Here is a 72,089-nt window from a genome sequence, read left to right as displayed (position 1 = left end):
AAAATTGCTCTTTTATTGTTTTATGTCGCTTTCCTGCCAGATTTGGCTATTTGAGACCGCGAGCATGGATGATGATTCGATTAAATTGACGAGGGAATACCCGAAAGGGAAGATCCTACATCACCTCGTCGGGACTCGAACTGAAACACCGCACGCTATTTGTACTAGGAGCGAACACATACGTTTAGATGCACTCTCTGTCTCTTAATTCACATACAGGAGTACAGGGGTCCCGGGTTCGAATCCTGGCCTGGGCATGGATATTTGTGAGTGATCATTTTCATCATATCATCACTCATCCCATCTTCGTAAATTAGCCAAAAGTGGCACAAATGGCGAAGTAAAATACATCAAATCCCACACATACAGGAGTAGGGACAGGAATACAGAAACACACACACACTCAGACAAGGAAATGTTGCCCAAATAGAGGATAAAGAAAGGTAAACAAGTATGGAGAAATAGAGAGAGGAGGAGAGATATTTGATAGAAGAGAGAGAAAATGAAATATTGCTAAAAAAGTTTAAAGAAAGGTAAAGAGTTACGGAGAGAAGAGAGAGAGAGTGAAATGATGATAAAAAAATAGTTAAAGAACTAGGGAGAAGGGAAAAGAATGAAAAACTGCGAGAAAGAAAGGTAAAATAAAGAGATAAGGAAAAGCAAGAAATATATAGAGAGTAAGGATTGATAAGGAAACAGAGAGGAAGAAATGTAGATAAAAGGAGGGAGAGAGAAGGAACGACTAAGAAAAGGGAAGAAAAGTAAAATATAGAGGAAAGGAAAAGTAAGAAACAAATTAAGAGAGAGGGAGAGAAAGAATTGATAAGGCAACAGAGAGGAAGATATATGTTAGATACAAAGAAAGAGAAGGGAAGAATAGTATGATAAAGAGGTAAAGAAAAGGGAGAAATAAATAGAGATAAAGAGAGGGAGGAAAGGATATGTAAGGAAACCGAGGAAGAGATGGAAGAGAGAAGGAGCGAGAGAGAAGGCGAGATGGAAAAGACAGAGAAGAAGAGAAAGAAATAGAGACAGAGAGTGAGCAAGGGGAAAGAAGAAGCCAAGACAACGGAAAGAATGCCCATCTGAAATTGCTTTTGATCCAATATCGTTTCAAGTTGTTCAAACCGATGAACCCAGTTTAGATACACTACAGCCACGTTACTCAATCCTGCAACAAAAAAACTTGGTTAGTTTTCCATTTTGGCACCACTTTCACATCTCTACCTTGCATATAGCGGATATGAATAAAGTTTGTAATCAGGGAAAGACTTCTGGGACACCCGGTATATTTTCTGCAACGGAAAAGGTTTTATTGTAAATATGTCCTTATGCTTGCTCAAGAAACTCATTATGCACTGGTTTAGTTTTCATAGTCATTTATTGCCACATAATTACTAGTAAACATTTCTCAATGCTTCTTAATGGTGTAACTCCTTTGAAAATTCATAGATGACGCCATTGTGAGTACATAAATATAAATGTTTTTTTTTTAGGTTGAAATGCATAAACTTGTGCACAATGTACTCTTTACGTGTGTTAATTCATATGTCAATATTTCAAAAATTGTTTTAAAATTGTAGAAACTGTTTTGTATTAGTTTTAAAAGATATTTGAACTCTTGCAAATACTTTATTGACGTCAGCTATATATAAAAGACTTCACAGAGAGATTTCTATTCAACATACCATTGTAGCATGTACTGAGGTGATGTAATTTGGGTAATAGATCGGCAGCCTAATGGATTGGTGGATGCCAGAAATCAATAGTACGATTCCCAAAAATTATCATTCTTACTAACAATGTTAAGAATGGGTCGTTAGAAAAGTTTAGAAGAGAAGTTTTAATTCTACAGACTCTTAACTCAAAACCAAGAAAGATTTTATATTATTACGCATGAGATTATATATTGCAATTTCTAATTTAGACTATCATGGGCATATGCACTGTTGTGCTTATTGATGCAGAGGCATTCTTATGCATCAAAGTACTTATTTAGCTTGATGAAAGAATTCTGATTTTGGTGCAGAATTGTCAGTTTTAGAAAAATCTTAAAGGTTATGACTGATTTGGTTTGTTTTTCTTTGCAAATTCTGCCCCTTTTGGCTAATCTTTTATTTTCCTTTTGTGCGAGCCATAGGCTGTACGCACTACATAGTTTTGATTTTTCTACAATATTTTGTTACATTTAGTTTTCTTTTAAGCTGTCTCATACTTTGTCCCCTATATACACATTCTTCCCCTTCCTCGACAGTTCTTCTTCCAGCCTTTCTTCCTTCTTCCTCGCCCCACTTCTCTTCTCCTGCACTCTCACCAAAAAACGGATACATTTTCCTTTACACACACTTACACTATAAAGATGGCTCGTCTGGAGCATTATCACTCATTTCGCTGCCTTCTCTAATAGCTTTCCCCCGCCGTTCTCTTACTTCTCCCAGGTATTTCCCCACTTGCTGCCCCGCTTCCTTTATCTTCATTCTGTCTACCACTTCTATCACCTCCCTCCCTGTTAAGTTTTTCATCCACTTGTCCCTTAGGTCACGTGTGGAAGGGCAGTTCAGTAGGATATGCTTGTCCGTCTCCTCCCCATCGCACAAAGGACATATCGTTTCCCCTGCTTCGTTTCTCTTTCTTAGTTGTTTCCATCCCCCTAATCTGAACCATGCCAGCGCGCCTCTTTCATTTTTTTTCCCACAACCTGGATATATTTCGCTTTCCCCCTTTCGCGAAGATGAGGATGAGTGATGATATGACGAAATTGATGTAAGGCACACTCACAAAGAACACCCAGGCCGAGAATCGAACCCGTTGTGTCGTAGCGCGATGTGCTAACCACTCTGCCATGGAGGCCATGTAAACCTCGGATCAGTTTCTCCAAACATTTTCTTTCTTTCCAATTCTGTTATTTTACGTCGCGTTTCTACCTTGGTTAATCGCAATAACGAGGATTCATGATGACAAAGTGAAGTAGGTGATGGGACAAACAGAATTATGTGTATTATGCCTTCACTTATTTGATTTTGTACTTGGTTAGTCTTTGGAGAAGGGGGGAGATCCTGACCTTGCGAACTGCGTCTGAATGTCTTCCTCTTGCTTCGAATGACGCAATAAGCTTCTTTACATAAAGCTGGGCGGTGGCTTCTGTCTACAGGGGCGTGGCTTCTTCCTTGTAGGACCGCCTTTCATCTTGGAGACAGCTGCCGCAAATCCACGCAAGTAGAAACTGCTACTTCCCATGGTTGTGTTTAACTTTCACAGCGTGTAGACGACGTTTAGACAAGCAACTTTTCCTAGCAACGTCTTGCTCGTTGAGGTCCCGCTTCGAAACCAAGAGCCCTCAAAAATCAGCATATTTGACCCTATATGTATGCAACCCAGCAAAACACATTCTCTTTCCAGCTTGGACATCAGGAGTGGCTTAAGATAATACATACCAGGTGTCCCAGACGTCTTTCCCTGATTATAAACTTTATTCATATCCACTATATGCAATGTAGAGATGTGAAAGTGGTGCCAAAATGTTGGAAAACTAACCAAGTTTATTTGTTGCAGGTTTCAGTAATGTCGCTGTAGTGTAGAAGTGTCAGTGCCAAGGAATCCGGTGACATCGGGTGGCATCTTTCCATACAATGTTTCTTGGACTTGGCAGGATTTGGGAATGAAGATAAATTCTATTTTTTAAATACCAACTTATTGATGGCAGATATTCTAGACGAAATAATTCTGTACATTTGAAAGTTCCTCTGCACTGTTATTGGTGACCGGGTCTCGTGATACCAGAGGACATGCTGGAGCTTTTTCCTGATTTGTGAACATTTCCGGTTTTCTGGGCACTGACACTGCTACACTAGAGCCACGTTACTCAAACCTGCAACAAAAAAACTTGGTTAGTTTTCCAACATTTTGGCACCACTTTCACATCTCTCCCTTGCATATAGCGGATATGAATAAAGTTTGTAATCAGGGTAAGACTTCTGGGACACCCGGTATTTTTTCTCGGTGGAAGTGGATATTTGGCACCCCACACTTACTGTCCACTCTATTTCCACCTTCCTCTAATAATACCATTACCTTGTTTTACGGTTTAAATTACGAAAAATAATAGGTTTGTTTTACATACTTTAAATGTTGCTGTTATAGAACACAATATCTACTTAATGACATCTTAGCTTAAATCTTGCTTCATGATTTTGCAATGTACTTATTACATTACACAGCAGTGACTTCAATGAATTATTGTCTACACAAATCCAACTCTCTTTAAAACAAACAGCCACGGTCATGTAATCAGAATTAAGGTTTTGGCGCCCTCTGAGATCGGACCCCTGGGCAGTCACTCGGCCTTTGACCCGCCCTTGGACAACGTGGTGAAAACCAATAGTATGCGCCAACTCTGTGGTCAAATTTCGATCTCGCTCTCTAAGATTCCTGGTTCGAGTCACGGTCTGGGAATGGATGTTCTTGTGAATGACCCTTCATCACTCATCATCGTCGCGATTAGCCAAAAGTTGCGGAAAAGCAACGCAAAATAACAAAAAACAAACATTAGGATCTGACAAGCTTATCAGCCCATAAGCAATAATAGAGGGCATCTCGAAAAAAGATTACTTACACATACAGAGGTGAAGGTTTCGTATAGAAGACATTTGGAATAAAATTAGTAAATATTAGAGAAGTAATTTAATGTCTAAAATTCAACTTGGATGTTGTTTCATAATTTTATTTGCTATGTTTTATAGCTTCCGCTAATTTGAATATGCCAGGTTTGTAGTTTATATTTTATTATATTATCAATTCAGTGAACATTTTTGTATCGAGAAATCAGTTAAAGAGCAAGCCAAGCTATAGTCCCGTCACACACTATAGATTGACACGTTTTAACATTTCATGTGGTATATTTTAGCATAGGAATTGATGTTCACGGACGGGTATCGTATCAGGGGCCTGTCGATTACAAGAATATGCTTCGGGGTGAAAGATAATTTCATGCAAATCTTTAAAATATGTATTTTTTAAAAATGGTTTTGTTAGTATGGATCTAATATGAACCTGGTGTATCTGATCACACGAATGTTTTGTCATACTTCCATTATTTGAATGGATGATATTCAGCGAGCAACTTTCCCCACAATTCATTGCGCGAAAATACGCCTGCCGCCACGATTTCGGAAAACGTTTCGGAGAATGTTGGAAACACGTTTGATAAGCATTGCGCTCACAGCTTTTGTGGCAGTGATTCAAGGTACAAATATAACAATTACATGCAAAATGTAGTCTTCCACATTTTGCTAAGACTCGTAACAATGACCAGAGTATCTAAAGAGATGCTATTTGCCACAAGACAACGTCGCATAAAGCTACGTAACATACGAAAAAAATACAGGACTATATATGTAGCCTTAGGCGCCGACTCCATGGGGCTTGGGGGGCTTAACCCCCCATGTTAACGATGTGGGGGCAGAGCCTCCCAAATAATTTTGCTTAAGAGGATCTAATGTATTATTTTGCTTCTCTTGTAAAGTTTACTCTGAATTGTGCCACATGAACTTAACTTTAAATACACATTTGAAATGTTGTAGACCATCAACTTTGGGGGGCTGGACCGCTAAACCATCAACTTTGGGGGGGGGGGGGCTATAACCAGAGACAGCAAAACACATGACATATTACTATATACTAAGTATATAATTATGAGTATTGTTAACATTTTTACTAAAAAGAGTTTCAAAAGAAGATGTGCATGAACTAGGAGAGTGGATGGGACGATATTAAAAGTCAGGAATATTTTGCTATTATGGTTGACAAAACTTATGACATATCCATCCGTGAACAATTAACATTCGAACTGTAAATGAAATGTTTTAATATTTTTGAGGAATTCATGGACTTTTACGAGATTCCAAAAGATGAGGCCAAAATTTAAAGAAGGGAGGGAGTGAGTCATTCATTAATTTATTTCAGTAATCAGAGCCCCCCCCCAATAATTTTGACAAGTCGGCGCCCCTGTAATGTAGCCTGTAGTGCAGTGGCTAATGTTATCCTCTTGTAATCGAAGAATCCAAAATTCGATTCGCGGTGGAGGGAATTAAAATATATATACATATATATATATTTTATAAAAGTGCATTAAAAACAAACTTTGTCTCGTAAAAATGATAATTTATAGAAATGTTCCTAAGTACAAAATTGTGTAGTACTATATATTTTTAAGGCTGTATATCATTGTCACTTTTCATATGCATATTGAGACAGGCATAGAAGGTATGCTGAAAAGTGTATAAAAAATATACGCATACTGCGAACGCATCCGCTAATTGATGAGCAGTATTTCAAATTTTCTATGAACATTGTTAGAGATCGTACAGCAACCACACGCGTTGCAAAGCATGCAGATTAAGAGTAACATCAACGTCATATAACGCTAGCCATTAACACATTTTTTGTCTTTCAAATACGATTCACATTTCATCCCGCATTGGAAAAATAACTCCATCTTAACCACCGAAGGAATTGTATGAAGGTACGATGTTTTCACACAATTAATACATAAACAATGACACACACCCACACACACATACGCAACACATAAATTCACAAAACGGAAACTTCATTTCAAAATATAAAATAATACAATTTAAAATGTTAAACATTGATCATTTTCATGCACGCAGCTTCACTCTTGCTATGGCTTGCTGGACTGAATACCGAACCATGGGGTTTTGGCCAGATTTCCCATCATGCTCTGCGCCGCTGACGTCACATTGAATATCATCAATTGACGCAATTTTGAAAGAAAGGTCAACGTTTGCTTTTTTGTAGATTTTGATTACCCTTAATTTCATTTCCGTAGGCCGTCCTCCGTGGCGTAGTGCACAGCGCGCTACAACGCCAGAGTTTATCGGGTTCGAATCCCGGGCTGGGCATGGGTTTTTGTGATTGGTTCTTTATTATTTTTTTCATATTATCACTCATCCTCATTTTCGTGACTTGTCAAAAATGGCAGAAAAGCGAAGTAAAATAAACTAAATCAAATAATCATCTACGTGCTTCTGATGGTTGTAGAAATAGCGTTAGTTGCTGAAGACTTTAGTACATTAGTTAAATGCACTGTTTGAAAACCTTCAAGGTGTACATTCATTACTTACGCACACTACTCTTTGTCATATCAAGTTTACTTCCTCCTTAACGACCTTCGACGTGTTGCTTCTGCGCATGCGCGAACGTCACCTCTTTACAACGCACCAACCAGCCACCGGTAAATGCAGCGTCTGTGTACGCAAGCAACGATCTTCAGTGAACAACTCGCAAGAAAATGATAATCCCTCTCCCTCCCTCCTTACGGAAGGCGGGGGAGGAACAATGATTGCAAGGAGGTTAGACCTGGCAACATTGCGGCGGTGGCACCTGTCCCAGTCGTGTGCTGGCACGCGACATGAGGTCATCTGGTCAGCGAGCCGTGCTCAGTCGAGCGTGAAGCGACTGCACTATTTTACTGCACTGAATTTTTTCGAGCAGGGTGCTGTCTTATTAAGCCGGGGAGGTCCTTAAGAAGCAGTGTTGCCAGGTGTCGGTTCGGGGAAACTTAGCTAGATGGATCTGCCTCGAGGGATTTCCACAGAAGTTTGAAATCACGTAGTAGCAGTGGCGTACCAAGGATTTTTGAAAGGATGGGGTTACGTATACTATTTTTTTAGTAGTCAGCAGTGGCGGTGATTGGGGGCAGTTACACCCCCACTTTTTGCCGCTTTTGTAGTGGTAGTCAGTCCTTAATTTGCCATATTTTCCTACCTTTGACGTTATTTTCTTTAGAAATACTGGGCTAAAGAAGGGTTATGACACCCCACCCCCCTGGGCACGCCACTGCGTAGTAGTAACACTGAAAGGAATAAAGGGATAACACCTACCAAAGTGTGAAATTCACACGTACTATTAAGAATCACAAATAACAAGGTTACAAATTTGTAACACCATTTTAACCAAACTCTGTTTTTCTCTTCTGTCTTGTAAGTAGAATTTTTGAACTTTTGAAAAAAATATAAGAAAATAATTTTGGGTACGTGGACCAAACCTTGCATAATTCTCATATTTGTCGTTGCTGCTAAAACGTTGACATTCTATTATTAAAAAAAATGTTGCAATAGTTTAATGCACAGGTTTCTTCAAATTGTTTCAGGTTATTATATCCCGTATTGATTCTTTTTAAAAGTACAGCTTTCGCTGAAAACATTTTGAACCTTTTACAAATAGTTTACAAATAATACATTTTGCAGGAACCCGCCATCTAGTGGTAGGAAAATCAATCTACTAACTAATGTCCATTTCACGCACTATTCGTCTGTTGATTGGGTCCGGTATACATGGCTTCTCCTATTAAAGTTTCACATTTGTTCTCTACAGAAAGATTTAGTGTTTTTAAGATGAAATCAGAATATATATTTTCTGATTTTTGGGGGGTATAAGGTATTCCAAAGGGGCACGATTTACTCGCACAACGAACTGTAAAATTCTATAATTTTTATGGTGATTTTTGCGCCATTTCATTACATACAGCATTGCTTCGTTCATATTTCTGCCTATCTCCCCTGAAGCGTGTTATAGACTCGTCCTCTCCAACTGTTCTTGCCATCAGCTGTCGGAAAGTATTACAATACTGAATAAAATTAATTGTTTAGAGAATATATATAAATCTACAGGGAGTCCATAAAGTCCTGCAAGAAACTAAAACTCTATAACTTGAAAACTATTAAGTTTATTAACAAAATATTTTTTGTGTACTTACAGCAAGGTTCAAAGTTTATTTCCTGCTTGTTAGGTTCATCACCAAACCTCCAATTGTGCACCATTCACGTCCAAACACTGTTGCAGTCTTTTTGTGAAACCGAGAATTGCGTGCTGACGGTGCTCTCCTGGGATATTCAGAATCACATCTCTTATTTTTTTGTTTTAGGTCATCCAGATTAGGTGGTTTCTGTGAATACACCTCGGTCTTTACATGACCCCACAACCAATAATCGCAAGGTGGCAAGTCTGGTGATCTTGCAGGCCAAGGTGTGGGCCCTCTTCGGCCAATCCATCTACCTTGAAATTGTTCGTTAAGAAACTGTCGAACTTGTAGGGTCGGGCCTTGACCTTCTTGCATATGATCTTATGTAATGTTGACTTCGGTATTCCCAGTTCCAGTGATCTTCGTTTCAGCGATTTCAATGCACGCTGTCCTGCACTGACTGAATCACATCGTCACTCGATCCTGGCCTTCCACTGCGTGGCAAATCTGACACACTTCCCGTTGCCTTGAACTTTTCATACCATTTTTTGATACTTGAATTTGCTAGGGGTGGTTTCCCATATGTTGCCTGGAACTTTCCCTGCACTGAAACACAAGATTTTAACTCTGCAAACCACAAAACACACTGTGCCTTTTCCTGGATGGACGCCATCTTAAGTCACATGATCACGTGATTACCAGTGCAAGCGTCACTGAGTAGTGTGGCCAGAACAAAACTTTAAACTTCCACCCTTCTCACCCAAAAAATGTGTATTGTTAAACGCAACAGCTAAAAAGTTATTAAGTTTTAGTTTTTTGCAGGACTTTATGGACTCCCTGTATAATGCGATAGAATCCTTTTAGGAAGTTAGACTTGAACTTTTTTCATCTTGTAACTTGTAATACTCGTTATCATCTTGTAATCAAGCGGTATCGCTTTGTCTATTTCTAATTGGTCTATTTATGCACTAATCAAGAACAACTTCCACTATACATTAGACTAAATCAGAAATCTCTACCTTATTTAGGGAATGATGAAGTTGAATTGTATAATTGTCTCTAGCCGCCGTGACGGAGTGGTTAATACAGCGTTTTGTAATCAAAACATAGGCATGAGTGTTCCTTGCGATTTCCCCTTCATCAATTTCATATCATCACTCATCCTCAGTGTCGCGATTAGGCAAAAGTGGCAAAAAGAGACGATGAAAACAAATTTTAAGAAATGTACAATTTTCTCAATTCTTACATTATGTAAATTATTTCGACATTTCTGAGTTCTCTCATTTTCAATTGCAGAGGCAATTCTTTATTACAAGTGTATAGACAAGCTTTGCCCAGATCGATGTGCAAAAAGAATAAATGGAAATAAGTTATGGAAATGTGTTTAAATGGTACTCTTTCAATAACATGTGAGTATGTAATGCATATTTCTATACACATATATATTTATTGTTTTCTTTGAAAATGTTGAGTATAGATGTGTTTGACAGGATATTATATTACTGCAAACACATTTTTAAACGCATAAAATTAATGGAAATTTAGCAACATTTGTAGTTTGTAAGAATTACAAATAGAACTTTACTTACTTAACAGCATTTTCTTGACCTATGCTCCTCCCATCTCTTTTTGTCCACTACAACCAACTGTTAACCCAACAACTATAGCATGGTGACTAAATAAATAAGGGACAAGATGATTAAATAAAAAAAGGACAATGTAATTTACAAATAATGGACAAGATGGTTAAATAAACAAGGGACAATGTAATTTTCATTTGCAGAAATTGCTTATCACATGCATTGCACGTAAATACCTCCCCCTTCCGATGCACTATCTTGTGTATTTCATAATCTTTCTTGCATGCGAAGGTTTCTTGACATGCATTGCATAAGAAGCCACCGTCTTGGGTGTGAATTAACTTATGCTGATCCATCTTATTAACATTTACTATTTTATTGCACACATTGCAAAATTCACACGGGCATTGTTCTTTTCTGGTCTGCACACTGTGCATGAACCTTTCATGTATCTCAAAACTGACTTTTGAGTTGAACACTTTACTGCATACTGGGCATGTGTATGTGGCACTCGTGTTATGGTCCACGTGCATAGCAAAGGGTTGGGTCATTAAGAACTCCTGAGCACATATCTTAAGTTCAAACTGTCTTCCTTTATGCTTCTCCATATGAATGTTGAATTCACTTAGGCTCATGAGTGTACGTCCACAGATTTTACACGCCAAGTCCATGCCGGAATGTATACCTTGATGCATAGTAAAGTCTACAAGATCTCTTGACCGATTTCCACAGACGCCGCAAAAGAACGGTAATTCTGTTGAATGAGAACACTCGTGTATTAGCAGTGCTTTCGGATTCTGGTACGCTTTGCTGCACACCTTGCACTTGAACCATTCAAAATGACTCGTTATGTGTTTTATTATGATATCAAAAATTGGGGTCATTGTCTGCTGGCAAATCGTACACACATACTCCGCATCGTCTAGATTTAGATTTGAGGAACAAATCGCACAATGGGCATTTCAGGCCAATATGTTTGCTTTTCACGGATCCCTGTACGTTACAAATGACAGGCTGCTGCATGTCCATACTTGTAGTGTCGCAGTTTGATGAACTGTCGGCCAGTTCTTGTGTGCTACTTCCCTCGATAAAATCTACAATACTCTGTGCATCAAAGTTTGTTTCACTGGAATCCATCTTCAATGTAGGAAACGGGTTGGTCATTTGACAGCTAGCTTCTTGTTTATCAAAATCCGAAGATGTCCGTGGCTCCTTGGCTGCGATCCCATGCGGACCAAAGAATGGACCATCGTTACACGTATCTGCAGTAATCATTTCAACATCATCCTGCTGTGAATGTGCACTTGCACCATCTGGCTGTAACGTGAACACAGTTGAAATTGTACACGGAGGATCTGCAGTCTCATCTTGCTGAGTACCCGAATCTGCCATTAAGTCATTTGAGAGGAGGTGAACCTCGGCTCCTCCATCAAGAAGGGTTTGAACCCCATCCTGGGCCTCGTTTTGCAACACTACACTTTGTAAAGCATTTGTACCAGGCGCAGTCTGGACATTCGTACTTGACCACCAAATGGGAACATAGAAAATTCTCCACTGCAAAGCCTTAGGTAATAATTCAGTTCCGGGAGAGGACTGGACATGGACTGTCTTTCTGTTGCACTAGGAGACAACTGCTCATTACATTGACGATTGTTCATATTTGATAAATTGCTGTTTGACTCTAAACCTGAGCATGCTGTGTCTGAGTGCACATTCACCACAAACCTAGAAAAAGAAAAAATGCGAATAAATCATCTGTATAGAACCCATTATAATAGAAGATGGAACTATACAGAAAAACTAAAAATGCATGCTTCGTGTTACGCGTTTATAATTCCTCAAGAATGTTAAGAAATGCTTCTCTCCAGTAGTGGTGACGAAACAACTCCCATCAACACTATTGCAAACATTGTCTATTGACAATTTGGGTATAGCAGTTTAGTACAAGTTCCAGTGTGTATTGTTTATGTTCTTCACACACACTGCATGGTTCCGAAATCTTTTGTTGATTCTATGTCAACATAATTTTCTTACATTAACTATTGTTGATTTTTTCTTTTTAAAGGCAGGTGCTTTATGTACTTCCAGAGCAGTATCACAATTTAATCAGTATTTTATTTGTACACTGTATATTCAAACGTAGGAACTTAAAAGCATATTCATCTTCATTCAATTATGGTTATATATATAATCTAAAATTTGCAGATGAATGGAAGACAAACTCCTAGCACATGGAATACATTAAATTTAAGAAGTTAATGATTCATTTTTGATTTTGATGTCAAATCAAAGACTTTGCCTTCATACCTTTCTCCAGATAACAAAATAATTCCTCACTCAGTTGGCTAGACCCACTGTCTAAAATATGTCACAGAAACACAAGTGCTCATCAAGAGCTTGCAACAAATTTGAAGGAAAACATTTGTGTTGGAGATTTATCTATAAAAGTAACCATGTTTATTCTTTCTTTATATATTTTATATTGCATATAGCTTCAATTGTTTATTTGTGTATTTCAAATGCCTTAAGTAACCTGCACTCCCATTGGCTAATTCAATCTTAGCGCGGTGTCTAGTTGCCGCCATCTTAGCGCGGTAGTTACTTCCAGCCAGTGTGCGTAGAGAGGCCACTCGGGACACAGCCAGAAACCGTCGCGGACAGTTATGGATACCGTAAGCCCAACGTGGCTACGTTTCATTAGTGGCGCGTTGTTGTAACACCAGCTGCAACTTCGTGTAAACAGTTTTCCCTAGACAGGAGTGCATGGGAAGTGTAATCAAGTGTTATGTGCATATACCTTATAATACATAGTTATAGTTATCAGTGTGTGTGCCTGTGTTTTCTTTACAACTACCAAGAGGATCGCGGTGAACTTTGCCCTGTAGCGACACAATCCATACCAGAGAGATGTAAGTGGTACCTACAATTTCACTTACATTTAGATCCTACCGGTTTGGATCATCATTCATTTCTGGTCCTTCACAGCCGGACAGGTTCTACATTCAGTTTTGGTCCTGTACGGTCCGGAACGCAAACATTCTTGGTCCTCCGCAGGCCGCGATCTCCTTTGTATTGAACATGAGGTACGTTACCATCAGTAATGTTAGTGACATTGTGTTCTGCAAACATTATTTTCAAGTACAGTAACTACAAGTTATTGAAAGCATTACGTCATTCGTTGTAGCCCTCGAGATATTTTCCACGTGGCTGAAGGACACGCCCGGTACTTCCCCGAACGACAGCGCTCTCGTTGTTCGCTTGTCAGTGACGTTTCACACTCCGCTCCCTTCTCCCCTCCTGCTGTGTGGGGAACAGTCGGCGACCAGTGACATGACGTCATACACCGGTGGTGTGTCCCTGAGTTATTTTTAGATTGCAGTTTTCTGTTCCTTCACGGGACTGGCTTTTCGTTCGTTTTCGTGCGGGAGCGAGGAGAAACGTATCGCGGAGAGTTGCATCAAGCAGCCCACGCGTGCAGACGTGACATCACCATGGCGACCGTGCATCAGCTGTTCCAGTACTCGTCAGTGTCAACGACTACCTGCAGTGTTGCAGCCTAACCAGGATTTCAGATGCCCAGATGGTCCAGTGAATGCCAGATCGGTGAGTACAACAGTGTTTGGTTCAATATTTCCTCATTTTTTCCTTTCATTTCAATACGCATTGCTTGTCCCTCCCACCTTGAGGCATGGCAGACTTAGCACATCTTCTAAAGCAACGTGCCGCCTACAGGGGGCAAATAACGAGATTGCAGTCGTACATTAGCAGTGTTGATCCAGAGGCGCCGAACGTTCAACAGATCAAGGTTCGGCTGGAGCAACTGAACACATTATGGCCCAAGATAGAAGAAATTCAGGATTGCATTGAATTTGAAGCCACAGACGATGAACACACGGCAGTTCGAGAGACAATCGAACTTTCATATTTCGATCTCAAGTCGCAGATGCTAACATTAATTGAGGGAAATCATTCAAATACAGACGGCGCGGAAAATGAACACAGGGCTTCGTGCAAGTCTCAAGTCAAGTTGCCATTAATAGAGCTTCCGCATTTCAGTGGAAATTACACCCAATGGGTATCATTCAAAGACACATTTTCTTCGCTCATACATGATAATTCGGATATTTCAGATATTCAGAAATTCCAGTATTTACGTGTCGCACTGAAGGGTGAGGCATTGCAAATCATTGAAAGCATACCAATTACAGCATCCAACTACGGTGTAGCGTGGAAACAACTCCAAGAGCGTTTTGACAACAAGCGTCTCATAGCTGCTTCACACGTCAATGATATTTTGCATATAAAACCAGTGTCGAGAGAAAACGCAGAAGAATTGCGATCGTTCACAAACACAGCTATCAGTTCCATCTCAGCGTTAAAATTATTAGCAGGAGATAGTTCACTATCAGATATAGTGTTAGTTCAGCATCTTACTTCTCAGCTTGATGCCACCACACGAAAAGCTTTTGAATTAGAAGTGAATGATTCTGAATTCACCACTCTTGACAGTTTGTTTCAATTTCTAGAGCACAGAACCAAGGCTTTGGAGAAATTCAAACCAATTTCCAATGAAAAATCAACATTCAAACCACAGTTTAGTGGCAACACCAAACAACAAAGTCACAAACCTGCGCATCCTTCCCCTTCAAGATCGTATGTTTCTACTGTATCTCCTTCATGCCTGTATTGCAAGGATACTATGAAGAATAATAAGCATCCGCTGTTTGCGTGCAGTTCTTTCAAAGCAGCTACTATAGCTCAGAAGTACAAATTTCTTCGAGAAAACCAGATCTGTTTCAATTGTCTTGGACAGTCAGATCACCAGGGATTTAGGTCAGGATGCAAGGCAGGATCTTGCAAATATTGCGGCGAGAAACATAATTCCCTTCTTCATGAAGATAAGAACAGCAGAGAACGTCAAACACAGAAGCAGTCCAGTAAATCCAGAAGTAAATCGGCAGTAGGCGATGATACTCGTTTTCAGGATAATGATGCCCAGACTAAAGCAACATATTGTTCTGTCAAGAACAGAGAAACTTCGCAAGTTCTCCTAGCCACAGCAGTCATAAAAATCAAGAACGCATACGGCGAGTGGCTCCCATGTCGTGCACTTTTGGATGGAGCCTCGCAGAGTAACATTATGACAGAGAACCTTGCTCAGCAGCTACGCATCAAGAAACAAAAACGCCGAATACCTATCCAAGGGATAAATGAAGCTACAGTCCAAGCCTTTCACACCATGGAGACGCAGATTAAATCCAGCATAAATGGATTCACCATGGATATATCTTGTTCCATCTTGCCAAACATCACAGGTTCGATGCCAGCGCAGAGGCTCGAAACTTCCACATGGGGAATTCCGAGTGACATACATTTAGCAGACCCTAGCTTCCATACACCTGGCAACATTGACCTACTTCTGTCTGCAGATGTGTTCTACACGATTCTCAAGCCAGAAAAACTTTCAAGACCAGGAAACTATCCAGCGTTGCAAAACACTGAATTTGGATGGATTGTAGCAGGAAGGATTCCCAATGCACCATCTACGAACGGACCTTCGAAGTCATTCTTTGTTCGCACAGAAGATACAGTCAATTTTCATTTACAGAGATTTTGGGATTTGGAGGAATTCCATGATAAGTTGCCTTCACCAGAAGAAATCGCCTGTGAAAAACATTTCCAGGAAACTACATCTCGTGATCGAGAAGGTCGATACACAGTCAAGCTACCCTTGAAGAAGGACAGATCCATTCTTGGGGATTCTCTGCAAACAGCGATTTCACGATTTAACCAATTAGAAAGAAGACTGGATCGGAACATGGAATTGAAAAGAGAGTACACAGAATTCATGGTCGAGTACCAACAACTCAAACACATGCAACCAATTGGGACATTGGAAGATGTATCCAGAGACAAGGAGACAAGGTACTACATTCCACATCACTGTGTGATCAAGGAATCAAGCAAAACTACACGTTTAAGAGTGGTTTTTGATGGAAGCTCGCCCACAACTACGGGGGAATCGTTGAACAGTATACAAATGATTGGTCCCACGATACAAGAAGAATTGTTTTCAATCCTGCTCAGATTTCGTAGTCACAAAATCGCACTGACTGCAGACACGGCTAAAATGTATAGGCAAATTAACATGCATTCAGAAGACAGACCACTTCAATGCATCTTATGGAGAGCATCACGTGACGAACCAATCCATGTTTACAGTTTGAACACAGTCACTTATGGATTAACTTCAAGTTCATTCTTGGCCACAAGATGCCTGAAGCAGTTGGCAGAAGATGAATCATCAAATTTCACAGTAGCCACTCATGTCTTGACACATGACTTCTACGTTGACGATTTTCTGGGAGGAAATCATTGCATTGAAGGTGCAATAAAGCTGCGTGAAAGTCTCACAGAATTACTCCAGAAGGGAGGATTCAATCTACGTAAATGGTGCTCCAATAGCAAGGCAGTGTTGCAATCTATTCCAGAAGAATTGAAGGCAGTACAGGATCTAGTGCAATTCGACACAGAAGGCACAAAAACATTGGGAATTTCATGGCGCCCATCCACGGACGAATTTCTCATGGACAGCAAGGTCTCCACAACAGTGGATGTAGGGTCGTTGAAGATCTTCTCAAAGCGCCAAGTTGCCAGCATAATTGCACAAGTGTTCGATCCAATCGGACTAATATCGCCAGTGGTGATAACATACAAGTCATTCCTGCAGCAGTTATGGCTCCACAATGTAGGATGGGATGATCCGCTTCCTATAGATTTGCAGAAAACATGGCGTCGTCTTCATTCGCAGCTCACATGTATTAACGAAGTAAAAGTACCACGCTTCGTTTTGGCTCCAGGAGACATCCATAAAGTTCAAATTCACGGTTTCTCTGATGCATCAGAGAGAAACTATGGCAGTGTTCTCTTCGTAAGATCAATTGATTCAGAGGGTCACATAAATGTGAACTTATTGTGTTCAAAGTCCAAGGTGGCTCCGGTGAAGAGAACCACTCTTCCACGTTTGGAATTATGTGCGGCAGTTCTACTAGCCAAACTGGTACACAAAGCATTGTCCATACTGCGTCTATGTATAGACACCATTCACCTATGGACCGACTCAAAAATCGTCCTAGCTTGGCTGGCGTCACCAGCCAGTAAATGGAAACCTTTTGTTGCCAACCGGGTTGCTATGGTACAGGAACTCACACAGGTCAGTGATTGGAAGCACGTTCCGTCAAAAGACAATCCTGCAGATCTGATCTCACGAGGAGTCGATGCAAAAACTATCATATCACTTCAGCTTTGGTGGCACGGACCCACCTGGCTCCAAGAAGAGGAGACACAGTGGCCATCATCCAGTTTAGCATTCCGTCCAGACGACAACACTATTCCAGAGCAGCGTAAGGTAGCAGCTACCACACTGGTCACTCATGTAACAACTGAAGAAGAAATCATATCTAGATATTCAAGTTTATCCAAGCTACTGAGAGTAGTGTCACTCTGCAAAAGGTTCATCAGCAATTGCAGAAACTCAAGAGAGAAAAGGAGTGAAGACCTTACCACCTTTGAAATTCAAGGCGCCACACTTGCCTGCATCAAGATAACACAACGCGCATTCTTCTCTCAGGAAATCAAAGATTTGTCTGACAAGCAGCAAGTACACAACAAAAGCATTTTGAGGAACCTTCATCCATTTCTCGACAATGAAAAAGTAATTCGTGTCGGAGGAAGATTGGAAAACAGTGAACTGGAATTCCAAAGCAAGCATCAAATTATTCTTCATCCGAAGAGTCATTTCGCGAAAATTCTGATAGCATCAGAACACAAGAGACTTATGCATGCTGGTCCACAGCTTCTCATATCATCACTTCGTGAGAAATACTGGATACCTCGCATACGACAGGTGGTCAAACAGATCATTCATCAGTGCAACATATGCTATCGTTTGAAGGCTTCAACCGCCCAGCAGCTGATGGGGCAGTTACCCTCCAGTAGAGTGAGACCCAGCAAGGCATTCCATCACGTAGGCGTTGATTACGCAGGGCCATACCACATCAAGACCGGGGCCGCAAGAAGCAGATCCACAAGAAAATGCTACATTGCAGTTTTCACTTGTCTTGCCACAAGGGCAATTCATCTAGAGATTGTCTCAGACTTGACATCACAAGCCTTCATCGCAGCTCTACTACGCTTCACCGCGAGAAGAGGAAAGTGTGCAAGTATTTTTAGCGACAATGCTACGACGTTCCATGGTGCTAAAAATGAATTGCAGGAATTACGTAAACTCTTTCAATCACAAGAATTCAACAAGGACATTAACAGATTTGCAGCAGAAGAGAATTTCCAATGGAAGTATTCTCCACCACGCAGTCCATCATTCGGCGGGATTTTTGAAAGTGCAGTGAAGTCTATGAAATACCATCTTCGAAGAGTAGCAGGAAACGCCGTGCTAACATACGAAGAACTAGTAACTCTGCTATGCCAAATAGAGGCCTGCCTCAACTCCCGTCCTCTTTCCACACTCCCTGATTCTCATGATGAATTCAGCTACATTACCCCTGGTCATTTTCTTATTGGAGGTCCTCTAACCTCATTTCCTGAACCAAACATTACAGATCTGGCTGCCAACAGATTATCCAGATGGCAGCGCATACAGCAGTTCCAGCAGCGAGTATGGAGGAAGTGGTCTCAGGACTACCTGCATAGCCTGCAGCAGCGACAGAAATGGACAGCCGTTCAGTCGAATTTGAAGCCTGGCACACCAGTGCTATTGAAGGAGGACAATATTCCACCACTCTCGTGGAGAGTCGGCGTCATCCAAGAAGTGTTTCCGGGAAGGGATAACCTAGTGCGCGTAGTCACCGTTCGTACTAGAGACGGAGTCTACAAGAGAGCATTAAGCAAAATTGTGCCTTTACCACATTGGGAAGAAGACGCTCCATGAGCTTAAACATTGACAATGTATCCCCTAGTGTTAGGTTGGATGTGAACATTCCAACGGGGGGGAGTATGTTGGAGATTTATCTATAAAAGTAACCATGTTTATTCTTTCTTTATATATTTTATATTGCATATAGCTTCAATTGTTTATTTGTGTATTTCAAATGCCTTAAGTAACCTGCACTCCCATTGGCTAATTCAATCTTAGTGCGGTGTCTAGTTGCCGCCATCTTAGCGCGGTAGTTACTTCCAGCCAGTGTGCGTAGAGAGGCCACTCGGGACACAGCCAGAAACCGTCGCGGACAGTTATGGATACCGTAAGCCCAACGTGGCTACGTTTCATTAGTGGCGCGTTGTTGTAACACCAGCTGCAACTTCGTGTAAACAGTTTTCCCTAGACAGGAGTGCATGGGAAGTGTAATCAAGTGTTATGTGCATATACCTTATAATACATAGTTATAGTTATCAGTGTGTGTGCCTGTGTTTTCTTTACAACTACCAAGAGGATCGCGGTGAACTTTGCCCTGTAGCGACACAATCCATACCAGAGAGATGTAAGTGGTACCTACAATTTCACTTACATTTAGATCCTACCGGTTTGGATCATCATTCATTTCTGGTCCTTCACAGCCGGACAGGTTCTACATTCAGTTTTGGTCCTGTACGGTCCGGAACGCAAACATTCTTGGTCCTCCGCAGGCCGCGATCTCCTTTGTATTGAACATGAGGTACGTTACCATCAGTAATGTTAGTGACATTGTGTTCTGCAAACATTATTTTCAAGTACAGTAACTACAAGTTATTGAAAGCATTACGTCATTCGTTGTAGCCCTCGAGATATTTTCCACGTGGCTGAAGGACACGCCCGGTACTTCCCCGAACGACAGCGCTCTCGTTGTTCGCTTGTCAGTGACGTTTCACACTCCGCTCCCTTCTCCCCTCCTGCTGTGTGGGGAACAGTCGGCGACCAGTGACATGACGTCATACACCGGTGGTGTGTCCCTGAGTTATTTTTAGATTGCAGTTTTCTGTTCCTTCACGGGACTGGCTTTTCGTTCGTTTTCGTGCGGGAGCGAGGAGAAACGTATCGCGGAGAGTTGCATCAAGCAGCCCACGCGTGCAGACGTGACATCACCATGGCGACCGTGCATCAGCTGTTCCAGTACTCGTCAGTGTCAACGACTACCTGCAGTGTTGCAGCCTAACCAGGATTTCAGATGCCCAGATGGTCCAGTGAATGCCAGATCGGTGAGTACAACAGTGTTTGGTTCAATATTTCCTCATTTTTTCCTTTCATTTCAATACGCATTGCTTGTCCCTCCCACCTTGAGGCATGGCAGACTTAGCACATCTTCTAAAGCAACGTGCCGCCTACAGGGGGCAAATAACGAGATTGCAGTCGTACATTAGCAGTGTTGATCCAGAGGCGCCGAACGTTCAACAGATCAAGGTTCGGCTGGAGCAACTGAACACATTATGGCCCAAGATAGAAGAAATTCAGGATTGCATTGAATTTGAAGCCACAGACGATGAACACACGGCAGTTCGAGAGACAATCGAACTTTCATATTTCGATCTCAAGTCGCAGATGCTAACATTAATTGAGGGAAATCATTCAAATACAGACGGCGCGGAAAATGAACACAGGGCTTCGTGCAAGTCTCAAGTCAAGTTGCCATTAATAGAGCTTCCGCATTTCAGTGGAAATTACACCCAATGGGTATCATTCAAAGACACATTTTCTTCGCTCATACATGATAATTCGGATATTTCAGATATTCAGAAATTCCAGTATTTACGTGTCGCACTGAAGGGTGAGGCATTGCAAATCATTGAAAGCATACCAATTACAGCATCCAACTACGGTGTAGCGTGGAAACAACTCCAAGAGCGTTTTGACAACAAGCGTCTCATAGCTGCTTCACACGTCAATGATATTTTGCATATAAAACCAGTGTCGAGAGAAAACGCAGAAGAATTGCGATCGTTCACAAACACAGCTATCAGTTCCATCTCAGCGTTAAAATTATTAGCAGGAGATAGTTCACTATCAGATATAGTGTTAGTTCAGCATCTTACTTCTCAGCTTGATGCCACCACACGAAAAGCTTTTGAATTAGAAGTGAATGATTCTGAATTCACCACTCTTGACAGTTTGTTTCAATTTCTAGAGCACAGAACCAAGGCTTTGGAGAAATTCAAACCAATTTCCAATGAAAAATCAACATTCAAACCACAGTTTAGTGGCAACACCAAACAACAAAGTCACAAACCTGCGCATCCTTCCCCTTCAAGATCGTATGTTTCTACTGTATCTCCTTCATGCCTGTATTGCAAGGATACTATGAAGAATAATAAGCATCCGCTGTTTGCGTGCAGTTCTTTCAAAGCAGCTACTATAGCTCAGAAGTACAAATTTCTTCGAGAAAACCAGATCTGTTTCAATTGTCTTGGACAGTCAGATCACCAGGGATTTAGGTCAGGATGCAAGGCAGGATCTTGCAAATATTGCGGCGAGAAACATAATTCCCTTCTTCATGAAGATAAGAACAGCAGAGAACGTCAAACACAGAAGCAGTCCAGTAAATCCAGAAGTAAATCGGCAGTAGGCGATGATACTCGTTTTCAGGATAATGATGCCCAGACTAAAGCAACATATTGTTCTGTCAAGAACAGAGAAACTTCGCAAGTTCTCCTAGCCACAGCAGTCATAAAAATCAAGAACGCATACGGCGAGTGGCTCCCATGTCGTGCACTTTTGGATGGAGCCTCGCAGAGTAACATTATGACAGAGAACCTTGCTCAGCAGCTACGCATCAAGAAACAAAAACGCCGAATACCTATCCAAGGGATAAATGAAGCTACAGTCCAAGCCTTTCACACCATGGAGACGCAGATTAAATCCAGCATAAATGGATTCACCATGGATATATCTTGTTCCATCTTGCCAAACATCACAGGTTCGATGCCAGCGCAGAGGCTCGAAACTTCCACATGGGGAATTCCGAGTGACATACATTTAGCAGACCCTAGCTTCCATACACCTGGCAACATTGACCTACTTCTGTCTGCAGATGTGTTCTACACGATTCTCAAGCCAGAAAAACTTTCAAGACCAGGAAACTATCCAGCGTTGCAAAACACTGAATTTGGATGGATTGTAGCAGGAAGGATTCCCAATGCACCATCTACGAACGGACCTTCGAAGTCATTCTTTGTTCGCACAGAAGATACAGTCAATTTTCATTTACAGAGATTTTGGGATTTGGAGGAATTCCATGATAAGTTGCCTTCACCAGAAGAAATCGCCTGTGAAAAACATTTCCAGGAAACTACATCTCGTGATCGAGAAGGTCGATACACAGTCAAGCTACCCTTGAAGAAGGACAGATCCATTCTTGGGGATTCTCTGCAAACAGCGATTTCACGATTTAACCAATTAGAAAGAAGACTGGATCGGAACATGGAATTGAAAAGAGAGTACACAGAATTCATGGTCGAGTACCAACAACTCAAACACATGCAACCAATTGGGACATTGGAAGATGTATCCAGAGACAAGGAGACAAGGTACTACATTCCACATCACTGTGTGATCAAGGAATCAAGCAAAACTACACGTTTAAGAGTGGTTTTTGATGGAAGCTCGCCCACAACTACGGGGGAATCGTTGAACAGTATACAAATGATTGGTCCCACGATACAAGAAGAATTGTTTTCAATCCTGCTCAGATTTCGTAGTCACAAAATCGCACTGACTGCAGACACGGCTAAAATGTATAGGCAAATTAACATGCATTCAGAAGACAGACCACTTCAATGCATCTTATGGAGAGCATCACGTGACGAACCAATCCATGTTTACAGTTTGAACACAGTCACTTATGGATTAACTTCAAGTTCATTCTTGGCCACAAGATGCCTGAAGCAGTTGGCAGAAGATGAATCATCAAATTTCACAGTAGCCACTCATGTCTTGACACATGACTTCTACGTTGACGATTTTCTGGGAGGAAATCATTGCATTGAAGGTGCAATAAAGCTGCGTGAAAGTCTCACAGAATTACTCCAGAAGGGAGGATTCAATCTACGTAAATGGTGCTCCAATAGCAAGGCAGTGTTGCAATCTATTCCAGAAGAATTGAAGGCAGTACAGGATCTAGTGCAATTCGACACAGAAGGCACAAAAACATTGGGAATTTCATGGCGCCCATCCACGGACGAATTTCTCATGGACAGCAAGGTCTCCACAACAGTGGATGTAGGGTCGTTGAAGATCTTCTCAAAGCGCCAAGTTGCCAGCATAATTGCACAAGTGTTCGATCCAATCGGACTAATATCGCCAGTGGTGATAACATACAAGTCATTCCTGCAGCAGTTATGGCTCCACAATGTAGGATGGGATGATCCGCTTCCTATAGATTTGCAGAAAACATGGCGTCGTCTTCATTCGCAGCTCACATGTATTAACGAAGTAAAAGTACCACGCTTCGTTTTGGCTCCAGGAGACATCCATAAAGTTCAAATTCACGGTTTCTCTGATGCATCAGAGAGAAACTATGGCAGTGTTCTCTTCGTAAGATCAATTGATTCAGAGGGTCACATAAATGTGAACTTATTGTGTTCAAAGTCCAAGGTGGCTCCGGTGAAGAGAACCACTCTTCCACGTTTGGAATTATGTGCGGCAGTTCTACTAGCCAAACTGGTACACAAAGCATTGTCCATACTGCGTCTATGTATAGACACCATTCACCTATGGACCGACTCAAAAATCGTCCTAGCTTGGCTGGCGTCACCAGCCAGTAAATGGAAACCTTTTGTTGCCAACCGGGTTGCTATGGTACAGGAACTCACACAGGTCAGTGATTGGAAGCACGTTCCGTCAAAAGACAATCCTGCAGATCTGATCTCACGAGGAGTCGATGCAAAAACTATCATATCACTTCAGCTTTGGTGGCACGGACCCACCTGGCTCCAAGAAGAGGAGACACAGTGGCCATCATCCAGTTTAGCATTCCGTCCAGACGACAACACTATTCCAGAGCAGCGTAAGGTAGCAGCTACCACACTGGTCACTCATGTAACAACTGAAGAAGAAATCATATCTAGATATTCAAGTTTATCCAAGCTACTGAGAGTAGTGTCACTCTGCAAAAGGTTCATCAGCAATTGCAGAAACTCAAGAGAGAAAAGGAGTGAAGACCTTACCACCTTTGAAATTCAAGGCGCCACACTTGCCTGCATCAAGATAACACAACGCGCATTCTTCTCTCAGGAAATCAAAGATTTGTCTGACAAGCAGCAAGTACACAACAAAAGCATTTTGAGGAACCTTCATCCATTTCTCGACAATGAAAAAGTAATTCGTGTCGGAGGAAGATTGGAAAACAGTGAACTGGAATTCCAAAGCAAGCATCAAATTATTCTTCATCCGAAGAGTCATTTCGCGAAAATTCTGATAGCATCAGAACACAAGAGACTTATGCATGCTGGTCCACAGCTTCTCATATCATCACTTCGTGAGAAATACTGGATACCTCGCATACGACAGGTGGTCAAACAGATCATTCATCAGTGCAACATATGCTATCGTTTGAAGGCTTCAGCCGCCCAGCAGCTGATGGGGCAGTTACCCTCCAGTAGAGTGAGACCCAGCAAGGCATTCCATCACGTAGGCGTTGATTACGCAGGGCCATACCACATCAAGACCGGGGCCGCAAGAAGCAGATCCACAAGAAAATGCTACATTGCAGTTTTCACTTGTCTTGCCACAAGGGCAATTCATCTAGAGATTGTCTCAGACTTGACATCACAAGCCTTCATCGCAGCTCTACTACGCTTCACCGCGAGAAGAGGAAAGTGTGCAAGTATTTTTAGCGACAATGCTACGACGTTCCATGGTGCTAAAAATGAATTGCAGGAATTACGTAAACTCTTTCAATCACAAGAATTCAACAAGGACATTAACAGATTTGCAGCAGAAGAGAATTTCCAATGGAAGTATTCTCCACCACGCAGTCCATCATTCGGCGGGATTTTTGAAAGTGCAGTGAAGTCTATGAAATACCATCTTCGAAGAGTAGCAGGAAACGCCGTGCTAACATACGAAGAACTAGTAACTCTGCTATGCCAAATAGAGGCCTGCCTCAACTCCCGTCCTCTTTCCACACTCCCTGATTCTCATGATGAATTCAGCTACATTACCCCTGGTCATTTTCTTATTGGAGGTCCTCTAACCTCATTTCCTGAACCAAACATTACAGATCTGGCTGCCAACAGATTATCCAGATGGCAGCGCATACAGCAGTTCCAGCAGCGAGTATGGAGGAAGTGGTCTCAGGACTACCTGCATAGCCTGCAGCAGCGACAGAAATGGACAGCCGTTCAGTCGAATTTGAAGCCTGGCACACCAGTGCTATTGAAGGAGGACAATATTCCACCACTCTCGTGGAGAGTCGGCGTCATCCAAGAAGTGTTTCCGGGAAGGGATAACCTAGTGCGCGTAGTCACCGTTCGTACTAGAGACGGAGTCTACAAGAGAGCATTAAGCAAAATTGTGCCTTTACCACATTGGGAAGAAGACGCTCCATGAGCTTAAACATTGACAATGTATCCCCTAGTGTTAGGTTGGATGTGAACATTCCAACGGGGGGGAGTATGTTGGAGATTTATCTATAAAAGTAACCATGTTTATTCTTTCTTTATATATTTTATATTGCATATAGCTTCAATTGTTTATTTGTGTATTTCAAATGCCTTAAGTAACCTGCACTCCCATTGGCTAATTCAATCTTAGTGCGGTGTCTAGTTGCCGCCATCTTAGCGCGGTAGTTACTTCCAGCCAGTGTGCGTAGAGAGGCCACTCGGGACACAGCCAGAAACCGTCGCGGACAGTTATGGATACCGTAAGCCCAACGTGGCTACGTTTCATTAGTGGCGCGTTGTTGTAACACCAGCTGCAACTTCGTGTAAACAGTTTTCCCTAGACAGGAGTGCATGGGAAGTGTAATCAAGTGTTATGTGCATATACCTTATAATACATAGTTATAGTTATCAGTGTGTGTGCCTGTGTTTTCTTTACAACTACCAAGAGGATCGCGGTGAACTTTGCCCTGTAGCGACACAATCCATACCAGAGAGATGTAAGTGGTACCTACAATTTCACTTACATTTAGATCCTACCGGTTTGGATCATCATTCATTTCTGGTCCTTCACAGCCGGACAGGTTCTACATTCAGTTTTGGTCCTGTACGGTCCGGAACGCAAACAATTTGCTATCACTTCATTACAACGGACAATGTATGACTCCCTTTCAGAGGGCACACATGGGAAATTTCACGGATACATTTACAGCAGAGTTCCTCAACTTTGTGTACATTCCTCCAATTCACCAAAACGTTTCATACTTCCCTTCCCAAATAGGATAACCTGGTTCTTCATTCGTGAGCCAACATGAATAGTATGTGTTTGAACATAATTAGAAAGATTGAAAGATAATTAAAAAAATGTTTTTGCATTATATATTATTAAGTTCTTCCATAATTTGCAGCTATCCAAATAACCTATAGCTCTAACATTTCTTAGTTATTAACATTCATTGCACAAATCAATATTTGTTTCCAAATTGCAAGAAAGAATATGCACACAGTTGTGGACAAATATTACTGGAATATCAAGGAAACATCAGGCCTGAGCCACTTACGTTTTTGGCAGCAATACAGGTTATCATCAAGAATCAAGAAATGGATCAATGGAGAAAATTCTATTGCAAGTAGTCAAAAACATCCACTATCCAAAACATACAGTGTAATTTTTTTTATCTGGATCCTATCATTAATATAAAAAATCCCTCATTTATTAAGGAGATAATGAGGCAATCAGATTATACAGTGAGATTGGTCTCTTGGTCTACTGATCACCAGAACACAAACAGAGTTTAATATAAAAACAAACTAATGTGCAGATATGCATACAAGTGGTAGACGACAGAATAAAGATAAATGAAACGGGACAGCAAGTGGGGAAATGCCTTGGAGAAGTAAGAGAACGGCGGGGGAAAGCTATTAGAGAAGGCAGCGAAATGAGTGATCATTCTCCAGACGAGTCATCTGTATAGCGTAAGTGTGTGTAAAGCAAAATGTATGAGTGTTTTGGTGAGAGTGCAGGAAAAGAGAAGTGGGGCGAGGAAGAAGGAAGAAGAACTGCCGAGGGAGGGGAAGAATGTGTAGGGTAAAGACCCCGAATATGGGGATAGGCACCTAAAATGAGACCCCCATGTATCTCGTAAACAAAGAGCTGCACCCTAGTGGAAAGAAGCTGAAACACAAGGAGGAATCGCACCATAGCACTGGAAGTAACGTGAGCTCCTTGTGTGTACAGTTGGTGACGCAGCGAATGTGAAAAAGAATGCGTGCTCGTGGAAATTTTGCTGCAGTTTGGAAATTAGCTGCTGAAAATCTTCTTCTTCTTCTTTTGCTCTACAGCCCTTGGTGGGCTCTGGCATCCCAAACAATCTCCCTCCACCTCGTTCTATCTTGAGCTACATTTTTCCAATTGCGTATATTGATCCTTCTCAAATCTTCCTCAACCGCATCGATCCATCTTCCCCTCGGTCTTCCGTTTGGCCTTGTTCCCCACAATTTCTGATTGAATACCAGGCGTGGTAGCCTATCCTCTTCCATTCTCATCAGATGTCCTGCCCATCTTAAGCGTTCAGATTTTATATATCTCGCCACATGTTCATATTGAATCAATCCTTCTAACTCCATATTATTCCTAATTCTATAGGATCCATCTTCATTCCTAACGGGGCCAAAGATCTTACGTAATATCTTCCTTTCAAAACACATTACCTTGCTTTCTGCTTTAGATGTAAGTTTCCAAGGTTCTGCACCATATGCTATAACTGGTCTAATAACTGTCCTATACAGTCTTAATTTTGTGTTCCTAGAGAGGTTTTTTGACTTAAATAATTCTATATGTGCATAATACTGTCTATTTCCAGCCTGTATCCTTTGGTTAACAATCTCTTCTTCTTCTATGTTGTTATGTAGAAGAGCTCCAAGGTAAGTAAAAGTTGGTACTCCCTCAAAGTGATATGTACCCACATTCACAGCCAGAGAGTTTCGTCTGGCTGGCGATCTGGACATTCTCATATATCTTGTTTTAGTTTCATTAATTAATAGTCCTATTTCTCTGGATTTACTATCCATCTTTAAAAAAGTGCTTTTAAGATCTGCAAGCGTCCTTGATATTATCACAATATCGTCAGCATAAGCAAGTATCTGTGTTGTTTTGTAGAATATACTCCCCCTTTTTTGCAGTGGACTGATAATATCATGTAGTACAATAATGAAAATTAGGGTGGACAGAGCATCCCCTTGTCTCACTCCTGTTTCTATGTTAATGGTTGGTGAGACTTCTCCCTGCACCATGACTCCCGCTGTTGTATTTTCCAAGGTTACCTTTATCAATCTTATTAATTTATCTGGAAATCCTACTTTCTTGAATACTTTCATGATCCCAGCTCTGTGTAAGCTATCAAATGCTCGTTGATAGTCTATAAATAAAAAATGTAGGTCTATTTTGCTCATAGAATTTTTCCATAATTTGAGATATGGTGAAGATGTGATCTATGGTAGATCTATTTGGACGGAATCCACATTGATATTCCCCTAGGATTTCTTCTGCCTGCTTAGATGCTCTCATATATAGGATGTTGGAAAATATTTTGTATCCAATATTTAATAGTGTTACTCCCCTGTAGTTGCCACAATTCCTTTTATCACCCTTTTTATGGATGGGGAAGATAACTCCATATTTCCAACTACATGGTAGTTTCTCTTGATCCCATATCATGCAAACTAGCTCATGAACTTTCTTCCAAAGTGTTTCTCCACCCTTTTTAAATATCTCCGCAGGGAGCAAATCTTCTCCAGGTGCTTTATTATTATGTAATTTTAATATTGCACACTTTACTTCTCCAAACGATGGTCTTTGTACCTCACATTCTGTAACTTGGGTTTGGTCTTCATCTGCATTATCTGTTATATTAAATTTAGATTTATAGAGCTCCTGAAAATATTCTGACCATCTTTCCAGACATTTGGCTTGATCCGTAATAAGCTTCCCATTTTTGTCTTTACATAGGTTTAACCTTGGTTGATATCCAGTACTAAGATTTCTAACAGCTTTGTACATTTGTCTTGTATTACCCTCTGTCTGATGTTCCTCTATTTTCCTTACTCGCTCCTCTATCCAATATGTCTTTTTCCTCCTACAGATTTTAGTCGCTTCCTTCCTAGCATCTTTATATGCATTCATCGATGCTCTTGTTTCTCTTTGAATCATCTTTTTCCGTAACTCATTTTTCTTCCCTATTAGTACTCTACACTCTTCATCATACCAATCTTTTCTGTTAGATCTCTTCCTTTGCCCTAATATCTCTTCTGATGTTTCAGTCAGAGATTTCTTCATATCATTCCATATTTCCTCAATGCTATTATTTCCATTCTCATCACTTAATTGTTGGTGTATTTGTTCCTGAAAAGCTCTCTTATAGCTGTCTTTCTTTAACTTTTCTATATCCCAACCAGTTCTCCTTTTCCCTTGATTTTGCCTATATTAGACAATCGTTGCCGCAATATAGATTTGACTAGGAAGTGATCACTGTCACAGTTGGCCCCTCTGCGTGTTTTAACGTCTATAACAGATGAGGCATATCTGCTGTTCACCAGAACATGATCTATCTGGTTTGTGTATGTTCCGCCGGGAGCTCTCCAGGTGCCTTTATGAATATCTTTCCTAGGGAACTGGGTACTTTTTGCAAGCATTTTATTTTGTATACAGTATTGTATTAATCTCCAACCATTCTCACTGGTGACTGAATGTAAAGAATTCTTTCCTGCCACTTCTTTGACTTCAGATTCTCTTCCAATTTTTGCATTGAAGTCACCCATGACAAGTAGTATATCATGTCTACTTGTACTTTCATTTAACAAGTCCAACTCGTCATAGAATTTTTCCTTGTCCAGTTCTTCTACATCCTCGTTAGGTGCGTAAGCAGAGATGATGGAGATGTTATAGAACTTGCCTTTAAGTCTAATTTTACACAGTCTGTCATTTACTGGTATAAATTCCGTTAGTGATTTCCTAGCTTCTCTACTTATTATAAAGCCTGTACCCCTGTGTCCTCTGGTTTCAGCACCACTGCAAAAAACTGTACAGTTTCCCTTGTCTATCTGACCACTCCCAGGCCATCTTATTTCTTGCAGTGCCAGAACATGCAACTTATATTTTATAAATTCATCAACAATTTCTGGCAGCTTACCAGCTTGTAGCATTGTTTGCACATTCCATGTCCCCATCCTGAGATCATTTACCTTAACTCGTAGCCGTGTTCGTCTTCTGGTTTCCTTCCATATCCGAGGCTCATTGTTGGGTCTCTGAACAGCGGATATTTTCCGAGGGTTGGGTCGTCAGCCCAATGCCTCAACCCCCAGCCTGGAGGACCAGGATTTGTATTGGGTTTACTCCCTTAGAGAGATTGGCTTCACCACGCCTTACAGAGCTCTCTCTACCCATGGTTTTCTTTCAGGGTTTTCCTTCCCTTAGCCTTTGAGTTAATCCCTACCCGCAAGGCAGCGGGGGCAGCACCTATTTAATGGCGGTGCTTACTCGCCATGTCACCAGGCCGTTATCAAGCATTGTGGTATTTAATGAGTGTAGTCTTGCCAAGAACTACACTCCCACACTCTGATAACCTGGTCGCCTCGGTTCGGGGGGACTCCGGTCTAACCGTCATGGTCCCTAATCTGCATATCTGCAGACCGTTCCGCTATGCACCACCCTGCGGACCCGCCCAGTAGCTGAGGCTCGCCCTGGGAGCGGCTGAAAATGGATAAGGTAATTTCTTACTGATCCCCTTTTTACTGTGTTTCGTAGTGGTGAGTGTGTGTGTAATTAGTTGCTAGTTTTCGTCCACTTGTAAGAGATATAGCGTTGTTCATTTGTTTACCCTGCGAAGGTCCTATTATGAGACCTGGAAGAGGTTCAATATATGAGACCGGTGTCATAATAGGACTACCATAATAATGAAGGGTCTCATATTAGGAGTCACAAAATATATCTAATATTTTACGTTGATTTTCATCATTGCTTTCCCTAATTTGGAAGTTACGTTGCAATTATGTTACCAAGAACCTGTGCTTCTGGTTATAGACAGTCACTAAGCCCACGTAAGAAATATAGTAGTGATTGAATAAGCGAAAGAACACAATGTTTCTATTATCTGTTTACCGCCACACTCGACGCATAAAATGCAGCCTCTAGACGTAGGTTTCATGTTTCCCTTGAAAACATTTTTTTCGCGCAAGTAGTTGAAACATGGTTGCATCAGAATCCAGGAAATCCACTAAAAATAACTAAAATTGCCAGAATATTGTCAGGTGCATACAACAGAGCTGCTACTATGGAAACATCCGTTAATGCATTTCGAAAGACTGGTTTATTCCCTTGTAATAGATACATTTTTCGTGATGAAGATTTTGCAATACACTCTGTCATCTCTAAAAAGAAAATAGGAATGTAACAGGTCAATCAGTTGAACTACCCAAAAGTGACGTGGATCTCCAACCAAGCTGCAGCAGGTTAGGCCAACTTGAACAGGAACAGGAGCCTGAAAGCAGTCCTATTCAGGCTACGCAGTCTTCAACAGTACCACCCCCTGATGACGATGCCATTGTAATGCCAGAAGACATTGAGCCACTGCCCACACTAGACAGCCCATCTCTTACCAACTCCGGGAAATCTCGTGTAGTGTATCAACCAGTAGTTATAACAACAACACCATACAAAAAAAGACTTCAAGATAATTCGAAGAAATGTAAGAAGGAAGTGAAGAAGAACCTGTTTTGTAGGGGTGTTACAGGCACTCACAGTAGGAAGCCTACTGAGGTAAACAAAAAGCAGCAATCAGATTCCTCGCGTTCTATTCACGTAAGAAGAGGAAGGTTGTATCATAGAAATATGAAGAATCCACAGATGAGTCGGAAGAATCTTCCTCATTAGCAGAATCGTCTGACAGTTTAGAATTATATGAAGATGAATATGATACAGAATGTGTATTTTGTGGTTCATCGTATTCCAAAGATCAAGGCGGTGAAGAGTGGGTAAAGTGCACACGTTGTTACAAGTGGGCTCATGCTCATTGTGGTGCAGATGACACATTTGTGTGTCCGATGTGCAAAAATCAAAAGTAAACGCATTATGAACTTAGTTTCTACCAGGTAGTTACTCATGTGTAACACAATGTAGGTCTTTTCACAGTTTCATTTGAAGTGAATTTTGGTAACAACAGGACAGCTACTAGGATAGCATAGAAGGAACATTTTGTTTTGTATTTTTAGCATGGTAAAAATAGTCAGTTTCTTCTTTAGAATAGCCTAATCTTTTTAAACATGGCGTAAAAATAATTTTGTTTCAATTATAGTTGGGTAAGAAAATAATTTAGTTTATTTAGTTCAAAAATAATTTAGTTCAAAGATTCAAATGATTTATATAACCCAAACAAGGTCGGGGTCTCTTATTCGGTACCCCCTATAAAAATAGTTCAGTAGCACTTGTTATATTTTTATATTCCAATACCTTGTATCATGAAATAGACTCCCTACAAAATATATTTTTAAAAAAAACATCAATCGTTTATGCTTTAATTAACAAGTAAATCGAATTCTACCAAAAGGGTCTCATATTCGGGGTCTTTACCCTATATAGGGGACAAAATAAGAGACAGCTTAAAAGAAAACTATATGTAACAAAATAAATATGTAGTGCGTACAGCCTATGGCTCGCCCAAAAAGAAAATAAATCTAATCTAATCTAAAGTTCAATCTAGAAGGGGGAATGTCCAGCTCGTTTCAAGTCTTGAAATAATATATGCAAATATGAACCAGTTTTAATTTGGGTGAACTGCAGGTCCAATCCTGATCAACCTATCAGTTCATCAAGTGGACTTAATCTCACCAGTAGGGAAAGTATTTTAAGGTGCAAAATTATGGTCGGGAAAGAGCGAAAAGGTTCTGATAATGTTTTCAAAAAGGTGCAAAAAAAGGTGCTGATAAAATGCCTATATTCAATGCTCTCTTTTCTTGTGCCTTCTGTATATAATGCGCGCGGACCGCAGAGAGAACGGTGGATCTGACGAACAGGTTTTGTTGAATTCTGTGTTCTCTCTCGCGGGTTTTGCTACATTATCTTGAGAACTATTCGGGCTGCAATGATTATATTATACCATTTTATAGCTCTCGTTCTGCTCGACAAAATGATTTGATTTATTTATTTTACTTCGCCTTTTGTGCCACTTTTGGCTAATTTGCGAAGATGGGGATGAGTGATGATATGATTAAATTCATGAATGGACACTCACAAACATCCATGCTCAGGCCAGGATTCTAACCCGGGACCCCTGGCGTCGTAGCGCGATGTGCTAACCACTCCACCACGGGGGCCGGCTCGACAGAATGAGACCGTAGGATTTTATGTGGCTGCTCAAGAAGAGTGAAAATCATTATATTTCTATCCAATTTTTTTTAACAAAACAATAAAGAAAAGGAAGAAAAAAGGTTGATACGCACCCACTTATTGTATCATTTTAAGTGTTTAATATGTTATGTGTCTATGATGCCGTAATTTGTTTTGTTCAATTGGGTAGTCTGTTATGGTTATGGACTAACCTTAAAACATTTGATTGTGGGTTGTTAGGAGAGAGATATTATGAATGTTGCTGGATGATGGAAGTGATTTTGGAAATGTGAATGTGTTAATTTGTGTAGTCAAGAATATGATCTTAATACAATTTTGTTTGTAATAAGGAGTTTAATTGCGAGTGCAAGTGTAATATATTAACATTAACTGACATCTAAATATATTTTTGGTGTGCGAGAGTTAGTAAGGTTTACGTAAACATGTCCTTATCTGATTTCCCACAACCTGAGGGCTTCATAGTAGGCTAAGTCTCATGCTCGCCGTCTAGGAATAAAAGTAAGTAGATCCATTGAGAATAAACCGGGAACGTAACAAGGTACTGAATTATCAAAGGGGGTAAGTAGGAGATGAATGTGCTAATCTCACGAAAACGTGCAACAAAGTGTGTTCAATTTACTTGATTTCATGTCCTAAAATACATATCTCCAACGATCGGTGTGCAAACAGCTATATTTTTAGAAAGGAGCTGCACATTAAAATCCGTTCCCTGCTCATCAGTTTTCCAACACACTAGTTTCATTACACCTGAAAATATCGTGGTTCGTGACGCCCCTGGCCTCCCAGTAGGGATGTGGAATCGAATCTCATTTATCCCCCGGCATTTGAAGTAAATTAAGACACCTGGTCGGTTCCCCAAATTCAACAACAACAACGAAACAGAATTATAGTCAACAAAGACGCAATCGCCCTAATTTCCACGACCTTTCGATGTTTTCCCTCCCGAAGTCAAAGGGAACTTTCCCCATGACAGACGTTTCTCCGACTGACTTCTCTTGATTGAGTAAATTACACAGGAATTACTAGGCATTCTTAATTGTAACGGGATTGGGTTTTTCTTTAGCCAGACTCCAGTTCGCTCAATGAATGGACGATATTGTAATCTTGTGGCACGTGCTTGGTTGGAGGACGCTTCAATTCTCAACAGTGGGAACCACCGCGGTGGTCGAACGCGTTCTCCGACTAAGGTTCCAAGTTCGAGTCGTGTCCTGGGCGGAGGGCGACCCTCATAAGGGCTGACATCACCCTTCGAAGGCTCGTGAGAGTGAGGGTGCACACAGAAAACTAAAAGCATCATATCGATTGATACACCAGAATGCATCGATTGATGCACTAAAGTGTGTTTTATGGCTTCTTCAAAGAATCACATTCACATTTGATGCATTTGGGTACAGTTTTGTATGTTGTGAAAGAAACACCAAACTGCATCATTTGATTCAAGTGAGGATTTCTTTCAGTCGATATGCACCACTTCAATGCATCAAAACGCACCAAGGTGCATTAAAACGCATCAAGTGATGCATTGAAGTGCATCTCAACTGAAAGCAATCCTCACTTGAATCAAATTATGCACTCTGGTGTTTCTTTCACAACATACAAAAATGCACCCAAATACATCAAATGTGAATGTGATTCTTTGAAGAAGCCATAAAACACACTTTAGTGCATCAATCGATATGATGCATTTAGTTCTCTGAGTGTGGACATGGAAGTCCTTTGTGACGCATTGGTCCAGTGTTTGAAAGTAACTAGTTAACTCTTTTTTATGAATTCTAACTGTAACTAGCTACTTTCTAAAGTACCTGTAGCTGTAACAGAGTTACTTTTTGCACTTGAAGTAACGTTACTTTTACTGTTACATTACGACAATTACATTTTAACTTGAAAATTAGTAACTTGGGAATGAGCCTAATTTGGCAATTCTATTTCCAACTATGTGTCTTCTCTGGATGCAAAGGTGAAAGGGTTTTCATGGAACCGCCTAGGGCAAGGATCCACGCATTATGAAAGCCTAAAACTTACAGACATTCATGCTTCCGACGCCTGCAAGTTTACAAATAGAGGAGGAAGTTCGACACGCAGATGTGTGGAAAGACCATCGCGGTGGCTCATAAGTGACTGTACGTAGATTCCAAATATTCTTCTTCTTAAGTTATAGAGGCTATTCACGAGTAAACAAAAACATATCGAACGGCACAATCGATTGTTGAACTGTAGCACAACAACTTCCGGTTCACGGCGGCCGGGTAATTCAAGCGCGTACTTGCGGCCTTTCTTCTCGTTTTCTATGTCGTATGAAATGTATCATATAAAAGCACTTGACGACGAGGAGAATAAGAGATATCAGGGCAAAGTAGAGGCCTTTGCATATCAATTGGATGAGCAACTAGGAAGTAATACGGCATTATTCCAGGATGAGATCCATTTGCTGATCGTCGTTTCATTGGCGTGTAGCCTACATACTTGTATTTAATAGAAAGTATTTTTTTCCTACAGAGCGAGAGCGCTTAAATGCATACATTTATGTTTTAAGTGAAAAAGTGCGAGATGTACCAACATATAAAAAACGGAAAAAGGAGCATCTTTTCTTCTTTCTTCAGTCAGGGCGATTCAGAGGGATGCGATAATGCACACTTGCTGGTTTCGTTCCCGTTTGAACGCCGAAATACAAAACGCTCATTGTTATTTCAAGTAAATTTTCTGCCGTTTGTGTTAAACATGACGATGAAGATGAATAATAAACTGGAAAAATTAATGATGGGACAAACACAATGACACACCATTGCCTCACCATGGTGTTCAAACCTAGGACCTCTTCTCTATCAATGTTCATTTGATTGATTGAGTTGGTGTTGTGCACTTTGTGCACAGTAAGGCTAATCAGGACTGGACCTACAGTTTAAAGTGGGATCCGAACCACTATATGCTTCCACCGGGAACCGAACCCGGGACCCCTTGATTACAAGGCGACGACGCTACCACTGCTCCATCAGGGAGGCACCCTATGTATCAATGTTGAAAAGATTTCCATTGCAAAAGACGAAAATTAATAATAGTACCCGCACTTAATTTTCTGGCTACACAAAAAAATATTTCCTCTGGTTGCACAAAAATTTATTTCCTCTGGTTACACACACACACACAAAATCTGGTTACACAAAAATTTAATACAGTTCGTGTGTAGTTCAAGAACGTAACGTGTAACCTATCTGACTATGACCGAGCATCTTTTGAAAGGAAAAGTAATATTTTTGCTCATATGACCAAAACAGAGAGAAAATCGAGATTTGAATGATTTCTCTTCTACCTTTAATGAAGTGCAAGGGGTGCGGGACGCAAAATTTTTGGTTGGGAAGGAAACAGGACGGGGTATTTTTAAAGTCCTGACGTTCAAAACGGGAAAAATAATGTTATTTCCCGACTAAATTAGGAGATTATATAGGAGCGGAAAATATTCAACATTACCCGATACTAAAAAAAATGTTAATTATACCATAGAATAATTATACACACAATTTCACCCTCGGGTGATGATTTATTTTGCACTTCTGGAATAAAAACTGCTAATTTTTTAATAAATTTCGGACATTTAGTACAAAAAAATATGTAGGGAATAAACTACTTATAAACTCTACCATTTTTTCAGAAGTCTGGATCGGAACGGGATTTTTTTTAGGTCCCGACTTTTTGGGTTCCTGCACATCCGTTGTCATTACTGCGGGGCTCCCAATTTTCACGCCTGACAGCTTGAATGCAATAATTTTGGGGCCTAGATCTCGAGGAAATGGATGAAGAGAGAGGTCCGTGAAAGATTATTTAGCCCTGATCGTAGTTTACATCCTCCTTGTACACACCCATTCGTTCCTTTCATACATGACACAATCTCAGCTCCCTTTAGCGGCATGTTGTGAGCCTACGAACCGGAAGTTGTTGTGCTACAAGTATGGCGTCCGCGCGATGGCACTTCCTTCCGGCGGATAGCCCCTATACAGGCACTACTCTCCGGCCGTCGTACCCACCGGTGTCCATTCACAGCGCAGAACGGTTATTTTGGCAATATCCTGTTTTCCTTCTGGCTGCTTCGGGGAGGAGGGATTTTAATGTTGCCGCTTCTTGCGCAAGCAGTAGGCCTAATTGGTAGTTCCTTCGTAGGTAAACGCGGCAACAGAGGGTCACTGCCATAAAAGTCTCCGCGCCGGATCCTATGCCGTTCCGGCTGTAACTCAGACTTGAAAATATATGTGGATCTGCATATAGGTCTATCCTAAAATACAGCAAAGTCGTGCAACTTTAATGCAGAAATCTACTAGATAAAAAACAAAAAAATAAGAACAAATGAAGGTTTGGATTTGACTCTCCCTCGTATTTCCCATTAACTCACTCCGTTCACCGCCTCCATATTTTCAATAAAAGGTTCTCGAAAATTAACATTTCGTCGGCCACTACGGTACATTCTGCACATCAAATAATTATGCCATAACTTATTTATTAATATTTAATTTCAAGGTTACATATTAATTAATACATAAAGTGAAAAAATGTATGAGTTGGGATCAGGGCATGGACTTTTGAAAAAAATAATTTACCGGACCGCGGTCTCACGAAGGTTGAGAACCACTAATCTAAACCAATCATACTCTCATATTTTCTTTAAAACAATTGTTTGGTCTTCACTGTTTCAATCAAGTGTCATATAAACCTCAAATCTCACTATTTCTGCGATATCTACTCTCATGTTTTCTTCACGTTTAGTCTCATTCATATAGCAACGTTCCTCTCTTCTAATTTTCTAAGGCTATTATGTATTATTTAGCCTCAATTCTCTAAAAACACCTTAATATCTCGGTTCCCAACCAAACGGATTTACAACAGTTGAATAAATTTTATAATTGCATGACCCAGTTATATCCCATGTCCATAGTATAATATTATTGCTCTTTCCTTTTACAATTTGCTTCTGAGTTTGAAGCGGGAAACATATGTTTCCCCCCAGTGAACGCCTTATGCTATTTTATCCTCCTCTGTGTATAATTGCCTTTGTTTCTCCAAGGCAGGTGTCTGCACTTCTGTTGCTTCCAAAGAGTAACGAACGAGCGGACAACAGATGTCGCTCGAAGACTCTTCTTCCAAGACATGTGAGTTACAATGGCTGCGAGTCCATATGAATGCATTGCATATTGACAAAATAGCAACGCCGTCAAATGCAAAAAAACTAGTTTGGGTCAGCCGTGTTGAGGAGAATTTGTACCTTGTGCTTGAGTAGAGGTTGATGACGTTCACAGGCATCATGTTTCTTTTTATGTATTTATTAAGCCTAGCTGTTTGATTTCTCACCCTTCCTCTTTCCCCCCCTCTCTCTCTCTTTTCCTATTTCATCTCTTTTTCTCTCTCCACTGTCATTTTCTCGTTCTCTGATTCTCTTTTCACTCTCTTTCTCTTTTTCTTTAAATAAGAAGAGAAAGTAGAAGAAATAGAGAAATTAGGGAAGGAACTAACTTTTCCCTTTCAAGAATTATGAGATAGAGAGAGGCTTGCCGAGGTAAGTTTAGACTCCCTAATAACTGAATTATCACTCGAGCTGGCCCCAGTTGGAAGCGCACTGAGAGCATTCGGTAATGGCTCAGCATCGTGAGAATACTTGAGCTTCTTGAAAGAAGCAGGAGCAGTGTCTGTCTTGGAAAACTAAATTAGGAACTAGGTAGAAAGACATTTCATTGTATTTGCTACTTTTTCATTATTTCATCTCATTATCCTAATGGCCAAAAGTGATAGAAAAGTGACGCAAAATAACCAAAAGTACAAATACTAAAAATAAACTATGTCCATGCATAATGTATCGTAAACATGACTCTAAGTTTATTTTTGTTGTAAGAAAATAGCATTCTAAAAGACAATGTTTAACCCAATCAACATAGTCTCATTCTGGTTTGTGTACCGTCTGACTGCCGTACGCGTGACCTGGGTTTGATTACTAATAAATGGCTCCCTTGGGGGGGGGGGGGAGGAAATGCGACCGGAGTGTGGTGCTGATCATATGGGACTATACTTTCACAGCTTTATTTTATCTTGGATCGTTTCTCATTTGAAATTGCTTATTGGTTATCGAGTTTCCAAAGAAGCAAGCGCGAATTTCAGACCTGCGCAAGAAATGCCCATGTTAATGTATTTAAATTGCTTGACTGGCATTTTATACAAATATTTAAATGCATAGCGCGTAGCGGGTGCGTGTAGTTGTGTACACTCAAGCTGGAAGTTTCAACAATATGAAAAAAATATCCCAACCACGCGACGTATTGTTATAATTACAACGGAAAGACTTTATCTCCTCATCTGCAATTTATATAAGCCTCCTTTCGCTAATGGGTGAGACCTGTCCTAATATATTCACCGCACCAGGGTCTATTACAGCTAGGGTAGCCTCAGTACCGGCACGTGCCGGGAACAAATCAGAGGCAAGAACGGCCGTGACGTCACGGATATATGTACATAATGCAGAGTTTTTGACGTGGGGTTCGATTGGTCAAGTACCGAAGGGCGAACAGGGGATTATTTCCGATTAAGGGGGCACTTCCGTGGGGTTTAAGGGGAGCGGAAGAACGGAAAAGGGGGCGCGCAGAGCTACAAGTGTACCGTCTGGCGTTGGGAAACAGTTGGTATACGAGACTTCGGTAGCGTCCTATGGCGTGAGGTGGCGAAAGAATACGAAAAAAAAAAGGAAGCAAGAAAAGGTGTACGTAAAAAGAAAACGCGACGCTTGTGGTAGGTGGATTTGGCGGGAATTCTGTCCCCCCTTCCCATAATCCCCGTCGCTCCAGTGAACTTTGAGACACCGGGTCAGTTAGTTCCTCATCAACCTCGGAATAGGTCGTGCAGATTTTTTTAGCAGTGCATTCAAACCAACACTGCACGTGGTCTAACCTGCGAGCTTCTTCTGCTGTTTTGATACCGAACCTTGTGTTGTTAGTCTGTGATGTTATCTTGTAGATAACAGCTTCGTGACACCACTGCTTAACTTTTACAACGTTAATGTTGTATAATCCTTGTGTGCAAGGGCTGACCAAGGTGTAGCTAGTACCAGTGTGAACTGGTAAGGTTCGTGTGAGGATAGTGCTGTGCCAACGCTCGTGAACACTTGTAAATCCTACAACACCATCAGAATATCAGTGTTTGTTAAGCTGGCTGATAGAAATACGTGCAACGGCTCTGATAACTTGGAAATTTCTTGACGAACTGCGAATTGATAACCTAATCGTGATAATTCGTTGTATAAACCTTGTAGAACATCGTTCGACAATCAGTTCAGTGTACAATACAGCAATTAAACGCGTTTGTAGTGTAAACTTGTACAATGTTAGGTTAGACTAGCATTGTAGTGCGTCGAAAAGACCAGTTTAAGTGAAAGCTTAGTGAAGCGGCACGGAGATGATCTTTTTCAAGGGTACCTCGAAGTTGCAGCAGTCCGATGTTGCCAGCTTTGATGACCATAAACAGTACATTAGGCAGAGTGAGGAAGACTCGAGAAGGGGTCCCAGGTTCGATCCTGGATACTGCCATATCGGGGAGGTGGTAAAGTTCATGCAGATGCCTAAGACTGTTCTATTCGATGACAGTAGGTACCTGGACGAGAGAGAAAGTAGTGAAAGTGAAAAGAAATTTCTCCTTCTGAGAAGGGTGCAAGGGGACGACGCCCCCTTAAATTACAGTCAGGAGTCGACGGACAAGGACCTGATCGACTCGGACGAAGATAGCATCGTGGACATTTTGAATACCGACGATCAGAAATCGAACGACGTTTGTGACGTCACGTCGACGTCGTCGTCCGGTTCTCTGCGTCATGGAAACTCGCAGGATCAGAAATCCAACCAACGTGCCTCCGCGCCGAGAAGACGTTCGCATAGACAATTGAACCCGGTCGTGGCCAAAAAGCGAAGATTGGCTGCGAATGCGCGCGAAAGACGTCGAATGCAAAACCTGAACCAGGCCTTCGATAGACTGAGGACAGTGTTGCCGACTTTAGGAAACGATCGTCAACTCTCCAAGTACGAAACACTACAAATGGCGCAGAGTTATATCAACGCACTCTGGGAGCTGCTCCAGTAAAGGATTTTTACACAGCAGGTATGTTATTTTCTATATTTTCATTAGTTTAGTAGTGGTTGGATATTTTCCCAAAACAAATTTTGCATCACGTTTAATTTCCAATGCCTTATAACCACCACAATTTTTCCTTCACTGGGAATTGTTTGTTTACACAAATTTCCTTCTACAACATTCTTTCATTGTATAGTCAGATGTGAAGAAGTGTAAAATTCTTTATCCTATGACACAGGAAAAACATAAATACTGGGATTTATATAATCATAATTGGTTTTTCAATCAAGGATTCATAAGGACTCTCTCTCTCTCTAAAAAAATAATATTTTTCACATGTAAAGTTAATATAAGTAGATTTATATTTTACAAAAGCATAGAATTTTATTCATAATTATTTTGCTAATTAATTGTTTATTGAAATGAGTGTTGACGAGTTACGGCCTATGGGTAGAGGGATCAAATTGGAAAAGAATAATAATATAGTGAAAATTACTACTCCTGTAGGTTGGTACGCGTTTACATACAGAAACACAATCATATTTACTTCATACACTAAAATTTCTGAAAAGTAGCCTCTCGGGGTTATTTCAAGCTACAGGCTTGTAAAATGTTAATTAAAGACGGGCATAAGCAGAAATACACAAATAGCAGTTCCTTATTAATCACTAACCTGTAGTGTTGCCCACGAGACGAGAGTTTGGCCTGTCTCGTCTCGTGGAAATGCTGTGAAATGCTGTCTCGTCTCGAAAATATTCGTTTGTCTCGGGACACATGATCAATCTCGTCTCGTCTCGAATTTTTAAAAGCCTGTCCCGTCTCGTCCCGTGGGCAACACTACTAACCTGAGTATGTTGCAACCTAGGACTGCGTCGGGCAAAATCATACGAATCTCAAATGGGTTGATAAATAAATTGAGCTTACTACCCTTTGGTCATGTTGTTACACTCACACCTTTGCCACACACTGTGTCAGAGCGGTTAGCATAACGTACTGTGAAGGCATGTGATCTCGGCTCGAATTCGAATCCCTTCCAAATCACGTACGGTGCCATCGTGTCTGTACCACCAGCTATTTCATCACTCATCCTCATCTTTGGGACTGGGCCACACGTTGGCATAGTACAGTAAAGTATTCGCCTTGTAGTCAGGAGGTCCCTGGTTTGATAAATGTTAATATGAAAACATAGCCTGGTTTCTGTTTTTTTGCAGTTATTTTTTTTTTCAATCTAACTCAGCTTTTTACTTTTATTGTTCTGTTCGTGTAGTAGGCTAACTGAACTTCATTTTTTAAATTAACAACATAAATAAGCTTTCAGCTTGTTTGCAACTGGAACGATGATATTTTCTTTTCTTTACTGCTCATGCAACAGAATACCGTTAGACACTTGCAATTGTAATAACGCGCTACTAAAGCAAACTAACCGAATAGTTAGCTGTTAACTTGCGTTACAACGTTACGTTGCTCCTCATCTTTGGGTACAAATTTGTATAAGAATAGGCAACTAATGCAGCTACAAGAACAGAAATTAATAGCGAGACAGGAGTGAAGTATGCGTAAATAATGCAAATTATCCACCAGTCAGCAACAGCACTCGACAAGAGATTGTTTATTCATGAATGCAAAGATAAATAATTTCAGATTCTCTATGCCATATCAGATGTTACATAGCAGGTGACTATAGCAGCGCCACTATTGGCGGGAAACGCTATTAACCCACAAAACTGGCCTCAAGGATCAAATTTAAATATAACGGACATTGAACCCCATACAAATTGTAACATGTAGAACGAAATAACCGCGAAACGTGCTCTATTTATAAATAGATAATAAAAAAGAAGGCAGGGAAGAAGGGGTTAAAGGGTGTTGATTTGTAATTTGTTAAACACGGAACTTTTCCGCGGGGTGAACATGGAACAAAAAACACCTGTCAAGACACTTAAGCATAACAATTACACGGATGCATGCTCACCGTGGGAGCTACGAGAACGTGGTCACTCTTGTGGAACCATTTTGGAGCTCACATGTTTACGATAACCACCCGCGGCGGCGCTGCGAGCAGAGCAAGTATGCACGTCGAGTTTCCACTCTTGTTAAATAGTAATTGTTTGGCGATTAGGCTTGGGAATTAAAATGTAACGCGAACTGACTTGCTGGGGGCAATGAGACCTGGTGAAGCACGCATTTGTTGGTTTTTGTAGTTGCACTGAAGGTAGTATTTATTTTTATTATAGTAACCTAACAGTTGATGCAGCTTGAGTTGTATCTTGGCGTTAATTTTCAAGGACAAATATCGTACTTTGGTTATGATGAGAAACTTTTTGTTCAAAATACAGTAGAGCGTCGATTATCCGAAGTAATTGGGGGACATGGGTGTTCGGAAAACTGGTTTGTTCGGATAATCGAACTGTACATGTTTATTTGCCAAAAAGAAGTACTGTACAGTAAATTTATTCATAAAAACAGGCATCTCTTTAAGTATGTATTACAAAGTAACGTACAAAGGCAACTTTAGTAGGAATATATAGTATGTGGTACAGTTTATTAAACAAAAATATGTACATATTACATACGCATTTTGCATGAACAATACACACAGTACACAAAATTAACGTTTAAAAAAATCCTTTATTTTGGTCTGTCTAAGCAAGCCTACACGCTTACGAGCAGCTAAGTCACGTACTTTTTTCATTACAGATATCTGAAAGTGAGCGAGTACACAGTTCGGTTAAGCGGTCGTTCGGTTGACCGACGTTCGGATAATCGACGCTCTACTGTACATTGATGTTTCAAAACTACAGTTCTGCCGGGTAGGGAACCGGCGCAGAGACTGCCTTTATGGTAGTGGCCCTGTGTTGCCGCGTCTACCTGCGAAGGAACTCGCTGTCAAACAGCCAATTAGGCCCACGAACGCTAAAATTTCCCCTCCACGAAGCAGCCAGTAGGGAATTTTGTCAGAAAAACCGTTGTGTCCTGTTATTGCACACCGATTAGTATGGTGACTCCACTGTAGTTGAAGTTGCTTTTCCTGTGAATTCGCGATGTGTCCCACACATGAATACTAATTTTGATTTATTGATTTGGTTTATTTCACTTCGCTTTTCTGCCTCTTTTGGCTAATCGCGAAGATGAGTTTGAATGATGATGTCATGAAATTGATGAAGAGAGACTAACAAAGAACACACGTGCACATGCCGAAATTCAAACCCGGGACTAATAGGAAACTTGCATAAACGTACGTTAATTAATCCTTCTAAAACATCAATGAAAAGAAACAACTTTATAATTGTTATTTCGTGCAAATCTGTGAGAGCCTCGAACCTACGTTATACGAAAAATCCCGAATCCTAAAAATTAAGAATGTCATGCCTAGGTAATTTTCGCGCCAATTGGCCATTTCTGTCAGGTTATTGACATACCTTAACTCTGACACTTTGTAAATGTAATTCACATTTACGATTGACATACAAGATATGAACGTATTTAAGTATTTAATAATTTTGGAAATTCACTGATTGAATAATGAAGATCTCTCTGTTCTTTAACTCACAGGAAGTTATTTTTTTATAAATACTGAGTTCGTCTTTACAAGTCCAATTTCTGCACAGAAAGGCTAATCGGGAAAGGACTTACAGTTTAAAGTGGGATCTGGAGTACAATGTGCCTTCACCGGGTATCGTACTTAACAGCCCTTGATTACAAAGCAACGACGATACCGCTATTTCATCAGGGAGGTCCTTTTGTACAAATATACCCTCTCTCCGCGCCTGGAAATTGGCATCCTTCATTTGAACTTACAAGAGAGTAGTAAGTGTGTTACTTTTATAGTTAACAGAATGACGACGAGTTAGTATTCAAACAGAATAATAATAATAATAATAATAAGTGTTAGATCGAAAAAAAATAGTATTAAGTGCAGGAACTATTTTTTTCTTCATATTCTTCCATTTAATCCAAGGAATAAATACTATAATTCCACTGGTGTCAAAAATGAGATTTTTTTGGTCAGAAATAGTAGAGAGGAAACTTTGTGACTGGAAATTTCCCCAAACTTTTAGAGCTTTTTCCTTGAACAAGGTGTGTAAAAGTCAATAACAAAGTAGTAAATAGTCATGTTAGTACATTAATGTTATGAAATGTAAAAATATAATTAAAACCTGTTTTGCTGGGTGCAGTCACATGGTGGATCCTCCCGAATAATAGTAATCGGAATTAAATTGTTATAGTTTATAATAGTTATCATTTTATTAAAATAATTATTATTGTCATCATTTCTACTATCTTTTCTGTTGTATATATTTTTTTACCTCTTTCCTTTTGCCCGCTTCTCAGGATGCCTTACAGCTTAACCAACAATGGCCCCGGCAAACTAAAGTGCGCATTCATTTGTCTCGCTTCCCCTTCAATCGTACCTTTGACAGTGCCATACAATTTGGCAACATAGAAACAATGCAAGCAGCTGATTGCATCGCCCACTCTCCCCCAATCGCTTACGGTTGACAATTCGACTACAGCGTCACTGGCTGTCATTTTTAAATCTTCATTTTAATTTCCTTTCAAAGGTTATTTCTGTTTTTTTCCTCTCCTATTCCCCGCTTCTCCCCATTTTAGTGGACCTCCCCCATGGCACAGTGGTAGCGTCGTCGCCTTGTAATCAAGGGGTCCCGGGTTCGATACCTGCTGGAGGCCGATAGTGGTTCGGATCTCACTTTAAACTGTAGGTCCGGTCCCAATTAGCCTTTTTGTGCATAAAGTGGACTTAAAACACAAACTCAAACTCTTCATTTTCGTCTTTGTATATACTATCTACAGTTGTATTACATTTTTCAGTCAATAATCATAACCCCCCCCAATTTAAATTTGCACTATCCTGACTTTTTCCTATATCTGAATATTTCTATTGTATAATGTTCTTTTCTTTACATTTTATTCCTTAGGTTATTCCTCTTCTTTTCATCTAAACTTTTTCACCATGTATCCTTCTTCCTCATGTTTAACACACTCTTTCTTCCTATCCGCTTACTTTATTTACTCAAAGAGTTGACAGGGAAAATACAGTATGAGACGCTACAATTTTCACTGCCACCCAACTATACCGTAAAAATTACAATGGCCATTTTTTAAAAAAAAGTATTACGTAGTTACCATGATTGATCTAATAATCAGTTAATAATTCAATTAAAAAATAAATTTATGATGCACACAACTGTGTAATCATAATATATCATTATTCTAGGTAAAATATTTTAAAATTCGAATAAAAAATGTCTGCGTGCTCTACCCTTTTTTTTTGGTAAATTAACAGTATGATAAATTTTAACGGTAGAATTTTGTAAATTTTACAATAACTTCTGAAATCGTACATTTGCATCTTACATTTGTCCTGCTCCGTTTTCAATATGCTAATTCTTTATTTCTATTTTGGTTAATTTACGTCACCCTCTTGTACAGTTACGGACACTTCTGGGTTGTAACCATCTCATTGATTTTTTTTTAGGACTGAGTCGATATCACTTTGAGCCGATACCGATACTTGCAAATTGTAATATTTAAAATATGTTCAAAATATTGATCAGTAATGGTGTGTAAATAAATAATCCTCTCCAAATTATATGCATGAATTTAAAGAAATTTGCTTTAGAATATTCAAGAATTACATCAAAATATTAAAAATAGACGATATGCAATTTAAGAAAATACAGTTTTTCTTTCATAATTTGTGCAAAATTAAAAGAAAGTTCGAATTTTGCATGATTATCAATATAATTACACTCCGCCAAATTGTCGCGCTGCATTTTGCGGACCCCGTGGAAAACCAATATGCCGGAAAAATATCGGCTGGTATCAGATGAATTCCAACCGATACCCATACATCGGCATCGGCTCAGCCCTAATTTTTTTACAACCCAAAATTGTTCGTAACTGTACCTCTTGTGTTAATCACGTGCTAATAACTAATTAATTTTGTATCTTTGTGTTAATATACACTCGGTAGATTTAAAGTTACAAGCCTATAAATATCAATAATAATTGTTCTTTTTTTCTAGGTCCCATTTTCTTCGGATTGCCATATATCCTGTTCAAGATGTTTTACGATTCTTGTCATTACTTCTGGAAATAACACAAAAACTGCCAATGAGAAACCTATAATCAATAAGTGCCATTATGAAGTCCAAAAATAATTACAACATTCAAAATGCTATTGGATGTAGCATTCGATCCAAGGTCTGATCCTGCGAACATTTTCTAAGAAGATGTAATGTGCTTTGTAAAATTCAGCAAAGACAGAATGAAAGGCATTTGTGAATGTTTCAAAAGCTGATTTCGCCCATACCATTATCCGTATGATATAGAGTGAGTGCATGAAAGAGAGAGTGTGTTTATGTGTGCGCGTCAGTGTGTGTAAATAACAACCAGTAAAAGCAGCCAATAAGGTGGTAAAAGTTACCAAGAGTGCTTCTTAAAGCTCATGATGTTGTGGAACACATCATTAATTGTAATATAGGCTAATTCAGTGTAGATGCAAGAACTGATGTTACAAATAAATACCATTCAATAACATTGCAGTATAATTTCAGGTGATGTGAATTCAAGAAAGGTTACATTTTCTAAAGTTAGTAATATTTGTTCACACGGCTGCTTTTCTACACTCGAAATGATATTCAACTGAGTTGCCATTAAAAGTGCTGTAACACCCTATCTGGTGTAACAGAACACCTAATCGAATGTTAAAAGCCTCCATACTTGGTGCGTTCTGACAGCAAATGGTGTGAAACAACACCCAAGATGGTGCCAAACAGCGTCTTGTTGCCTCCACTTTTGGTGGAAACTTACGGTGCATATATTTTTTGTGTGTATCCATTGATATTACATTACTTTGCATAGGTGTGAAGTTGAATTTGAATCAAAATTAAAATTGGCCTACATTTTTAGTATAATTAAATTTGTAATATTTGTACCAAATGCTGCTTCACACTGTTATGCATTCCGTTCAATCAAGTAAACATTATTCAAAATTTAAATTGTTGTGGACAGAAGAACTTCAATATTCTTGAGAAATATGCTTACTTATTGTTAGGGCTAAGATTTTCATGACAGTAGCCTATACTTTTTTGGTGAGTTAATGTGTTCCCTAAATATATAGAAATTCATATTATGAAGAAACTAACTGACATATTTGGCCATTTCTGTGATAGAAAATATTTTGATGGATTTTCGGTCATATTCAGCATATTTTCGCTTTTTCAATAAATGTACAGTCATTTTCGAAGTGGGCTTGTTCTTACTCACATGTTCACTCAGTTTTTTTTTGTTTGAACTGCAGCAAAATCTTTTTAATCTTTATTTGAAAATTTAGAGAAAGTATTCATTTTGTATTGCAACTCAGGGCCCATAAGTGAACTGAAAATAGTTCGTATGTGAAAATATCTCAGCATTTAGATATTGATATTTGAAACAGTCCAGTTATAAGGGCCTATTTTTCAACTTATAGTGCATATTTTGTACAATTTTAGGTCATAAGAGCATATTTTGCATATTTTTGTGATTTTTAGGTCATAAAAATACTAGCCCTACTTATTATTACATAGAGTTGAACACAAGCATTGCTAATATGTATGTTTTTATGTTGTACAGTCACCGTCAATAAAAACGGGACAACTTAACGGTGATGGTAGAAGTTGCCATTGAAAATCTGTTATTTAAATCTACTTATCGCCGGAGAGTTACGCAACACACATAACGCATGAAGTGAAGGGAGTATTTCAGGATCTACGTGTCCCATTTTTATTGTCGGGGAGTGTACAGCCATTGAATTTTTGTTTCTCTTTTGTTTAGGTTGTGATTTCCGTTAATTTTCAACTTGTGAAGCGAAGATTTCAATTTGAGATTTAACGGGGGAGCTTTGTGTAATTTTGGGCATCAAGAGGGGTGATCAATTTCTATGTGGACTTATGTTTATTTAAGCGATTGTTTGTTAGTTGCAGAAGGCTCGGAGGGCGGCAGGGGACGCTCCCTGTGTCCTCCTCCTTATCCGTCTTGCATGAATAAGAATGTATTGTTTTTGAGTTTTGACCTTGCTGTCGAGTTGGCGAAAACTTGCCTCGGTCTGATATCGATCTCGAAACCCCAATCTCGTTCTCGCCTCTGTCCGAAGGATGTGTCTCGTTTTCGTCATGAACATCGAAAGAGTAGACAACAAAATATTTTAAATAATACTTATTAAAATAAACAAAAATATACGATTGTGTGCATTAAAAATACATGCAAATTCGATGGCGCAGGAAGGTTTTTGATTTGGAGGTACAAAGTTTAACCTACTTGTATATGTATTCAGTGATTGAGTATGGGTATGTAGTATGTATAAACGTACATAGACATGGGACATTGAAGTTTAGAAGAGCCATTTGCATAACCTTGTATTGACAACAAAATGCAATACTCACAAAATAATTTTCAATTTTGTGGCTATCTTCAAGATTTTTTTTAGCAGGGTTCAGTTCAGAAACAGATGAGCTCTAGGCTTCATTAAATCATCTTATCCTCATTTTTAAACAGATTTTACTTCCTTATAGAGTTTTCCAAGAGCATAGACCAATCGTAATGTACGTAGTAATAGGTTCACGGTGGTTTTGAGTCTTTTGGGTAGAGAGATAATATAGACAAAGGAAACATTGTTTCATTTAGCCACTAAAAACGAGATTCTTTGAACGCAGGCATCTTGCGTCTGTCAGTGTATTTGAGAGGGGTAAAAAATCTGAGTAGTTAAACTGTACCCTTTGAACAGTCACGAACACTTCTGGGATGTAATGATTTAATTGAAAGTCAATGGTGTTGTTACAACCCAGAATTGTCCGTGACTGTACACTCACCTCACTTAGTACTCCTGCAGATTGTTTCTTTATACAGCATATTTGCAGAAGATATAATTCAACCTACAATCGTATCAATATACGCTGTATAAAACACACCTTATTACTAACTTCGTTGACTGATACCTCCTGTTCAGGTATCACTGCTTAAATTGTCTCTAAATATGATGATCAGCAAATATGAATCTCCACGCTAGTGATAGCATAACAGCACAGACCTTTTATATACCCTTTTCTGTGATAACAGTTAGTTCTTGTGGCTTAAATTCCAGAGTTTTAGGTAGTAATTGGAAGTAGCATACATTCACTGACCCTTCCTAAACAATTCTTCACGCCTAGTTCTGGCACAGAGGAAAGGCAATAAAGTGATGACGACCAGCTTACCTGTAAAAGGAAGACACACACATTCCAGGACTTCAAGATTTATACCCCTGTCTTCAAACACATTACAAAGACAGCGTGGCAAATAGTTTCGTCGTAATGCTTCTCAACGTTATTAATACCCAGCGGGCGTTTGAGACGATGTCCCATCTTGCAACTTCCTCAGTGTCTGAGCGAGCTACGCACTTCACATTTCGCCACCAATCGAACTCTGTGAACGCCATTAGACACTTCAGTCAGTTAAATGCCTTCTCGCAGTGTGATATCGCTGGCCAAACTATTGTTCTTGGCTTCGCCGTCTATATCTTGAGGGCGCTTAGAAGAATGGAAGATAAAACTTAATTCAGGATGGAATTTTTGGCGGAGACGCCGCTTGAAACGAGCGGTAGCATTCTTCTTCTTGAATGGTGCTTTCGGGTTCAGCGTATTTAGTTCACTTTATGCACAGGTAGGCTAATCGGGATTGGACCTGCACCTTAAAGTAGGATCCGAACCACTATGTGTCTCCACCGGGTATGGAATCCGGGACCACTTAATTGCAACGACATTACCACTACGCCATCGGGGAGTCACTGGTCCGTTGAAAAAAAAAACATGAAACCGTATCAATTAGAGATTATTGAAGTAATAACAACTAGAAATGCAATGTTCTATCTCAAGATATTGTCACCAAATTTATAAAACAACACAACAAAGCAGTGTTTGAATATGCATCTTCACACTTGGGAGTCATTTGGTCCCTACTATATTAAACCAAAGTTGAAAACAGTCGCCAAATTATATTGACTTTTAAGTAATACCACTGTATGAAAGACATAAACATAATCTTTCACTTTGATAGTAATTTAAATATAAAAAATGAATAGCATTTGCAGAAACCCCTAAACGGTATTCAACCACTTTGTCACAAAGCTGTCATAAAATTCCCCTCATTAGAAGTTCATAGAAATGAGCAGTTATTGTCATTTCCACATCACAAAATATATATTTGTAAAAAAAAAAAAAGTAAGTGCTTCCCTGTGCTTAGCACAACGCCATGAAGGCGTATAGGGGGTTTGGGGGTAACGTCCCACACTTTCTTGATTCGGTCGTGAGTGGGGGTGATGTGATGTTGAACCCCTCCATCCCCTCCTTTGGGTATGACACTACTAAAACATGTCTTTGTTTAGCAACCATTGAGTATATCACCATTACATACCATGAACGGTCTATTTTCTATTAATTTGTTCCAAAATAAATCCTTAAAAGCAGGCACTTACTTTTTTACTAACCTGCTTTTAAATCATAAAAACCTCTCTTTCAAACAGATTTTTTTTTAACGCGTCAGAGTTGCCACAACATTTCTTGATTTCTATCTTAAGCTTTCGGCATGATCCTCTTCACGGTCGTAATAGCTTTGAGATGGGAAACTCTGAATAAGAGACAAGCATTAGACCGTAGCGCCTCTCTTGGCAGCTTCATGAAGCCTTTTCCGAGCACATAATGAGGTCAAGTTAGGCCCATCTAAACTGAGAGCCGTAAAATTATTGTGTTGCACCCGTGATTACCTCACGCAGTGAAATGGATAAAGAAACTGCATCCTTATTGAAAACTGGGTGGCCCAGAACATAAGAAATTGAATTAAGGACTGCATTTTAGCTTGGCATCGAGACAGGCGTGAAACATGGTGTTCAAATCAGACAGATGAAACAGGAAGGATGGCGTTTAAAGCGGCGAGAGAAAATTGAATTATATCTTTCTTACAAACCTACTGTTAATGTCATTTATTGAAAACGAGAAATGTTGGTTTTAATTCAACTTTGAAACTATTTCTTCCAGAACATTCAATTCTTTTGAAGACAAATTTCTTTTTAAATTTAACTTGGCGTCCCAACCTATACGTAGCTTATATGATAGCTGCATTTAAATATTAGTAATAGCCGTAACAAAACATTCAACCATTAAAACAGTAAGGATAAATTTTGTTTCGTGTTATCTCAAGAGTATACGTTCATGCTTATGTGATTATAATATTACATATAATTTACATAATACATAGACAATTTACAAACACGACAAAGTACATAGTGTTTCAAAAGTCGCGCATCCCTAACTTTCATCGATATCTTGAAAACGGTTAAGTTATATATTTCGAACGTTTTTGTTTGTTTGTTTTTAGTGTGTTGAAGTCTTAATATTTTTTTAGCACTTTATGTTGTCAATGGATTCCATGCAGGAAGCTGCAGAAAGTAATGCCAAGTCGGGGCAATGGTCATGTGCAACGCTTGATGGGTTTGGTTCATTAATATGCTTTGTTTTACTTCGCTTTTGTGCCACTTCTGGCTAATCGCCAAGATGGCAATGAATGGTGACAAAATGGAACTGGTGAAACAACAAACACAAACACACATGGACAGGACACAACACAAGCCTCACAGAGGATTATGCTGACCATGATTCCAGTTGCTAGACCCTCGTTAGTCTGCAAAATGCAATCCAAGGTGTACTACGTGAATAAGATGTTGACATTTGGGCACCTTACAAAAGATCACCCCAGAAATCCCGCATGATGAGTTTGGGAATTCCGGTTATACATACAAGGACTAGTAAAAAAGTGTCATTTTAGGGGCATATAGTCTTGGTTGGCAACATTTTCCAGGATTTTGTCAACAGGTGCTGACATGTGCATAGGTATTGGCTATACGTTTATATGAAATAGTTAAATGGAGAGAAAATACCAAAAGTCAACCTCTACTTCCTTGCATCTCAAGCGATAAGTAACGTTGTCCGGTACTGGACGCTCTCTGGAAATATAATACCTTCCATTATATTTTATTGTCACTTAATGCACACTTATCCTACAATATCTCGTGTATTATTTACATTATATCTGCTTGCCTAAATGCTATCGGAATACTTAAGTTTAAAACTATTTTAAGAAAATATTTGGTAACAGTTCGTTATATCGGAGACACATTACAATCGGATATTTTGTGTTTCTCATGGTTCGTACTTACGAATTGTGTATTGCGGAACATAGTTGAAGGTTCCATTATGCTTTTTACACGAAAATAACATCGATTATTCACATTACGAGTAATTCTTTTGGTTCCTTTATTCCGTTGCGGAACATACAATATGGCGCGCACAGCTGTGGATCATCGCGCGTCGTGCTTGTGTTTTGTCGATTTGGAGTTGGTATGCAGTGTTTCAACCTTCTTAACCGAAAAATACCTACTTTCGTGTTCATTATGTCATCACAAACCATCGACGGATAGCCCCAAAAAACCATTCACGATTGCCTCACGAACCATTGACGGATAGCTCCAAAAACCATTCACGATAGCCCCAAAAACCATTCACGATAGCCCCACGAACCATTGACGGTTAGCCCAAAAAACCATTCACGATAGCCCCAAAAACCATTCACGATAGCCCCACGAACCATTGACGGTTAGCCCAAAAAAACATTCACGATAGCCCCAAAAACCATTCACGATAGCCCCACGGACCATTTCCGGCAAGGTTAGATTAGGTTAGGTAAGTATAGTTTTAAAAAATCTCGTAGAAAAAAGGCACGTTTGGAAACACTGGCGAGACCGCGTGACTTTCGACGCTCGCGCCATCTGCAGGTACATAATGGAAACAACGTCATAATGTTGTCGCTTTACAGAAAATGCAAGTTCCTTACATAAAAAGTTATTATTTCTTGTTCTGCAGTATTCTGTGTTGAAATTTTCAGTTTCCGCGAAAGAAAATACCACGATGAACTTCGACAATGCTACAGAAAGTGATTTCAGTAAGTAGTTTCTGCTGTAAATTTGAAGAAAAGTGTCTCCAATATAACGAACTGTTACCAAATATTTAATAACTTTAAATCGCTTCCTCTGTGATTCAAGCGAAGAGACAAGACCAAGGAAACCTGAACCAAAGACTAAGAAACGAAGAATCCCAGGTCACACAATTTTAAAATCTGCAAGTTGTCGTCGAAAACTGTATAGTCTTGGAACCCTTTTAAGTCTTTGTGGCCCTTTGGATAAGGTTAAGCCTTTTCCTGCAAGGGTTGCCGTATTTTTTACAGACCCAACTCCAACAGCTGTTCTCTGCTACATCTCAAAGATCCAAATCGCACAGCGAAGGGAGAAGGGGTTGAGTCATTTCGAAGCTGCACCTGCAGGCGATTATAGTCCACCCCCACGTAACGATATCTGCAGCACAATGACCTTCTGACTTTTTTTCCAACTTCCACAGCTATCGTTGTTTCCTTTTCAGTATATTTCAAAGAGAAAGTTCCCATAGTCTGTGAGCACATGTTATTTACCCGGAACTGCAGTAACTTTTCTAAGCATAGGTTGTGTCATCAAGATGGGAAACAGGTATTTTTGCTTTGGTGCGTTCAGTTGTATTGTATGTTTGAATTATTATTTAGCGACGCTTTTATTCTAATTTTGATTAATCACGGCGATGAGGATGATTGATGATGATGATGAAATTGATGAAGGGATACTGGCCGACCTCCGTGGCGGATTGGTTAGCACAGCGCGCTACAGGTTCCGGGTTCGAATCATGGCATAGGCAGGGGTATTCTTTGTGGATGTCCATTAATTTCATCATATCATCACTCATCTTTATCGTCGCGATTAACCAAAAGTTGCAGAAAAAAGAAGTTAAATAAACTGAATCAATCAACCAACCAATCAATGAACCAAGCAATCAGCCAATCGAGCAATCATTCATTAACCAATCAATGAATGAATGGAGGGACACTCACAAAGAACACACATGCACATGCCAGGATTCGAACCAAGGAGGTCGGCGCGTGTCTGTGTGTGCATGCATGCATGTCAAGAGCGTAAAATCTAGGCTAGCTAATCTACCTGCGAAGCCTGAAGTCTAGATAATAAAATACTGGAGAAAAATCTATCATAAATTGTAAATAAAATTATTCATATCAGTGAGATGATGATGATCGTGATTCTGGAGTTGGCAACCTGATATCCTATGAGTTGGCAATCTCATTTCCTATTAGTTGGCAACCTCATTTCCTATGAGTTGGCTACCTGATTTCCTATGAGTTGGCAACCTGATTTCTTATGAGTTGGCAACCTCATTTCCTATGAGTTGGCAACCTCATTTCCTATGAGTTGGTAACCTCATTTTCTATGAGTTGGCAACCTGGTTTCCTATGAGTTGGCAACCTGATTTCTTATGAGTTGTCAACCTGATTTCCTATGAGTTGGCTATCTGATTTCCTATGAGTTGGCAACCTGATTTCCTATGAGTTGGTAACCTCATTTTCTATGAGTTGGCAACCTGATTTCTTATGAGTTGGTAACCTCATTTTCTATGAGTTGGCAACCTGATTTCCTATGAGTTGGTAACCTCATTTCCTATGAGTTGGCAACCTGATTTCTTATGAGTTGGCAACCTGGATAGCCCAGATCTTGGACTCAGTATACGCCACTGATGCATGTATATAATAACCCGTGGCGCAACAGCCCGTGAGGGCCAGGGTCTACTTACCGACTACTGGAATCACTCCTATAATATGCCTCAGCAGAGGTGGGCGATCATCCAAGTTCCAGAGTGACTTGTGGTCAGCACGACGAACCCCACATCGTCGTTGTAGTTTCCATTACCAGGTCGCGCTACTCACTCGTTGCTCTCCAGTTTCATCACCATGGTAGGTGGCCACCGGTCCCATATACAGGCCGATATCTCAGGAGAAAAATTGATACGCTTCCTCCATGAGACTCGAACTAAACCCGGACGCCTTAGATCTCTCGGCCACGTGCTGGACATTTGCATGTATTAAATTTATATAATATTTCAATATTTCAGCAGTTAGTTGCTGGAACATCCCACCCTCGCTGGATTTTTAAAATTCCACTTTGTTCCAGGAAGAAAGCCCAGGCTTTGCCCACTCATGGCCGTGTGCACGAACGAAGATCAAATTTTAAACTCGGATCGGGAAAGGATCACTGGAAAATTCCATTGAACGAAGACGGTTCAACACTTGATCGCGATCTAGGAACATCAAAACGAGTTTATCTTCTGATCGGCCATTCGCCACCGTCTTGGTGTCTGATCCTGGTTCACGATACTGACGCTTCGACTGCAGGCAGTTGTTTTTTAATATAAAAAGAGCGGAAAGTGATATCGAGGGCGTGCAAACGCTAGAGATGTTGGATGTACAATGCTGATAATCCGAGAAACGTGTAAAGTAAACAAAAACTGCCAAAATAATAATAATAATTTGTGGTTCTGTGGTGCAAAGTCGTAATGTTTCTAAATACTGTACTTTCTATCCCAGAACACAAAACATATATAAATGTCATATATTATGTGCAAGTGCAAGGTAAATTAGAACAGAGCAATGTTACAATATTGCTACATATGTATGGTGTTGGAAATATGTGTATAAATTTAAGAAAATACATGTTACTGGCTATTTATGCGACACGACAATATAAATATATAAGAATTAAGAAATGAAAAATTCAAATACTTACCACAGTACAGTAATAATAATATATCTTTATTGAGCGGGCGAGGTTCAGCGTACGCTGTTCTCTCAAAATCGAATACATTTCGTACGGCATTAAAGTCCCGTAGAAGAAGGTTCCATGCTTTCTCCTTATCCTTTTGTCCTGTGCCGTCAGTTCTTTTTAATATTATTATTTATTTACACTCTACTACATCCTTATACTCGTCGACAAGGTTCATCAGTACATTTCTCAAATTCAGATAAGTTTGCGGCCCGAATTACTTTCTTCTCCTACATGTTGATACTTTAACACATCACACTACTCTGTGGGGTTCTTGATTGTCATTTGTTTTAGCCAACCAATCAGGTATAGCCTTACAAATTAATCTCGGATCAGTTGAACGGAATCTCGTGAACGTCGTTTTTCGTTGGTGCAATGCAGTGATGTGCGTCTACGCGTAAACAACGATAGTCTACATTCTACACGTAGACTATTTTATACACGTAGATTACGTAACCTATGTAAACAACATGGCGAAAGGTGATAACTTAGCAAAGAGCGCCGTGGAATAAAATGAAAATTGTACTGCGTATCAGTTGCTGATGTGTGAAGAGAACTTTTCATACTCTTTCTTCCAAATTCGAACAATTTCTCACCTAGGAAGAAACCTAATATAGGAAATATTCTAGTGTTTTATGGGGAAAAGATCACTCTTGTCTAACGACTGCCATCTGTTGTTGTTTTTTGCATACTATTTATCTTCTTCGATAGTTTATGATAGAAGAGAAGAGAAATTTTGTTGTAAATCGGATTCTTTCCATTTCGTTAGGAACCAATATAGTTGAAAATGTCACTTTATTTTCATGAAACCCTTCAAAATTAGTTTTGATGCACTTTAGATTGTCTACGTAGTCTATGTAAACTACAACCCAATGTAATCTACGCGTAGATTACGTGTAGACAACGCATGTAGACGTAAACTTATAGTCTACGGCACATCACTGGTGCAATGCAAGTCTTTAAACCAAGTTCATTTAGAGTGGATTAAAATTGATCTCGTTCATCTGAACTTCGAAATAATCGGCGTTGGTGCACGCGGCCATCAATGATGCAGACAACCCTGAACTGCCAATTGCCCCCACCCACAACCCCCTCCCCCACGTATTCGCTGATGGGGATCGAGCTGTGCGTCTGGAGAGCCCGTATAGGCTCTTGGAATAACCGTGGAGGGCGGAAGTTGCTGCAGTTCTGCAGCGAGTGTACTGTGAATATAAAAATGGAGTCTGTTGTGTGTGCAATGGTGTTGATGGCGCTGCTTTTGATAGGCGGCGTAGAATTGAACCCAGGACCCATAGACCGCGGGGATGATGTTAGCCGAATTCTGGAGAGGCTAAAGGCACTGGAGGGCATACCCGAAGCAATCCAGAACATCAACCACAAGCTTTCGACCCTGAAGCAGGTCCACGAAAAAACAACCAATATTGAGGCCGGGCTGGCTGCGATTGGGAGAAGAATGGACGACTTGGAGAGGGAGAACCGTGAATTGAAGGAGGAGAATAAGTGCCTGTGGAGACGAGTCTGGACAGCTGAAACCCAGATAGACAAGGTGGTTGGACAATCGAAAAGAAGTAACCTCATTTTCGATGGTGTCCGGGAGGACGGCCGCGAGACCTGGGAACAGAGCGAGGAGAAAATCCGGACACTGGTGAAGGAGAAGATTGGGGTGGAACTAAATGACATGGCGGTGGAGAGGGCCCACAGACTGAACTACCAACTAGCCGGATGCAGGCCCATCATAGTGAAATTTCACTTTCTCTTTTGTCCAAAATGTGGAACGCTCGCTCAACGACCCCAGATTGCGTATCCTAACCTGGAATATCGAGGGTCTGGAGAAGAGGGTGCGTGATGAGAGTTTTATGGAATTTGTTCAGCAATTTGACATTCAGTGTTATATTGAAACTTGGGGAAGGTCTAATAGTGTCCCAGAGTCACTGGGGGAGGGGTTCTCGAAAGTCACGTGTAGGAGGGCTAATAGGGGCAGGCATCCGGGTGGGATAGCAATCATATTTAAACAAAAATGGAAAAAGTTCATAAAACCACTAGATATTAATCATGAGGGGATGCTGGGGATTCAATTTTCGGGGGGGTCTCTGAACTTCATGCTAATAGCAGTATACAGGCAACCACCGGGATCAAAATTCTACTCAGAACAGTTTTTCGATAACTTTGGAACCTGTCTGTTGCGTTTGGGGGAGGATCACCCGGGAATCAGCATCGTAGTCACGGGCGACCTGAATGCTCGCATAGGGGGAGAGGAAGTTCCATGGGAAACTTACCGAGAGATCGATGGGGACCAAATGACGGATGACAGAATGTATTTGGGACACAGGATAGAAAGCAGGGACAAAACTTTAAACGCTGGGGGGAGGGCGCTGTTGGATCTCTGTGCGATACACAAGATGCAGATATTAAACGGCAAATTTTTCGATGATCAACCAGGACACTTTACATACGTGGGGGAGGGGGGAAGCAGCACAATTGACTATACCATATGCTCACTCGATATGCTGAAAGAAATCAGGGATTTTCGTGTGCATGCCAAAACGCAATCCCATCATATGCCTCTCGAATTCTCCCTCCAGTACAAAATAAACGGGAAGGCAGTTTTCAATAACAGTAATACGAAACTCAAGACAGAGCCGGGAAAAAATATACGTAAATACATATGGACAAAGGAGGGGGAGGAACGATACGTGGGTTTTATGGGGGATGACATAACAAAAATGATGCGTGAACGCATGTGCGCAGCCTTAGACGAATCCAATATAGACGAAGCGGTCCAGCTGGGATATCATATCTTCGAACGTGCAGGAAGAAATATGGTAAAGGGAGGGGGGAAGGGGGACAGACCAGTAAAGACAGGGTGGTACAACGGTAAGTGTAAAGCGATGAAAAAGAAACTAGATCACGCGTTAAAAGGGTATAGATACTTAAATAGCATGGAAACCAGAAACAACTATATATCTAGTAGAAAGGCCTATAATAACATTTTAACGGAAGAAAAGGAGAAATGGGAACAGGGAAATTTTGAAGATATAAAAAAGGCCGTAGCAGAAAAGAATAACACCGCTTTGTGGGGCATATTACGGAAATTACGGGGCCAAAAGAGCAACTGGGCACATATTGAACCTTACATCTGGGAAGCACACTGCCGTCGTGTCGTCGGGGGAGAAGGGGGGCCACCACGTCTAGAAGTTACGCGGGAAATATACTTTTTAGGGGATTTCGTTCCGATTCTCGACGAAGATATAGGGGTCGATGAGATAAAAATAGCGATAAGGAAACTGAAAAAGGGGAAAGCGGCAGGACTTGACTCCATTGGGGCGGAATTTTTCAAAGCCAACGAAACTGACATTCATATGGTGGAAGCACAAAGCAAACTAATGGACAAGATTTTTAAAGAGGGGTACTTTCCGAAGGACTGGGCAAGCTCCATAATCTGTCCTATTTATAAAGGGAAAGGGGACAGAAATGACGCAAATAATTTCAGGGGCATTTCTTTATTACCTATATGGAGTAAAATTTACACACACATCTTAAACCGTAGGATCCAGAAATGGACAGAAATATTCGACAAAATCTCACCACTACAAGCGGGCTTCAGGAAAGGGTACAGCACGGTAGACAACATATTCATATTACAAACACTAGTACAGAGGAAAATTAAACAGAAGCGGGGGAAATTATACGCATGTTTCATTGATTTTGAAAAAGCATTTGATAAAGTTCATAGGGAAATTTTGTGGGGAAAATTGTATGAGAAGGGAATGTCCGCGCGCATGATCAGAGCACTGCAAGCAATATATGCGAGGGTAGAATTCGGAGTAAGATGCGAAGGAAACCAAGTCTCGGCACTGCAGCCTTCGCTCAGGGGACTGAAACAAGGATGCATCCTATCACCAGTGCTATTTTCACTGTTCATAGATTGGGTAGCGCATGAAATTAAAATGGATCAGGATTCTATCCCATGTATAGGAGTGCAAAGTATACCAGTCCTTATGTATGCAGACGACATAGTCATCTTGTCCGAGACAATAGAGGGTCTTCAAAGGGGCATAGACAGCATATATGAGGGGTGCATCAAATATAAAATGAAGGTAAACATTAAAAAGACAAAAATCATTGCTTTCAAAAATGGCTACATATTTAGCAGACAGGAGACATGGACGTACGGGGGGGATTTAATCGAGCGGGTTAAAAACTTCACATACCTGGGGGCATCACTCTCCATGACAGGGAGTTGGACACACCACATAAGGGCAAGAAAAACTAAAACAAAATTTGCAATAGAACAAGTCATAAGGACAATAAACAAGGCACCTCAAATGCCTTTCCCGGTCATTCAAAACCTCTATTCATCAATAGTATTAGGTACATTAAACTATGGAATAGAACTGTGGGGGTTAAGGGGGGACAACACAATAATTGGCATACAAACAGAATTTTATAAGAGAGTAATGGGCGTAAGCAGAGGCACGGCCAACTGTGGGATTCTTAAGGAATTGGGACTGAACAGAGACACGGTACAAGCACGGATGAGGGTTGTTAAATATTGGATGCGATTATCACAAGAGGGCCAAACTACGCTGAGGGGACAATGTTTGGAAATACAGACAAGGGAGGAAAACGTTTACAGCTGGGGTCTGGAAGTGAAAAATATCTTATATAATAGCGGAATGGGTTGGGTATGGGAAGAGGGAGGAAGGGGGGGCATCTCATCAGAAAATCAAATCAGAAACAGGTTACTCGACATAGACAAACAAGAAATAATAGCAGACTGCCAAACAAAGACCTCAATCAGGGAACAGTTAAGAGTAAGAGAATGGGGGAAAGCGAAATATATCCAGGTTGTGGGAAAAAATGAAAGAAGCGCGCTGGCATGGTTCAGACTAGGGGGATGGAAACAACTAAGAAAGATAAACGAATCAGGGGAAACGATATGTCCTTTGTGCGAGGGGGAGGAGACGGACAAGCATATCCTACTGAACTGCCCTTCTACACGTGACCTAAGGGACAAATGGATGAAAAACTTAACAGGCAGGGAGGTGATAGAAGTGGTAGACGACAGAATAAAGATAAAGGAAGCGGGGCAGCAAGTGGGGAAATACCTGGGAGAAGTAAGAGAACGGCGGGGGAAAGCTATTAGAGAAGGCAGCGAAATGAGTGATCATGCTCCAGACGAGCCATCTTTATAGTGTAAGTGTGTGTAAAGCAAAAATGTAGGCGTGTTTTGGTGATAGTGCAGGAAAAGAGAAGTGAGGAGAAAGACTGGAAGAAGAACTGCCGAGGGAGGGGAAGAATGTGTATATAGGGGACAAAGTAAGAGACAGCTTAAACGAAAACTAAATGTAACAAAATAGTGTAGAAAAATCAAAAATATGTAGTGCGTACAGCCTATGGCTCGCACAAAAAGAAAATAAATCTATCTATCTACTCGAACTACTTGATGAATCGTGCGACGAGACCGGAAATTACGTAACACGAGCCGACCAGAGGTCATGTCTTTTAAGGGACTTCGCATCCGGTGGTGGCAAAACACGATACCTTGCCGTACGCCGCCACCTCTGTAGGCGCGTGGAGGCAAAACGAGTCTCCCGGGAGAAGGGCATGCTAGTAGGGACTAGAAAATACAAAGCCCTACCATGGTTATAGGTGTCAACGGTAGCGACTCCGTAAACGTCATGAAAGATGGAAGAACCTGGATGAGAGATTTTAAGACGGAAGAAATTATTAACAATACGAGCTATACACATCATAGTCACTCGAGTGTGGAGGAAAATTAAACACCGAACATCGTTGTGTAAAGTATAATGCGTTTAGATACAATTATAATGCAAACGAAAACAATAATACTACATTTACGTTGCTATAGTGCTGTAATAATTGTAATAGTACTTTTCTCTGAAACGAAATTATGGGTAAGAATGGTCCAATTATTACAACAATGGAGCATTGAATTCCATTCTCACCCCATGCACAGAAATCTCTAGCAACAACTCCGTGATGAGTAAGTACGATTCCATGTTTGATTTCTGTGAAAGTATTGAAATTAATGTGTATTATATGCATATTAATAATAATAATAACGATCGTTAACCGAACATTTTTCTTTTTATATTGTTTACACTTCAATCACTGAGAAATGCATATAAATTGGCAAGGTTAAACTTATACTTCCAACCCAGAGAAACCAATAATTGAAACATACAAATAATATTTTAATTGGTTCATATGATCAATTATATCTTACATAGCAATAGCATATAAAGTTCCAAAATAGAATGTCAGGAACCAAACATACCTAATAAGCTCTGGTGACTTTTCTCGCCTATAGTCAGTAAGTTGGTACAATATTATAGTCGTAATATGTTTAATTTAAATCCTATATTGTGTATTATTCGATGTATTTAGGTCATTGAACTACTTTTTTGTCTCTGTGTGATATTGAAAGCATTGTAAATTTTATCTTATGCCAGATTAATTTGTGTTTTGGTACTATACTATGTTGCATCTTTTATCTTAAATGAGTATTTTCCAAGTGTTTATAACACTAAAATAAACTTATACCAATTTCATGAAAATATGAAGCTCTGAAATTTCTTTCCCTCTTCTATAGCGCATACGCTTGCGTCAATACAAACATAAGCCACAGGAGTGTGATATAACAGGGTAACGATAGGTCTTAATTTTAAAATAAGTTCTCTAAACGAATATACGTTTTTTAAAACTCTGTTCTAGCTATGAAATCTTCTACTTCCTGCGATATTCTATGCTAATCAAATACAAGTGTAAATTATCCAATATTAACACACCAAGAACTTCACTAAACGAAGACACGAATCATCGAATCATGTTTGTTCGAAGAAAGAGTTTATTTATGCACCTTCTATTTGGAACTCTCCTTTCCTCGGAAAGGAAATGCATGCTTAACGCGAAACTAGATTTAAATGACACTTTAGGTTGGTTTTTTGCATCAATCCAACTTTCAGTCTTTTGTCGTTAAGCACGATTTTTGTTTTTGCACCGGACGGCAATTTTACTGTGTTCCACCTTGTCTTTTAACGTTTCCTCCACTTCAAGGTTAGCACAATAACTTTATTTCCCTTGGGCTTGTCGCGTTTGGTCCAATTGCCTGTTTTCGTGTGCATTTCAAGGACAAAAGCGTGATGAGGTTTAGTTTCGATTAGTGTCTCCCCAAAGACAACAGCGATCTTTGGATTATACAACCTGGCAACACTTGTAGAAATAATGTTTAATGAAAGGAAAATGTACCTTAATGTTCCAGAATGTACATTTTAACCAGGGGGTGCTCGTTGCTATGTGAAGTACGTATGCATTACGTCATCTGGGAGGATCGGGTTTGACGGTGCTCGTTGCTATGTGCAGTAAGTTTGGAGCGGGGTACATTTAGCTACTTCTTACTTTACATACTTCTAATCAAGGTTATTAGAAGTATAGGTTGGGCCAATCCGTTGTTTACTCGTGATGACGAAACGACGGTAAGAGGTGAATTCCAAATTTATGCGCTAGTGTTGCACTATGCAGATAGGAAACCATGCCAGAAACTGAACACACGAAATCGAGTACACAAATGAGCATTTCCACCCATTTACATTTTGTGGCTTCAGACAAATTGAAAATAAATATAGATAGTTATTTATTGTTATGCGGGACAGAATATTATTGATCGGAACGGGATTTTTTTTTAAAATCCCGACATTCGGGACGGGAAATATTCGCAATTTCTCGACTAGTCGGGAAATCTCAAATTCTCATTTTCTCCTTAAGTGATTTTCTTTGCATTTCTGGAATGAAAACTAACAATTTCCGATAAGTTCCAGACACTTGTAATGCAGAAAACGTCAAGAATGAATACCGTTTTAAAATGACCATTCGGTATTTCTCGACTCCTCGGGATCCAGAAAACTAGGGAAGTCATTTGCTGTAGTCGGGATAGGGACGGAATTTTTCTTTCCGATCCCGGTCCCGACTTTTCGAGATACCGCACACCACTTGTTATTATTATTTACTTTAGCTAGCACAAGATACATCTTCCAAGTACGTTGAACATAATATATACGTTTTTCAAAAGGATTCTTCGGTCACCGAGCTTTGGATTCGTGTGGGAACGCTAACGTGAATCATGCTAATGCTAGAATCTGCAGTGCGCATTTCTGCCCAGAAGATTATGTACGTAATCTGAAAAGTCAACTTTTAGGTTTACATCGAAGAAAGATCCTTAAGCAAGATGCCTTCGACTACTTATTATGTGCAAGAATGTAGGGAGTATAATCCTGGTAAATACTTCGCCTACCATTTCTTTGCCATTGGTGTACAATTCTCTCTCGCTTATTCCCTACATATTCACATAAAGCAATAAAAATACAAACTGCTAACTTTTCATTCCATTTTGGTTATTTATTAAACGGTACGTGTTTGTATTTATATTTGATAAATTTACTTTGCTCTTCCGGCCATTTAAGTCAATTGAGATGATGAAGAAGTGATAAAATAGATGAATAGAAAATCACAGTTCCCCTTACTTACAAGAGCGACCACAAGAAAATGAACCTTCCTCCTCTTCTGTTCAACTCGGACTATAAGTGAGCATGCTCCACTCTCCCCCTCCCTTCCACACTCGAGTACGGTGCACAGGAGTCGCGAGTCTGCGCAGGTTTCTTTGCTTGTGGTTCCACTATAATAGTAATATAATATTGTACACTCACCTCACTTAGTTCTCCGGCAGTTTGTTTCTTTATACATCATATTTGGAGAAGATACAATCATATACAATTCAATCTATAGTTGTACGTACACTGTATATAACACACCTGGATGTACAGGGTCAAGGAAAACAAAGAAATGAGCATAATTTTCTCTTCGGTGAAGATGTTGAACCTAAACCAAAAAAACTCAAATAATGAATTCGACAATGTAAATTGATGAGATTTAGTAAATCATTTGATGAAGTGAACTAATTCTGATTGAACTAATCGTAAAGGACATAATCAGCCCAACCGTTTGACGGCGCTAGTGGCTATCACATCTCCTTTTTCACAGCCTGTAGTACACATCCTCATCTAGACATTGTTCTTGTTCTGGTGTTTAATATCTGCATACTGCAACACTGTCGTTTTGTCATTTCACGTGAATTCACATTGAAGTGATGCATTCACTTGGCCGGTCACACGTCATCGCACGCAAAAACTTCAACCGTTATCATGGTTTTGGGCCAGGGCTGCTTCTAATAACCTTGCATTTAGCTACTAACACGTCGCAAAAATCGGAACAAGCAGGTTGTTGATTTTGTAGATTCGATTTATTTTTATTGTATTTTTGTACTTGTAGACTGCAATCATGTCTAATTGTACTGTAGCAAGCTATGAAAACTATAACCAGAAAACTAAAGGAAATGACATAAAATATCATAGATTTCCAGTCGATAATTGCGTAAGTAAACAATGGATTCATGCTTGTAGATGAAATGTAAAAAATGCAAGTGTGCAATGCCAATTATTGTGAAGAAGACTATGTGCGAGATTTAAAAGCAGAATTTCTGTATTTTCCACCAAAGAACGTGCTGAAGCCAACTGCAGTGCCATTGCTAAAATTACATCCAATTACTTTAGTACCAAATAATTGAGAAAATGGTGTAGTTCTTCTAAACACTTATCTTCACAATATGCTTCGCTTGTAGGACGTGCTGATAAGGTTTGCAGATCTGTACGCTACGAAAGACACTCAATAAGGAAACGTGCCCTAAACAGGCTAAAGACTATGCTGCCAAAAAAGTGAAAAATATATAGACGTTGGTATATACACAAACTGCAAGCAATGTTTCGTTGTTGGAAAACATATTCGATCTATTACAAAGGAGAAATACACGTCTGCATAATGAAGCAAATAAATTAAAGATTACAAACAACCTCTTTCAACCGCTTTAACCAAATAAAAAAGTTCAAAATCTAGAACGTAACCTAACCGACAGTACTACAAGAGAAGTCATCAATATTTTGAAAATGTGTTCAACTAGTGCGAAGTACGTAGTGAGCCTAACTGATTTGTTAAGTACATTTTATGTAAGTCGGATTTATAATTATTAACAATTTCATTTAACACAGACCGATGTTGATTGTGATTTGTATGTTCACATTATTGTGAAAAACGTTGTCGGAAATGGGCATTTCGAAGATCGTGTACTAACTTTCACGCTATTCGAAATGAAATTCACTTAGAACATCTTCAATTCGAGTTACATAGCGTTGTATGCACGATGGTAAATATTGCATAAGTGAATATTACACCCATCATTAAAATGTTTGCAACTTTGTTCAATTTTGGTATTTCACAAATATATTGTGAATAATTTTGTACCCTTGTACTCAATATAAACCAATGGATGTTACATTATTTCTTTGTAGTACATTTCTGTCAAAAAGAGCAAGATCTAAGATTAGTGTAATGCAAGTTACTTCGTTAATGTACAAATGTGTGTCGCATATCAGCCTTGGAGTATATTTTCCGGTTTTACAACTCAGACACACATGGAAATGGAAATGGAAAATCTGCGGACAAAGTCCTTTAACGAATAATGATTTGTACAGTTGCACGGTCAATCATTGTGAGTTCATGTAATTTTTCTCCTTTATTGTTTAATTAAACTAAGATATTTTCATCGATATTCTCAAAGCGTTTCATTTACCGTGTGATCAAAAATCTATTTCTATAGGCTTGAATTAGTAGGTTAAGACATTCAAGTTTGATGTTCCTAGTACTCATCAAGTATTTCGAGTAGGTTAACTTATTTAAATTAGTACTTGTACACTTCGACTCATCTTCTGCACGCGTTTGTATGTAAAGTTCTTAATACGAAAAAATACTTTTTAGAACTATGACAACGATAACTTGCAGCCAAATTTGAACCAGAGAAATTAAAAATATCTGCAAATTACAAACTGGAATTGCGTTTTCAAAGTCTGAAACTACTATCTTACACACTATTTCATCATTCTTCCTCCACATAAAACTTTTCAAAAAATTTTTGCTTGTGGAACTTTGATCCGTACGAAAATTATTTTACGGTAAATAAATATATGAAGAAGGTTGGGAATTCTTTCGAATTTAGAGTAAGTATCAAATGCAGAGTAAAATTTTATCTAGATTGTATATTGCTTCTTTCATTTGATAACTTCAAAAATAAAGTTACATTATGGTGAATGGTAAAGATTGGATTTTAAGTATATCAGTATAATTTTAATACTTTCTGATGTTATGTAAAATTTGAAATGTTCCTGGAAATGATTGCAACGTTCTGAATGAATAAGAAGGAACTATTTTATCAGAAAACTAAATATTAGGCATTTGTACTGCGTTGTGTTAAATGTTGTAAATAGATTATACCGGACTACTATCGGATTAGAAATTACGGATATTCAAGTTTGGACTCCAATTAAAAGTTAATCAGTAGAACCACATAAAAACGAGTTACATCAAAATTCAGCTTATTCAATTCTGTGTCAATCTATAGTTACCAAATTATTTTTTTATTATGCCTTCTATTTTTATTATCGTGAGAACAAAATAGGATTATTTTTTAGTTTGGCAAACTATCGCTCTCTTTGAGATTCTATAAATAAAGAACGGGTGTTTTTTATTTATAGATTATATATTATATAATTTATTTATTTATTATCCAAACTCTAATATCCATAATTTATAATCCGATAGTACTCCTGTGACGTTCTATGAGCCCGTAGTACCTCGGAGGCCTCTGTCGATCTCCTTGGCGTAGTGCTTAGCACATCGCGCTTCGACGCCAGGGGTCCCGGATTCGAATCCAATCGGGCAAGATTTTGATTTGTCCTTAATGGGAAAATTGAGAATTTAGTAAATGTGATAGTATATGTGAAAACAAATATTGATTGATCGATTTGCTTCATTTTACTTCGCTTCTTGTGCCACTTTTGGCTAATTTGCGAAGATAGGGATGAGTGATGAAATGATGAATGAACACTCACAAACATCCATGCCCAAGCCAGGATTCGAACCCAAATCTCTGGCGTTGAAGTGCGATGTGTTAACCACTACGCCAAGGAAGCCGGCTTGTGGAAACAAAGAAAGCGGTCGGTGTGGGGGGGAGTACCTCTTATGGGTTTTCCTTTCATATTTAAAAAAAGACAGAAATGCAAAAATAAACCAAATCTGTCTATCAATCTTTCTTTGTAACTCTTTCACTATGCAATTCTTCTTTAGCATGCAACGTTTCTTATTAAAATCATAATACGATTTATGAAATGATGAATTCTGAAATTCTAATTAGAACACGGGCAACCTTCTTTGTAATATATCGATCATGTTTCAGAAAAATGAATTTTTACAATACTTTTGCATGTGCAATTTTCCCCCTCTTTTAAAAGTAGCATGTTTTAATTATGTTACTAATCATTAAAGGAATACCTCAATACCATCCCGAGGTATGATAATTAATATTTACCCCTCAAAGTAATGAAACACTTTCCCTCTCTGAAACTCGCATAGAAATGATAGCGGCCGTTTGCTTCTGCCCAGCCCCGAACGAACATAACCGAAGGGGCACCGAGCATAACCGATCCTCCCACATGACGTCACGCGTTCGTGCATGATCGGAAATTTTCGGATGGCGATACCTTATAGTATATTAAGTTACCTTGCATTTTAACACGTCCTATGAAGTAAGTAGATTCGTGAAGTAAATATCACTTTCATGTTAAGATATTTAATATGTTTAATGTATTTGTAAATCTCTTGAAGGCCACATATTTTCAAGGCCATAAAAGTTAATTATATATTTCTGTTGCACAGTATTAAATAAAAAGCAATTCCAGAGAAAATATCAACCTTGATGGTGAAAATTATATATCAGTGAAGACCAATGTGCTGTACTTCGTTTTAAAGGAGAAAATCTATAGCTTGCGAATAAACAATACATGTGTTTCTAAGCTCTTAAATTTGTCTGTAAAAAAATATCTCATCAAGAACTATTCCACTAACATTGATTCAGATTCATAGGATGCCAATTGTGTCAGTTTTTCACCTTCAAATTGATTCTTACATAGCTGACAGAATACATTTGAAAAAATTTTGCTATGCAAGAAAGACTACTACTTGTACATTTTCTGGGTTATAATCATTATATGTTTCATAATCATATACAAGGAAATAACATATGAATAAAAGTGCTTCTAAAGTGTCAGTCTATTACCTCTGGAATTGCGCTATAAAGCTTCTACGTATTAATGCCATGTTTTGTAATGTATCTTAATAAAATGGCCAAAATAAATGGGAAAATTTAATTTTGATCTCTTTCTTGATAGCGATTCCGCTGGTATTGGGCGAAACCGATGTTCTTCGACAGTGGGATTATACTAGTTCGAGGAGAAGAATCTGCACTTGAAAGTGGCGGTACGTAAAAACATGCGCAAAATAAGGCTGCCGTTTTCATATCAGTATTTCGTTTATATGCTTTCAATTGTTTTGCGCTCGTTTTGCTGTGTTTGTTATGGCTGCTACAACTCATACATACAACTACACTCAAACGTATTTTGCCGTCAACGGTACTATGTGTGAAACTTCATTGTTGTTTCAACAGCAGATGATATCCACGGAACCTGTTTTGAATTCAGAGGGTGGCGCTCGGAGGGTAATTCCCTCCGGAAATAGAAAAATCCCCTCGAAAATTTCAATAACCTGGTAAACCAATCGGACCACTGGCTGTGATTAGGGAGGCGAGGGGGGCAGTAGCCCCCCTGCTTTTTGTCACTTTTGCCCCCGCACTATGCTAAACCTTATATATGAGGGAAAGTAAACTGTCTTCCCCCCAGTTTTGGAACCCAATCACCGCCACTGATTCGGACAATGGCTAAGAAATTTGGCAACCATTTTCACTGTGGGTTTATTTAATTTACTTTAATTTAAAGTAGAACGTACTTTTCTGTTGTTGTTTCTTCGTAATAATAATTGATTCAATCCTCTTTATAATTAAAAGTGAAAATATTGAATGAATTTAAAATATCGTCCGTCATTGAAACGCAACCATGGATGCGGGTAATTGTGTTTCCTACAGTGTGAGGTACGTTACACATTGAACGTCAGTATAGCTCGCACTACACGTAATTTCATAAGAATCAGAGAAACACTTTTTGCAATTTCAAAACATAGATGGCAGCACCCAAAATAATATTATTCTTCAAACACAAATATATTTAAAACAAACCAACTTAAATATATTTCTGTTTGTCAAAAGCACAAGAAATATATTTAAAATATGTGAAAGAACATAAGAGCAAATGTTAGATTTTCAATAACAGAAAAAATAATTCACAAACGCCCGTGGTTACATTAAAAAAAATATAT

The 72,089-nt window shown here is 39.7% G+C and overlaps 2 protein-coding genes across 2 annotated transcripts; one reads left to right on the top strand and one right to left on the bottom strand.

The window, feature by feature from the left end:
- Window positions 1-29,868: 29,868 nt before the first annotated feature.
- Window positions 29,869-30,654, bottom strand: LOC146003820 (protein CFDP2-like). The gene has a single exon (XM_083142242.1). It carries the CDS (start codon window positions 30,652-30,654, stop codon window positions 29,869-29,871), a length of 786 nt encoding a protein of 261 aa, XP_082998368.1.
- Window positions 30,655-40,703: 10,049 nt separating this feature from the next.
- LOC146003528 (uncharacterized) lies at window positions 40,704-48,449 on the top strand. Its single transcript, XM_083141819.1, has 2 exons — window positions 40,704-41,947; window positions 47,968-48,449. Exon 1 carries the CDS (start codon window positions 41,252-41,254, stop codon window positions 41,927-41,929), a length of 678 nt encoding a protein of 225 aa, XP_082997945.1. The 5' UTR covers window positions 40,704-41,251; the 3' UTR covers window positions 41,930-41,947; window positions 47,968-48,449.
- Window positions 48,450-72,089: the final 23,640 nt, after the last annotated feature.

The sequence above is a fragment of the Lepisma saccharinum genome, chromosome 20 (genome assembly GCF_977018435.1).
Source record: "Lepisma saccharinum chromosome 20, izLepSacc3.1, whole genome shotgun sequence".
Lineage (NCBI taxonomy): Eukaryota > Metazoa > Arthropoda > Insecta > Zygentoma > Lepismatidae > Lepisma > Lepisma saccharinum.
Note: the sequence above shows the minus strand (reverse complement) of the source record. Positions and strands in the feature narration are given on the sequence as shown.

Bases quoted from the DNA above. Each gene is read 5' to 3' on its own strand.
- LOC146003820 (XM_083142242.1), bottom strand. From the start codon at position 30,654: ATGGGGACATGGAATGTGCAAACAATGCTACAAGCTGGTAAGCTGCCA.
- LOC146003528 (XM_083141819.1), top strand. From the start codon at position 41,252: ATGATCTTTTTCAAGGGTACCTCGAAGTTGCAGCAGTCCGATGTTGCC.